The sequence below is a fragment of the Triturus cristatus genome, chromosome 7 (assembly GCF_964204655.1).
Source record: "Triturus cristatus chromosome 7, aTriCri1.1, whole genome shotgun sequence".
Lineage (NCBI taxonomy): Eukaryota > Metazoa > Chordata > Amphibia > Caudata > Salamandridae > Triturus > Triturus cristatus.
In genome coordinates this window covers 1,709,302,220-1,709,374,308 of record NC_140590.1, presented here as the reverse complement: position 1 = coordinate 1,709,374,308, position 72,089 = coordinate 1,709,302,220, and the positions used below count along the sequence as shown (strand labels likewise).

Sequence of the window (72,089 nt, the reverse complement as noted above, 5' to 3'; positions counted from 1 at the left end):
AATAAGGACTTTTACCTTCCCTAAGGTCCAAACCAACCTTCCTATAAGAGAACAACGTTCTCGTATACAATTCAGACAACATAACGATCAACACCCATCCACCTCACGAAATACTTTTTTAGGACAGGACCGAAGGGGCTCAGGCCTCCGAGGAGACAATGAGTTGTGAAACGAGGACGGTTTCACAACCAATAAACCCTGGGTTTAAGGCAAATGAGGAATCAATATTACGACTGGTAGAACATCCACAAACCATCCCAATATTTAACATCTCTAAACACACACTGTCAGATCCAGAGGTCTCCGTTATTTCTGCTGGTCTCTTGTTTTTTCCAATGTATAGAAATGACTTTTTCCAAACGAAACCGGAACTCTATAGCTTCTTTCGAACAATCAGACTAAGAAAATTCTTTACTTCCAACACATCCATACCCCAGACTGGCACCACAGGGTCCCTCCACCTTCTTCCCAGCAAATATGATGATTTCGAAAGAAGTCCTGACATTTGAGAATGCCATTCTTATAGAGGTTGATAATTTATTTAAAAAACACACTTTGTCCAATATAATTTTTCCAGGGACAAGCAGAAAGTGTTACAGAACTTACAAACCCTTTCTGACACTGTCATAAAACTATTAGACACGGGTGGAGGTATAGTTCTTTGGGACAAGATGGCCTATAGATCTGAACTGCTGAAACAACTTGCAATACAGGATCATGTTAAGAAATTGACAAGCAATCACACTGATAAATTGGTCAAGATAATTTCAACCTTGAGTCGCCAAGGTTTCGATGGAGGTTGGCTTAGCGAGAAGGAGGCCTCTTTTCTCATTATTAAAACACCTACGGTACCAGTAATCTACATCTTACCAGAGGTCTATAAAAATGTCACCACGCCTCCCAGATGACCTATCGTTTTGGGCTGTAACTCGGTACTTAAACCCTTAGCCTAATATGCTGATTTCTTTATTCGCCCTTTTACAACAGAACTACTGTCCTATATCAGAGGCGGTGATTAACATAATAGAAAATCACCCTTTTGACTCCACCCATGAGCTTTTGTTTTCTATGGATATAGAGAGCCTTTATACAAACATACCACAGAATGAGATCTTGATAATCTTATATGAACTTTTGGAGGGAAGACCCAAGCCACATAATGTTCCTACATCTTTCATACTTAAATACATTAGGATCTCACTATGTGAAAAAAAAATCCTATTTGAAAACACCTTTTATCAACAACTTAGAGGAGAGGCAATGGGTGTAGTCTATGCCCCAGACATGGCAAATATCTATGTCTCAACTTTTAAGAATCAACATATTAACAATGCATCAAATCAATTTTCTCCTAACATGATCCGATGCCTGAGATATATTGATGATGTGTTTTTAATATAGAGGGGAAGTATAGACCACCTAAAGAGTTTCCACGAATGGCTTAATTACCTTAATCCTAATCTTAAATTCAAAATGGAGTTTGACCAAAACTGTATGAATTTCCTTGACATCACCATAAATGTAGACGAAAACAATCTACTGTACACAACCTTGTATACCAATCCCACCGCTAGAAGAACACAGCCATCATCCGCAGGCCCTCAAAGATGAATTACCATTTGGACAGTTTCTGCATTTATACAGAAACTGTACCCACAAAGAAGATTACTTCTTTGAAGCAAAAAAAACCAAAGAAAAACTCAAAGCGCGAGGCTACTCAGCAAGATTACTCAAAAAAGATCTTTAAAACGGGCCTGGTATAACAACCTTGAGGTCTTGCTTGAAGTCAGGAAATGGTCTAACCGGCCACAATTGGTATATGTGTCAACTTTTGGGACTCACTCCAATAAAATCAAGAAATTAATTAATAAACAATAGACACTTTTCAGAAGTCTACCAGAACTTAAAGAAAAACCCATGTTCTCTTTTCAGAGAGGCTCCAACCTTAAAGATCATTTAGTACATGCCTATGAACCACCTAACACCAGCACAGTACACAATATGGTGCAATTGTCGGCTGTGGTTAGACATTTTAAGTGCAACATGTGTGCAGCATGTGGTACTACCCAGACCACCAAGACCTTTCAGATAAACGGAGTGTAGGTCAAGATGAAACATATTTCCTACTGCAACACCAGTAATGTTGTCTATTGCATAATGCGGCTTACACTCCATAGGTAAGGCCACCCAACTTGTCAAGAAACTAATTCTTCAACACTAGTTGTAAATCCGCTGCAAGGTGGAAAATGCCCCCCTTGTTGAAAATTATACCAATTTCAAACATTCAGAAAGAGACATGGCATGGTTGGCTATTTAAGGGGGCAAACCATGTAAAAGGAAACCTAATGTAGAACAGGTGTTGACGCTTGAAGAAAACCGCTGGATCTGTCCCACTGACAATATAGCTAAAGCTCTGAACTCAGTGGTAGAGTGGCACACTCTGATATGTATGGTGTAATATTACTGATCTTTTTCACATAAGGTAAGTCACAGAAAGTAACATGGTCATAGATCACTCTGTACAAATTGCTAAGTATCTATCTTTACATGTATACATGCCTGTACTAACTGTAATTTTATACATATGATCTGTGTGCTCAGATTAACCTTCCAATAACGATGGAATATACAATCTGTTGTGTAATGCAGTAATTTTAATGCCATATCTTGAAGTGCTGTATTCTTAAGATTTCCAATATTTTGCCGACTACACAATTTGTACATGAAGCGTGAATGTGGAACCAACTATAACATCCCTCATTCTATATGTTCCCTTTACGATAGCAATTGGGGTGTTGTTGCCCGTTTTCATGATTGATGGCGAATTTGTAACACCATGATGTAACCTTGGGGAAAACCTCCATTGTGATTATTGGACCTCTTTGGTTTGCCTTACATGAAACTTTGCACATCCATGACATTTGCACACTAACGTCTTTTGGGCATCATTATTCAAGCTGGCTTTTTACTATCCTATCTACCTTTTCAGGACAAGCTCTTTTTCCAGCTTTAGTTGTCTAAATTTGAGGTAATATCTCAGACAGCACCATCCTCTTTAGATGCCATGACATAGAGGCTCCTAAGAATTGTGATTTTTACCTCACATATGATTAGGTATCCCCTCGCCTGTTACCATGTGTGCCATTTTAGGTTTCATCACAGAGTTTTGTCTCCTTTTGGCATATATGGACGATAAATTTCCAATATGGCCACCACGTTTTTATAAACTGAGTCCTTTAGTTCATAATCAGTCAGGTGACTCTGGAAGTATCTCTATACATCCGGGGTCTCAGTGATGCTGACACTGTGTGCAGCTGATCAATTTACGGAGCAGTGCCCGTTCCCAAATAATGTAAGTATGCCATCAATGCTGTTGCTGGACGATAAGTGATAATTATTCACTATTAGTGGTTAATTCGTAAAACAATATGGCCTTGTTGTCCCCCCTTTTTTATTTAACAATGCAGTGACAAATCATGTTTTTAAAAAACATATATCGGTGGACCACTGAAGGAGCATTTTCCCCCATGTGGTTTTTGAACCCTTGGTAAGCCACGTGTTGACTTTGTATTATTGTTTTAGCTCTCTACAACCAGAGCATATTATAGCTGCCTTAATGATGTGGAAAATGTTATCTATATTTTGGTTCCTGAATCATTATTGAACCTTCAAACATTGTTTTCAAACCTTGTGTAGACCTAGCTTTATTGATTAAGATCTTTATCACCAGCGTGTAATACAGCACTCCACAGCTACCCTCATGATGCGGAAAAAGTTAAATATTTGTCTCCTGCATAAATCTGTAAACGTTGTTTTCGGATTATGTTTGTTTAACTTGGTACCAGCTAAATATTGAGCATTATTACTTAGTCCCATCAATAAGAATTATTTTGTTTGAACGCACATGGAGATTTCTAACTTCTAGATAGACCGACTGCTTTCTTAAATAGAGACGTATTTGTTGATAGTTTTATCCTTTCCAGCTATTTAATAGTTCTGTTTTTGACACTTGAAATTAACTCAACGGACCAGACCACATCCAATAACAAATTATTGTAGTCCCCTGTGTAGCTTTCATAGTAAGTTGCAGTAACTTACTTTTGAAACTCATATCTGGGTGAAATTTTTCTTCACATGTTCTTCTAAATATCTCACTCTCTCCAGGCAACTATCAGCTCTATCATTGTATGGTTTCTTGTCCAGTCTTAATTCACTCTGGAGTTGACACACAATTTTTTCTTTTATTTCATGGGTGTATATCTTCTCTTTCATCCATATCTTCAATTGATGTGCAATTTATTGGATTATTTTGTTTAAATTAGGGTCATTCAACACATGGAGCTACCATTCTGAAGATGGTCTAGCAGATGCCTTCACCACATACACTGTAACATCGACAATTGCACCCATGTTCTATGTGAGTTTTCGCCATAGGAATTGTTTTCTGTATGATTAGTTACAATTTCATTATGTATATAATTTTATGGAATGGGTGACCACACAAGTGACAATGAGATACGAGTGACAACAGAAAATGTATAAATCTTGTGTGTCTATATGTGCAATATTTGTGTACCCTTTAAAATATATTGTTTCAACATAAATTTGTTTAAAGAAGTTTACACCTGTCTGTGTTTTGTTCCTTTACTGTTCTTCATAGATCTGTGTATGTTAAAATAAGTAATTCATCTTTTTAAATAATTCAATGTAAGCTACGACTCAGAGCTTACTACAAACGATTTCTAAAAAACATGAGAATAAGCAGAAAAAAGAATCCCTTGTAGGCATATCTTTTTAATGGTTCTCCTATCTTTTTATGTAGCATTGTTTTATGATTTTAAAGTTAACTGAATAAAGTGATTTTGACTGACTGACTGGGTTTGTGTAGGTGGTAGAGATGGTGGTTGAGAGTGAGTTGGTGAGCTGTGTTGTTTTTGTAGGGTAACCTTGTTGTGCAGTACACATGGTGAAGCAATGTTGTGAGGAGTGGCATGTTGCTTATTTTGTATGTGTCTGTTTAGGGTAGAAGGTGTATGAGTTAGGGGTGGTGGTGCAGCATTTGGGTCATGTAGTAAGGTTCTAAACGGTCCAATGGATCAGAGGCCGTTACAAGAGAGTTGCTGTGTATGTATTATGGGTGGGGGAAGAAAGATTTGCATAGGAGTTTATTCATTTGAGTAGTCTGAAAGATGGATGTATGTTTGTAGCTTGTGCTGGAAAGTAGAATGAGGTGTTGCTTGTAAGAGATATTTTTTGTGCTGGTGTGCGTGTTATGTTTTGTTTTTTAGGAGTAGTGAAATGAGGTGCTGATGTGTTTTTTTATGAGATGGATTTATTTTTATAGTTTTGTTATATGGGGAGTTGATGTGTTTGTGAGTAGAGTGTATGTTGTGTGTAAGAAGGGGATGAAATAAGACGGTTTGTCTTAGATTTGATTGCTGCAAGAGGTAATATGTGTGGTGCAGTGGAGTCTAAGTGTTGTGCAGTTGTGTTATTGTTGTAGAAAGAAGAGGAGGGTCTTGGTTGGAGAAATGATGGAAGGCTGAGTATAGGTCTGTTAGTAACAAAAAAGGGTCTGTTAGGAGTAATTAGAGCAGAGAGTGTGTTACTCTGAGTGTGGATGGGGTAGGGTTGGTGATGGTGCATGTAAAATTGGACAGCATTACCAGCCCTAGTCCTGACCAGTCTTGAACAGGCTCAACCAGGCAATTGCCTTTGTCCTCTCTGCCCTTAACCTCGATGCCCAAGCTGAGACGCCCTAAGCTTAAATAGCCCTAGTAATCAGGTGACCCCTTTAGCCAATAAGTAACCTAGCCCTAACCAATCACAACACCAACCCTAAGCTTAGAACCAATAGGAAAGCAGCCCCTTTTAGCCAAGCACAGCCTTAGTCCCAGCAGCCAATCAGGCACAAAACCCTAAGCCCTTTGTTCAATAGAAAGCTTAGCACCAGCCCTAGTACCAACCCTGGCCCCAGCAGCCATTTATGCAGGAAACCCTAAGCCCTGTGTCCAATAGAAAGCCTAGCCCCAGGAACCAATCAGAAACCCCAAACCTTTCCACCAATCAGATCACTAACCTTAAGCCCAACATCAATAGAATCACTGGCCCTGGAACCAATCAGTACCCTCAAATACTCAACCAATGAGAACACACACCCTAATTGTTAGATTGGGGGTCTCTAGTTGGCAGAGGTAGGTACCTTTGTCTAAATAGGGGCCCTTGCATCTAGTCAGGGTAAGGGGGTACACTCCTAAAATAACCCCCGCTCACCCCCTTGGTAGGTTGGCACGAGCAAACAGGCTTATCTCAGAGGCAGTGTGTAAAGCATTTGTGAACACATACAGTAACCCAGTGACAACACTACAGATGGACACCACACAGGTTTTATATAAAAAATAAGTATTCTTTATATAGACTTATCACATGACCACAAACAACAAAAATCCACAATACTGTACTTTAAAAATAGTAGAATTAGCTTAGTTCTCTTAGGATGTAAAATGCGACACTTTGAGTTCAATGTACCTTAAGATGCATAACACTATACAATGAAAGTGTTGTAGGGAAGGTGATGCGTCGGTTCCTTACACGCAAGAACGGTGATGCGTCGGGTCCCTACTGCTGCGTAGAGGATGCGTCGGTTCTTCTCTGTGAGGGGAGGTGATGCGTCGGTTTCTTACTGCGCTTCTGTGGCGATGCTGCAGCCCGCAATGCCGTGATGCGATGAAGATCCGGTACAATGCGACAAAGATGGCGTCTTCTTCTTGATGCGACACAATGCATGCACGCCCGACGGCCGTACGGCGACTCAACGATACGTCTGAGCTGTGACAGGCCCTGCGATAAGGTTCCCGGTGATGCGGCGGCATCTGATGCAATGTCGATCCTCTTCTCCGGTGATGCGAGGCGCTTCGGAAACAATGCGACGGCCCTGCGGTGACTCAACGATTCTTCTGAGCCGCGTCGGGCCCTGCGACACGCTTCCCGGTGATGCGGCGGCATCTGATGCGATGTCGATCCTCTTCTCCGGCGATGCGAGGCGCTTTGACGGCCCTGCGATGACTCAATGATTCTTCTGAGCCACGACAGACCCTGCGACATGCTTCTCTGTGATGCGGCAGCGTCTGATGCGACGTCGATCCTCTTCTCCGGTGATGCGAGGTGCTTTCCTGTTGTGAAGCGACAGCGGCAGTTCGGCATCATGCTTCTTGCTCATGAGTCGCGATTCCAGCTCCTTGCGACACGCAGCCTGCTGGAAACTAGAGAACAAATGGCACAGCGAACAGATTCCGGACAGCCACGCAGCCCACAAGGATGCCACCCACAACCACCATCCCCTCATCAGGACTTCCAAGAGGACCTCCTTCAAAGACCGTCTCGACAACAATGCACACAATAGCAAAGAGCTCTTCAATATCGTGAAGGAACTCCCCAACACCAACAACATCCCACCGTTGCAAGCCCTCTGCGACTCCCTCGCCACTTTTTTCCACCACAAGATAGCAGACATCCACGACAGATTCACCACCCAGACAGGCCCAACAGACAGCAACACAACAGACTCTCCGAACGCCATGGACCACGACCACCTGCAAGCCTGGGCCAGCGTGAGCATCGATGACACCATCAAGACCATGAGCACAATCCACTCCGGCTCCCCGTCAGACCCATTCCCGCACCACATCTTCAACAAAGCCAGCAGCTCCATCGCACCCCACCTGCGCAATGTCATCAATCTCTACCTCGAGACCGCAACCTTCCCAGAGAGCTTGAAACACGCCGAGATCAACTCCCTACTCAAAAAACCCAAGGCAGACCCTAGAGACCTCAAAAACTTCCGGCCCATCTTTCTGCTCCCGTTCCCGGCCAAGGTCATCGAGAAGATCATCAACAGACAGCTAACCCTATACCTCGAAGAAAACAGAATCCTGGACCCCTCCCAGTCAGGGTTCCGCAGCAACCACAGCACCGAGACCGCCCTCATCGCCGCCACCGATGACATCAGGACCCTGCTGGACAATGGTGAGAACGTAGCCTTCATCCTGGACCTCTCCGCCGCCTTCGACACCGTCTGCCACCGCACACTACGTGCACGCCTCCCCGCTGTAGGGATCTGAGACAAGGCTCTGGAATGGACCACCTCCTTCCTCTCCGGCAGAACCCGGTGCGTCTGCCTCTTCCATTCCGATCCAAAGCCTCCGAGATCATCTGCGGCGTACCCCAGGGATCTTCCCTCAGCCCGACACTGTTCAACATTTAAACGGCCCCGCTCACACACGTCGCCCGACAGCACGACCTCAACATAATCTCCTACGCCGACGACACTCAACTGATCCTCTCCCTCACCAAGGAACCCAACACCGCCAAAGCCAACCTCCACAAAGGAATGAAGGCCGTCGCCGACTGGATGAAGATCAGCCGACTGAAGCTGAACACGGATAAAACGGAGGTCCTCATCCTCGGCTCCAACCCTTCAGCCTGGGACAACTCCTGGTGGCCGACGGCACTGGGGGCAGCCCCGACACACACCGACCACACACACAACCTGGGAATCATCCTCCACTCAATGCTCTCCATGACCAAGCAAGTCAACTCCGTCTCCTCCTCCTGCTTCAACACACTCTGCTTGTTCCGCAAGATCTACAGGTGGATCCCGACAGATACAAGCAGCAGACTCGACTACGGAAATGCTCTCTACGCGGGAGCCCCGACCAAGCTCATCAAATGACTGCAACGCATCTAAAATGCCTCGTCACGACTGATCCTTGAAGTACCACACCACGGCCACATCACCCCCCACCTGAGAAACCTGCACTGGCTCCCAACAAGAGGATATCCTTCAAGCTCCTCATCCACGCACACAAGGCACTCCACAAGAACGGCCCAGCCTACCTCAACAGACGACTCTCCTTCTACATCCCCAACCTCGAGCTCCGCTCTGCCGACCTCACACTCGCCACCATCCCGCGCATCCGAAGAACAACCACTGGCAGGAGATCCTTCTCCCACCTCGCCAAGACCTGGAACACCCTTCCACTGAGCCTACGACAGACCCAAGACCTGCTGACCTTCAGGAGGCTACTCAAGACCTGGCTGTTCGATTAGTAGCGCCCCCTCCTCCCTCCCAGCGCCTTGAGACCCTCACGGGTATGTAGTACGCTCTACAAATGTTTGATTGATTGAAAGCCCAGCACAACTGCAGGCACTTTCAGAGAACTCTTGGGGAGCTGCTTGGTGAAGTCTGTTGTCCCTGAGACTTCAGCAGGAGGCAAGCTCTTTTCTCAAGCTCTTGGAGATCCTTCACAAGTTGATTAAAAGTGCACACAGAGTTCCTTTCTCCTCTCTTTGGCAGTCAGGCAACCACTGCAGGCCAATCCCTCAAGCTTAGGGATAGTCTCTCCTCAGTCTCTCTGGTTCCTCTCCTCAGCAAAGGTTTCTTCTTGTTTCCCAAAGTGATCTAAAGTTCTGGGGTATGGGTTCCCCTTTTTATACACAGTTTCTCTTTGTTCTCTGAAGGTAGAGAGGCCTTTGCCTAGTCCAAACCAGTTCTGGTCAGTCCTGGAGCACTCTGTTTACATGACTCCTTCTTTCCTTTCACAGTGCAGGGACATCAGACGCACCACAGGAGGTGGCGCCAGCATTGTGCTGGGAAGGCACAGCCCTATTCAGGTCCCAGGGTGAACTCCTCCCACCCATCTGCATGCAAATCTCTCTATTCAGCCCTGTGCTGACTCACCCTGTCTCCTGGAATCCCCCAGCCCCTGTCACTCAAACTCCGGACAAGGAATACACAACCTAGCAGAGGCAGGCTTGGATGGTTAGACAAGAAAATACCTACTTTCTAAAAGTGGTATTTTCAAACACAGAATGTTAAAACCAACTTCACTTAAAGATGCATTTTCATCATTCTGAGTTCAGGCATACAAAACTCGAATTTTTAGCTAGTTCCCTGACTCAGTTACGATTATAAGATTTAATAATCAAACTGCCCATTCTGACCTATGGGGAACAGGTAGCCTTGCAAAAACTAAAATGGCTGTAATTCACTATTAGGACATGCCAAACACATCAGGGATTGTCCTACCTTATACTTACAATGCACCCTGCCCTTGGGCCTACCATAGGGGTGACTAATATGCAGACAATGGAAGGTTTAGGGACTGGCAAGTGGGTGCACTTGCCCAGTCAGCATGGCAGTACCAGACTGCACACAGGCTCTGCAATGGCAAGCCTTAGACACACTTTAACAGGCTGCTTCTGTGGGCGGCACAACCAGTGCTGCAAGCCCACCAGCAGCATTTGGTTTACCAGCCCTGGGCACTCCTGGTGCACTGTACTAGGGTCAGACAGGTAAACCAAACCAGCCAATCATGGAATCACTTATCCACACATCAATTTACAATGGGTAGATTATACGCAGTTTAGCACCGATCAGCAGTGGTAAAGTGCCCAGAGACATAAAGCAGACAACAACAGGTCAGAAAAAATACAGGAGGGAGGCAAAAAGTTCAGGGATGACCCTGTAAAAAGGGCCAAGTCCAACACTAATCCAAAAGAAACACCAGATACAGCCACGAATCAGTGCACACATGTAGCATACAATAACATCCTAATTAAGGTGCTTACGACCTCAGACAAAGCTTGCTGGGCAGGGGGCTAGAAACTTCTCCTCAATTCACAATCTCCTAGGAAACAGAAAGGCTCAATCTACACATCTGTAGTTAAGGGCCTAAAAACTTTGCCCTTCAACAATACTGCTTTTCCAACACTTAAAACAACTCACTATCTTAAGAGCAGTTTCCATAGCATGAGAAGTACTAGTCTGAAGAAACATTTTTAATTTGACAGGATCATCAAAGGATCTTAAGGCGCTCTCATGAGTAATCTTGCATAAGCAGGTTGGAAGGATGCTGTAGCAAATGTTAAGCTGTCTCATTTGAGGTAGCAAAGCAAGGAACTCCTTTTGTCTGGCACTTTTGCAATGGAGATGTCTTGAGAAATAAATATATTGCGGCCAGTCCAAAAAGATGATACTTTTCTTTAGCAGCCATCAAGATGCGTAGGAGGTCTGTAAATTCAAGAAATAGCATGATGATTCCTTGGGGTTAAGGAGCATAACTTGAATTTTGGATAGACGGTGAGCTTGTTGAATGTTAAGAGGAGAAACAGTAGGAGGCCCAAGAAGTGTCAAGAGAAATTTCTTCAGGATCTCAAGTAGATAAGGACCCCTAAAAACTTCTGAAGTTATTTACAGGCAAAGATTGTCATTACGATTCCTGTTTTCAAATTGTTTCATTTGTAGTCTGAGTTTTAAGATTTTCTGCTTGTGGAAAGTAATCTTTCACATCATGAAGAAAACTAACACGTTGCTCCATTTTGTCAATTTTTCTCTCCACAATAATCCAGCAATCTTCAATTTGTTGAAGTTTTTTATTAGTGCCACAGATAAAGAGTTGCAGGTCCCTTTCGTCATCAAGGAAGGTATCCAAAACTGGATTATGGGAAGACATGATAGGTGATGGAGGATCATTCTTCCCCCTCCTAGGTTTTGTGCAGGGCCGGACTGGCTACCGGGCATTTTGGCATGCTGCCGAGCTGGGGGCTGATTTCGTTGATGGGGACCTGCGTTTGATGAACAAAAATTGTTTTGCTTTGTTTATTTCGAAGCACACACAGGTCTCCATCAACTAAATTAGCCCCCACCTCAGTGACACCGGCCCCCAGCTCGGCAGCATGACAAAAAGCCCGGTAGCCAGTCCGGCCCTGGTTTTGTGCAAGAGGAGGTGGCCTTACCATTAACAATGACATCTCTGGCAATGTTAACGTGATATGCAGTATGATGAGGAATCCTTTGAAAGGATTTTGTTCTGCCCATGTAATGAAATAATCATTCACGTATAAATTAAGGCAGAAAACGTAAGTGAATAGACAGACAAAATATCAACTAGTGATAAAATCCTCTTTTAAGTATAGCCTTTAGATGACAATGATGATCCACAACATTCAAAATGCAGGAAAGTATTCTATCAGTGTTGAAATGCAATTTGCAGAGTTCCTGGCAAAATAGGTTAGGCATTTTATGAGGTAAAGAAAAAGAAAATGGTGAGAAAATTTACACTTGCGAAATTGTAGAGAGAGAGATGATAGTAACAAAATTGCAGTAGTCATAGAAGCTAAAACTTGTATTTAGAGCCCCGAAGGGCAAAGAAATGTCAAGAATGTCACAAAAATAAACAGTACTGGTCTGCTGAGAAAATGGCAGATTCTCATTGATCACTAGAGATCACTGCCATCGCAATATGGTAGGAATCAGGCATGAAGAAGGACAGCAAAATGTTTGTGGTGATGCAGGAACTAACTGGAGTCCAAAGGAATGCCCCAAATAGGTCCTCGCATGAAGGAAACAGCTATTTTAGGTGAAGAAAGCTCTGCAAAGGGCCGGTACTCACAGATCCCAGCCATCTTGAATGGTGCACAAGCCATGCTCCCACCCGCATCTGCTTCTGAACTTTTTAAAAATATAAATTATATTTTCTTAAGTATATTGAAGTTCATTTTGCTGGATAATGTTTTCTAGTGATTATCAGTACTGTTGTTTGTGATGTCATCAGTAATGTCACTGACCATGTTATGAGTGATGCAATTTGGGAGCTCCTAAGCAGTGTGTTGTGGGGGCGTAAGCTATTGTTAGCCCAGCTAACTATAACTGCTTAATTTCCAACCCTACCCTAAGTCAGTTGAGTCAAATCTCTCTGGAGGCAGGCTTTGCAGCACAGCTCTATTGTATAATTCCCTTTCCTCTAAAAGAAGAGAGTATAAAAATTAAGATATCTTCTGCTGAATATAGAAAACAATGTAAAGAGCAGGACAAACAAGAACACTTACCGCTTCTAAATCAATATATGCAGCAATAAAACTTGAGATATATGCTGAAGTATTCCCAAGGCACACCATACATTTCAAATCACCTAAAAACCATGATACAAAAATGTATCAGAAGATGATAAGAAAGACGGAACGTGGTGCATCATCATCAGCAGGCGGACCATCTGTTTGACTGATACCACTTGGCCAGATACTTACCATTCTCACTGTATCACCAAAACTGGAAGAGATGGTGATTCATTGTGCCAAACGTCATTTGCCAGTGGAACTAAATACATCATCTGTTGTCCACTTAAATGGATGCTGTCAAGAAGATAGGTCTTATTTTTTTTCTTCACCTCTTCCTCCCATATTCCATTATTCTTTCAACACAAGTAGATACCTGAAAAGCAAATATAGAATGCATTTAACTTCAGATTACATACTTTTGGATTGCACACTGCAAGCAAATGACTATCTACGTAAGTGGTTATATCAGTGTGCAGCAGGATACTTAAGTGTCTGAGTATGAGTGTCTAAATAGGTATGAACATGGTTTTATAGATTGGTAATTGGCTGTATTAGTGAGTGTTAGGGCGTGTAACTGTGGGTGCAACTGATTCTATTAGTAGTAACTGAATAAGTGTCGGTGTGTGAATGTATGTGTAAGAGCCTCTGTCACTTTCTGACCACGTGTGTTAGTTTCTATATGGTTTTGTAAATGGGTATGTGAGTGACTGTTTAGGTGGATGACTGAGTGTCTTACTAGATGCATGGGTTTATAAGTACATCTGTAACTGATAGTTTAGTGCTAAGTATATGAATTGCTATACAGCTGTGTGAGTGGGTATGACAGTGCCTTATGAGTATGTGAATGACAATGTAAGTGAAAGTAAAGAAGAGTAAATGGGTATGTGAATGGCTCTATGGATGTGTGATTGAGTGTATCAGTCACTCTGTGGCTATATCAGTGGCCAGTCAACGGCCACTGCAACTCGGCTTTGTCCCTCGTAAATTTGTGCCATAGTGTTCTAAACATAATAGGGCCAAGGCCATGTTTCACATACATATCAAAGTTCGGAGTGCCTTTGGGAGGCCCCGGACGACTTTTTTCCAAACGAGCATCTGCAGAACAACAACGACAACAAGAAACCAAGGGGGATATGGACAAGGACTGGTGACAACTACCGCTAATGCTAGTTAGCATCAGTTTTCTTACTGCTGTGTACCGCTGAAAACTAGAGCAGCCAAGCCCAGTGCAGCACAAATGAACAACCCCCTCAAGCCCCTCAACATCCAGGATGTCCCAGGGGAAGAGGGAATGCAGGGCTACATCCATGAAAAGAGGTGCATTGCTGTGCAACATCAATGATGCATCACTTCTCATCGCGCATTCTTTGCAACTCCATAGCATCCAAAACCTTGAATGCGTGGACAGTCCCTGGAGCCCGGAGACCCCGCTGGTCCTGCGTGCCTGGAGCCTGGATGCCTCGCTGGTCCTGTGCCTGGAGGCTGAATGCCTCGCTGGTCCTGCGTCTGGATCCTCGATCAAAGTCTTAAAAGAAAATCTCCTTCGGGTAATTCTCATACACACCAATTCACTTGAGCACACACAGCCTTTATGCACCAGGTAGATGAGGAACAATGAACAGAGAAGAAATGTAGTTAAAATACATAAAAAACATCAATTTATTCACAGGGTTATTTAAAACACAGTACATATATTCATATATTTCATCAAAACTGACATTTAGAAATAATACTATTCATTAATGTACAGCATCCTACAATCTATATCAGTCAAAAAAGTACACACAATTGGGAACACAACAGCAAAGGAAAAAAGTGAGAAAATGATGATTCCTATCATTCAGGAAACCTTTCATCAGTTTAGGTATAGATCAATTACTGATTGCTACAGTCCTTATCTAAAGTAATTCAAATCAGTATAATTGTCCCCTCAGACTTGATGAGGTTTCCTTATTCACAGCATTGACGCGTTTCGGTGGGCTATCAATATGTTCTGTAAGGTGACTAATTTCATAGCCTGTAGCTCAGCAGCGATATTTGTCAGTATTCCAGCTGTTGTATTAATAACCCCTTCCACAACTCTTGTTAGCGACGTAGTTGAAGGCTATTAGCGATGGGGCCCCAAAAACGTAGAAGACTCTTTACAGCATCCCCAAACTGTTGTGCGGTGATATCTGTCTGATCTATATCCTCTCTGTCCACAACCCTTCTGACTTGGGGCAAGTATGTACTCCTACACTGCAGCTGATGATCTTTATGATAATTGGATGGGGCAACATACACAGGGGTAAGAAGGAAAGAGAGGTAACATCTGCCTGTCCATCCCCTCACAAGCCAGATATGAGCTTTGGATCCACAGACAAAATAGACAGTAGGGGATAGTATCAAGGGCGGACTATTAATCGTTTCAGTCTGTAGGTGAAATTGCATTTACTTTACCTTTCCCTCCCCTGTCCCCTGGACACAAGAACTAGCTGTTGTGTTGACCACGGACAGTGGTATCAGTTGGTCCTTAGTCATATTACGATCTTGGAAAGATTGAAAATATTCAGAGGTGTTGAACCTTTGAAAATCAGCCATTTCCATTCAAAGCCATGCCACATTCTTCACTTTTTCATATTTGCTCATCCATGATTTTGGGGACAAAGTACCAGATGTCTCTTGTCCTGCCTGTCCTATGGGAGTAAATCCATGATGAAAAATTATATACTCTCCCACAGTGCGAGAATCAGAAGGTGTTATAACCTGAGTAGAGTGCTAGAAATGGTAGCACACCATAACGAACAATTCAAACCAACCTTCATAGCTACCGACATATGACAATGGCATGGACAACAAGTTTGAGGGGAGCAATCCACAAACCCAACAATTTGTTGTATTGGAGATATCATGGGTATGATGCAACATTTGCATAAATACATTATCTGTGTAAGACTTTTTATGCTCTTCTTTGTGAGGGACCAACATAACAAAAATGTGCTCAGGGGAAGTGGTAGTTCAATCAATCAATCAATCAAGGGGTTTATAAAGCATGCTTTTCACCCATGAGGGTCACAAGGTGCTGGGTGGGGGGTGCAGCTCCAGTTCAGTCGAAGAGCCAGGTCTTGAGGTTCTTCCTGAAGGTTTGGAGGGTGGGGGAGCATCCGATGTTCACTGGGATCTCGTTCCAGGCTTCGGCTGCGATGTAGGAGAAAGCTCTTCCTTCTGCTCTGGTTCTGCGGAGGCGGGGGGTCTCTGCGAGGGTGAGGTCTGCAGAGCAAAGGTTCCTCTTGGGTACGTGGAAGGAGACTCTCTCATTGAGGTATTTGGGTCAGATGTTGTGGAGGGATTTGTAGGAGTGGGTGAGCAGTTTGAAGGTCACTTTCTTCTCGACGGGGAGCCAGTGGAGGTTACGTAGATGTTGAGTCATGTGTTCGTGCCGTGGGGTTCTGAGGACGAGTCTGGCTGCGGCATTCTGGATGGTCTGTAGCCTGTGTAGGAGAGTTCAGTTGATTCCGGTGTAGAGGGCGTTGCCATAGTCCAATCTGCTGGTTATGAGTACGTGGGTGACAGTTTTTCTGCATTCTGGGGGTATCCATTTGAAGGTATTGCAGAGAATCCGAAGGCAGTTGAAGCTGGTGGAGGCGATGGAGTTGATCTAGCGGGTCATGGTGAGGGAGGAATCGAGGATGATGCAGATGTTCCGTGCATGGTCTGTCGGGGGTGGGCGGACTCCCAAGGGCGGAGGGCCACCATGTGTTGTCCCAGGCAGAGGTGGAGGGTAAGAGGATGAGGACCTCGTTCTTCTCCGAGTTGAGCTTCAGGCAGCTGCTTTTCATCCAGGCGGCTACGTCTCTCTTTCCTTCCTGGAAACAAAGTCTGGTGTCTTCGGGGTTCTTCGTGAGGGAGAGGATGAGCTGGGTGTCGTCGGCATAAGATACAATGCTGAGCCTGTGTTGTCTGACGATGGCAGTTGTACCAACCAAGGAATGTACAGGATACTTTTTCTCCAGAAACCAAGATATTCCAAATGCAGTTATTAATACAATCACAACTATCAATATGAAAACTATTTTACTCTTTGTGGACCAACCACGCGCTAGATGTGGTGGTGCAAATGGCTGTTCCTCCTCACCAATAGGCCGACCAAACGGATTCATTATGAAGCAAGAAAGGGAATGCAAATAAAACTTATAGCAAAGGCAATTGTACCCAGTGTCCGTCTGAGCCTCACGTGTACAGGCTCCTATTGTTCACCAACGTTGGCGCTCCTGAGCACCGGCGGTGGAGCTGCTCCGTCCTAGCTCACAATGAATCCCACGTCGCACAGGATACTGTACCCCTCCAAGGGAACATGTTCGACTTATCCAGTCCAATGTCTGAACAGTGCATCAATCTGACAACACCCTGAACTAACAGCGTTGGTACTATAGCAAAGTACACCCTAACTTCCAAAGTCCATCCCTAACTAATCTAACATCTCCTTTGGCGCACTATTCCTCAGCCGAAGGCACAAATTACACCTGGTGACTCCAGGCACAGAGGGATCAACAAATACCTATTCCTTTATGGCCTGAATTTCCAGAGAGACCACTGCATTTTGCACGTCGTAATTCTCTGCATCTGTTTGGGTCCACTTTAATTTTCCTTCACTGAAGGGGATGAACTGTGGCACCTTTTCATACTCACTATCCCCAACTCTGTCAGCGACCCATTGGCCATAGGGTAAAGGTAGGTGCACTCATTTGCAGTGAGTGCCATGAATCCAGTTCTTTTGGCCAGTGACCTTCACGCGGTGTGGGTGTGCAGAAGGACCTGTTCAGTTCCCTAACAGTGGGGCTCCAAGCTCTTCTTCAGCTGAAAATTGTGCACCAAAACCCAATCGCCAGGCGGGATGTTATGCCCGGGCCCCTCGGTATATCTGGGAGAGCGGCCCGGACCTGTTGGTGAATAGAACGCAAATTTTCAGTTAACTGGCACAGATAATCTGTCATTTCCCTCTATGGGGTATAACAACTTGCAAATACCCTTAGCATTGATATGAGCTAAGCCATGAGCCGTTGTAACTACAGGAAGAACATATGCATCTGGCAACATCCATCTTTGCTTTCTTAACTTGTCAATACAACATCCCTCATTATTCAATTGTGCTTTACTTTCTTGCCACAATGCTAATTCCTCCACTGTGGCCTCAATCTGAATCTCCTTCACATTCTCAAGTGTATTCTTGAACATTGTGACCTCAGGCACCCACGTAGCGGGACCTTCTACGAAAATTAGTTTCATCTTAGTTTGGGCTGTTTCCTTAGCTGTCTGGTCTGCAAATGCATCCCCTTGACCCACATCATCAGTAACTATCCTATGGGTGCTGCACTTTACTATTGTTTCTTAGGGAGTGTCAAAGCAGACAAAAGCCTATAGATAAGGTGACCGTGCTGGATTTTTGTTCCATGGGAAGTAAGGAACCCTCTCTCTGCCTAGAGCCACCAAAGTAATGCGTACTGACTGTCAGTATAAATATTGACAACTAGTCCCTCACTCAATTCACAGGCTCGTATTAAGGCTGATAGGGAACCCGTGATGTCTCAACTACCGTACGCAGCATAGGAATAACGTACGTGGCAGTTGTAGTGCCATCTGGCAATTTAAAAAACACGAGCCATCAACATATAGTTCCCCCTGAGGGTCAGATAAGGGAATACCAGTCAGGTCTACCTGTCCTTTCATCTCTTCCTCCGTCTGGAAGATACAATCATGTAATCTCATCATTATCAGAAGGGAGGGGTAGTAACGTGGCTGGCTTAAGAGTGGCACATCGTCTGATCGTAATGTGTTTAGCGAAGAGCGTTAGCTCATAACCTGTCAGACTTGCACTGGTGAGGTGCTTTGTCTTTGTCTTATTCAAAAGTGTATCCACAGCTTGGGGTACCATAACTGTGAGGTCAGTGTCAAGTGCGAGTCCAGCCGATTGTCTGATAGTGATAGCCACAGCCATGACTACTCTTAGACAGCTCAGGAGGGCTCGTGCGACAGGGTCAAGCACAGCAGAGAAATGAGCACACAGCCATTGCTTATCTCCAAATCTCTGTGTTAAAACAGAGATTGCACAATCAGCCGTCTCATGGACATATAATACAAATGGCTTGCTGTAATTAGGCGTGCCAAGCACGGGCGCTGAACAAAGCGCACTTTTTAATTGCTCAAAAGACTGCTGACATTCAGGCGTACTAGGCAGGGCCTGATGCACTGGTGACAGTAGGAAGTAATGCCAATAAAAAAAGGGGCTCATCTTTTTGAGATTGTGGAATGGGCATTTTAACAATTGCACTAATGCGCTCAGAGGTCAATCTCATACCCTCCTTCGACAGTAGGTCACCTAAGTTGGTGACCTCCTGTCGACATTACTGACATTTGGAAATCGATACTTAATGGCCATGTGAGCTAAATGTAGCAACAATTTAACCGTACTATCTCTGCAACCTTGTTCCGTATCCGAGGTGATGACCAGTCATCGACATCCTGAAGCAATACATTACCTGTAGGGAGCGATAAGGAATCCAGTTGACCTTTTAATGCCTGACTGTAGATACTCTGACTCTCTGTATAGCCTTGAGGAGCGCGACAGAATCTAAAACTTCTACCAGCTAGAGTGAACCCAAACACATACCTGCTGTCAGGATGAATGGGGATACTGAAGAATGCGTTTTTCAAGTCGATAATAGGAAAGTATGTAGCAGAAGAAGGAATCATTGTCAAAAGAGGCATAATGACAGGGACCACCAGAAACTGGGGAATCACTATTTTATTAACTTCCCGCAAGTCAATCACAAAGCAATAAACAAAGCCTGCTAGTGCGTGGAAGGCAACAGCTTCCATGCACTAGCAGGCTGCAAAATACCACGTGTTTAGGGAACATCAGTGCTCATATTGTAAAGAGGAGGGACACTGGGGTAGCGAGTGTCCAGTGCTTTTGCAGAAGGTGGCAGTCCCGTGTGGACGGGGTTCTCGTGGACGAAGTCGAGGAGCAGGTGGTCTGGACAGGGTTCAGAATGCTGTGACCTCGCAGGGTCGTTCCGATCAGAACTATTTTTATGACCCCCGGGGAGGACAGTATTATTATGATGATTATGATACGGATGAAGTGACTGAAATGTCTTACAGCTAGGACAGCCTGGGTCAGAGTGAGGGACCAGTTCTGATACCTGTAGATCAACGTGGTCCGTACTTTAGTGCGGATGTGCATGGTTCGGCTAAGGAGTTTTTGGTGGATACAGGTGCGACAAACAGTTCTATTTCTCATTCCTTGGTCCCTGGGGCAGCTCTATCTGACCATAATAATGTTTCGGTAGGTTTTTCTGGTGTACCAGTTGTAAGCCCCATTTCCAAACCTCTTGCGTTGACTACTGGTCCTTTCACTGTGGATTTGCCATTCTTGCTGATTGTGGTGAAAATTTGATGGGTTTAGACTTGTTGAAGAAATTGCATAGTACTATTTATTGCTCTACAGCAGGTGTTTACAGGATGATGGGTCCAGATATTGTGTGTGGTATGCAGTGTCTGCCCAAAGATGCATCTTTTCCTGCAGAGTTTAAAGATGTGTCTCCAACTCTTCGGGCGACAGGTGACACAGATGTGGGATTGTTACAAATACCGCCAGTTTCGATCTGATTTAAAGACAATGCGTATTTGCCTTGCATCCCATAGTATAAAATACCACAGGCAGGTGAGTGAGCTTCATTACAAATTGTGCAGGAATTGATTGACAATCATCGGCGGTGGTGCCCATATTCCATTGTGGCGGTGTAAACGCCTTTCAGTAACACTCTGCTGTTGTATTCATATGCAAGATGGAAGAAGGCTAAACACAGAAACGTGTCCTTGCAAATAAATATTTTGGAAGTGGCCCCGCAAGTGCAGTGTTTCCTTTTAGAACTGAGCGTGATGTTTGACATGGATCCACCTCCATATACGGGTGCACCCATCAGGAAGAGCGCAACAAACGCCTAAGGTGAAAAGTGGAGCAGAGTGTTATTGAAAGGCATTTGCACCGCCACAACGGAATTTAGGCACCACTGCTGACGAGTGTCAACAGTTAATCAAACTGGGGGAGACACAGCCATCTGACTGGCTCCTGCGCTAAGTGCTCCGAAACCCTGTGGCTCGATGAGGGACCCTCCATAAGAGTCATCAATGCAGCATAACAAGGTATTTGGAATAATGAGTATATGTATCAAACTGGCGGCTTGGACAGGGAGAACTGCAGGTATTTGCCAGCACAGGATGATATGGACTGTAGACTTTTAGGAAGTGTGCCCATGTAGCAGCATAATATTATATGTGTCATGCAGACGAGAGTACAAAGATTCTGTGCCCCCAAAAATTTACCATTGGACTTTATAATCCCTGTATGAGCTTGACGTGAAAGGACTTTTGTCTGAGATATATCAGTCCTCTTTCTCCCTTTACAGGCTGCATCCAATTAAATGACTTTACCTGTTTTAAAGACTGCCACGATAGTGCTGTTGTATTCATATGCAAGCTGGAAGAAAGCCAAACGCCCGAAACACGTCCTTGCAAATAAATATTTTGGAAGTGGCCCGCGAGTGCAGTGTGTTTCCTTTTGGAATTGAGCGTGATGTTTGATATGGATCCACCTCCATGTACGGATGCACCCGTCAGGAAGACTGCAACAGACGCCTAAGGTGGAAAGTGGAGCAGAGTGTTATTTAAAGGCATTTGCACTGCCCCGACAGAATTTGGGCACCACCACCGAGTGTCAACAGTTATACAAACTGGGGGAGACACGGCCATCTGACCGGCCCCCACGCTAAGTGCTCTGAAACCCTGTGGTTTGATGAGGGGCCCTCCATAAGGGTCATCAAAGCAGCGTAACAAGGTATTTAGAATAATGAGTATATGTATGAAACTGGTGGCTTGGACAGGGAGGACTGCAGGTATTTGCCAGCACAGAATTATATGGACTGTGAACTTTTGGGAAGTGTGCCCATGTAGCGGTATAATGTTTTTATGTGTCATGCAGACGAGATTACAAAGATTCTGTGCACCCAAAAAGTTACCATTGGACTTTATAATCCCTGTATGAGCTGGATGTGAAAGGACATTTGTCCGAGATATAACACTCCTCTTTCTCCCTTTACAGGCTGCATCCAAAGAAATGACTTCACCAGTTTTAAATATTGCCACAATACTGCTGTTGTATTCATATGCAAGCTGGAAGAAGGCTAAACACAGAAACGTGCCCTTGCGAATAAATGTTTTGGAAGTGGCCCCGCGAGTACAGCGTGTTTCCTTTTGGAATTGAGCGTGATATATATATGTATATATATATATATATATATATTCACTGAAAAACCATGGGTTTCAGGGGGTTTATAGTTATTAGGACATTTCACTCGTACAAAACCATTGAAATTCCTCCCTTATGGTTATGGTAACTGACTAATTTAAAGTGTCTCACTAAATATATGGGATAGTGATTAAACTGTGTGAATATCTGTTTCACTTTATCTCTTGTTGTGTAAACTACTACATAAGTTAGTTACTAGCTATGTAAAGTCTATATTAGTATTAATTATTTAAGTGACTATTTGTATAGGATAGTGAATGTGTGTGTGGTTGGATGGGAGGTGTGTGACTGTCCAAAGATGTATAAATAGTTGATTTAGTAGGTATATGAGTTAAGACTGCACGTGGAAACACTTGTTTGGGTGAGTGAATCTCTTTATGGGTGTGGTTATTAGTAAATATATTTCTCAATGATACATGTCTAACAAAGTAGAAATATAAAAGGCAGTGTATGTGACAGTTGTTGTTTATAAATAAGTATACTTAACACTCAGTCATTGTATGAGTGACTATCGAAAACTGTATACTTGTAATAGTGATTTTATAACACACTAAGTATGAATTACTATCTATATGAATAAATGAAGTGGTGTTTGTATAAATGTGTAGCTTAGTAAATGTAAGTATGATCAATTGTTTGCATAAGCGAGTAGGATGACTGCATAAGTGAATAGGATGTGTGCTGGTGTGTAATGTTGGTCTAGGTGTATAAGTATATTTAATAATGTTTATTGATCTTTGTTAGCATGTATGAGTGAATCTATAGGTAAGTGCTTGGATGTGCGTGTAGATGTAGGAATCACTGAGTGGGTTTTTAGAAACTTGTATTGGTGTGTCAATGGTTTCAAATATGCTACTCCATATTTTATAATGAGTGTTGAAAGGTTATACTAGTGTATGATGAGGTGTATCACATTGTCACGTGCATGATGTAATCAGTGATGTCATTTGAGATGTCATCAGTGATGTCATCAGTGATGTCATCAGTGATGTCACTGACCATGTCATGAATGATGTAATATGTGACATCATCAGCAGTGGATTGCGGGCGAATGAGTTATAGTTAGTAGAACTAACTCTAACGGAGGAATTTCAATGGTTTTGTACAAGTGAAATGTCCTGCTAACTATAACACCCCTGAAACCTATGTTTTTTTCAGTGAATTTCTAAGGTTTTTTAAATGCTAATTCCTAACTATAACATGTCTGAAACCTATGTTTTTTTCAGTGAATTTCAAAGGTTTTTTAAATGCTAATTTCTAACTATAACATGTCTGAAACCTATGTTTTTTCAGTGAATTTCAAAGGTTTTGTAAATGACAATTTTTAAATGTATTAATTGTTATATTTATTTTTTTTTATACTGATTTACTACATTTGTTTAAACTATTTATTTTTAGATAATTTTTTATTTAAATTACATTATACATTATAATTACTTTAGTTTAAATACTTTGCAAATAGGCAATAGACTTTTAAGTACAGTAGTTACAGTTGTTGCAATGTGCAACACAATTTCAGACACAATGCAACATTGAGCTCAATGTGAATTTCTAGTTAAATGGAATTAGTTACTTTAAGAATTACTTTTCTAACCACAGGACTGGATCCTAGATTCAGTTCCGGGACATTTCCTGTAAACAGTTGAGTAAAAGCGTTTTGGTTACACTAGTGATTTTTAAGGAATATTATTGTATTTTAAAAGTTGACACTTTGAAACTTTTTCACATAGAATCACCAATGTTATCCTATGGGAGGAAATTCACTTAGCAGGTAAGTAGTGTTATAGTTACTTTTTCTTACTCAGTGGTGGATCCTGGATCCAGCACTGGTGCATCTCCAGTAAACAGTTGAAAGAATGCGTTTAAATCATACAGGCGATTTTTTAGGAATATTTTTTGTTTGTGAAAATAGACAGAAACTTTTCAGGTGAAAACCAGACAATGGATTCCTATGGAAGGAAATACAAGTTACTGATAAGTACGGTTAGAATTACTTTTCAGGATCAGTGCTGGGCTAAAAGATGCAGCACTGGGTTCTCTCCTGATAACAGGTGAGTAAATCGGAATTCGTTGTGTAGAAGTGGACCTCAGCTAAGCCTACCAGTGCAAGGGGTTCGCCCTTCTCTGCACAGAGTCCTCAGACCAATAGGAAGAAGTTGGCATAGAAACTGGAATAGAAAATACAAAGTTTAATAAACCTCATGAGGTGGAACTACATTCAAACAGCACCCTTCGGTATTGAATGAAGTAGCACACCAAACAGAAGGAGCATGGTCCTTTTATACCCACACAGGGGCTTAAATGAGGGCGGTACAAGTACAGGAGAAGGTTTTATGTACATATGAGGTCATATAGAAATGCACAGTCGACAAGTAGGAGGAGTTAACAGTTTGCCAATGCTAGTAAACACATCCTGACAGTTACATACTACTAACAGCTGCAAGGACAGCTGAAAACTCACTGGGCATGTGCAAAGGTGGAAGATGCTAAATATAGTTGGTTTCTAGGCAGATTACAAGAGCAGTCAACACTGAGGGAGGACAAAACACATGGTGAGCACGTGGCAGCACATGGCAAACAAAATGGTTGCCAGAAATACAAAATGGATTCCACAAAATGGACAAGATAGCCTCTAAATACAAGATGGATTCCGCTAATGCTAATCCAATCGCTGCCAATTTACAACAGACGACCCTTTTAGCATTAGCTGAAGACATTCGTTCCTCTGGGGTAATCTAAATATGCATCCCGTACATCTATTAGCAATATTTCGGCCACCTCTTTATTCAACATTTGTTGGGCCTTTGTTTCTGCAACATTCCTTTTGACAGGTATACAGACAGAGATGCAAATGGAGCAAAGCATTGGACCACATTGGATACATACACACCATGTAAAAAGTATCGTAATCATTACACACAGGATAGTCAGGAGCTCCCAGCCCCAAGCAGAAACAAGAGTCTAAAACCATGCAGCAAAAGTCCAAGTACCAGTCTCTGGATGAATTTCTGCAGCAATTTTATGCAGTTTTGATATTGTGTCATATACTGAAGGTGAGTGATCCGGTATGAATACGCAACAGCTGCTACCGATGATGCGACATGCACCACCTCGATCAGCCAGAACCACATCTAGAACCATTTGGTTCTGGAGAGCTACAATCCTTGCAATTTGCAGCTCCTCCATAATGTTCCCAAGTGCCATAGCTGTCTGATTGGTAACAGCTTCCACAACTCTAGTCAATCGTCTTATTTTCCTACTGTTTAATACAGCACCCACAAAGAAGAACAAACCTAAATTAAAATCGACATATTGTTGCAGAGTGGTATCAGTTTGGTCTACTTCGTCAGCACATATTGTCCTTTTATATCTATTTCTAGAGATATCGTTGAATAATTTAAGGTCCCAGTGGTATGATGCAGGTGCCAGAAACACTGGGGTCAATAGAAAGGACACATAGCACACACCTGACCACCCAGCAGGTAGTTGATAATATCCGTGGCTACCACAGATAAAGTAGGTATTATGAGAGGCTATAAAACTACTGTTATTTATACCTTCAATAGTCAGAATTACAGTACATTCGCTTTTCCCCACTGGAATTCTCCCAATAATGCTTACACATAGATCTGCTTTAGCTCTAGTAACAGAAATCACAAATTGTTCATTACTGGTAAAAGTTCTCATATTTGTGAAGACATATGGTGTTGAAATATTGTCCGGTTGATACTCATCCCATTCCCATTTGGTCCCTTTGGCTTGAGGATAACCATCTTTATCTTGGTAGCATAATTTATTAAGGCAAAAAAGAAGCCCGCCTACTGTACGTCTTCCAGATGCAAACAAAAGAGCATACCAAGCTTGACAAGAACCATTATGAGAAAAGGGAAGAGGAATAAAAGGTTTTCCTCCTTTCTTTTGATGTGCAGGTATCATCCCACACACCCAACAGTTGGTAGTATTTGTGGCATTATGAGTATGATGCAACATCTGGATAAAGGTATTATTTAAATAAGATTGTCGATGCTTCTGCTCATGGTAGGGAAGCCTAAAGTAGTGGTGTTCAACTGATACTGGAGTAGTGGCGATCAAAAGCTCTCGAGCAGGAGCCACTTTCTCAACGAACCAGGTTATTACTGCTACAGCCACCATAGCAACAACAAACCCTATAGCACAAATGATCTTTCTCTTAGCAACAGTTGATTTCATTGTGGACATGATCAGCTTGTCGTTGAAAACAATCGTTGGAGCTCTTATCCCTGGGCAGCCGTTGGTTTCTTCACCGGGTGTCGCTACACTATACAGGACTGATCCCCCCCTTGCCACATCGGAATTCCGTTTCACTAACCCAGGGCAGTTGCTCAACCAGTCTATTTCGACGATGCAGGCTCTTTCCGAGGTCTCAGTTGGTATCGGGATACTCCAGGAATCGTGTGGTCCGGGAAGACTTCCTCAGGTTTGTCAGGTGATATGGCTTGGCCTCTCTCTGTATCCAGGATGTCCCAATGGTCGATCAAGGCAGCAGGATCCACAAAGGTAGACGGCACTTTTTTGCAGTAGGTGGAGTGCACCCAGTTCCTCCTGTTCATCACTCGGACCGCAGTTCTTGTTGAAAGGAGCACCTGCTCTGGGCCACGCCACCTCGGTTCCAAGCTGCTCGACCTCTGGAATGATCGGATCATCATCTGGTCTCCAGGTCGAAGTCCATGGCCTTCACCTGCAGACCTATCAGGAAGAGCTTCTCGAACCTGTTTATGAATAGAAATCAAACTGTCAGTCAATTGTGATAGGTAGTCACTCATCAATACACATGGCACATCATGTATGGGACGTGGTTTAGGAATTACCCAAATGTTCATAGGCCTTCCAAACACCACCTCATATGGTGTAAGACCAGATCGCGAATGTGGCACTGATCTAATGGACAACAGTGCCAAAGGTAAGGCGTCTGGCCAATTCAAGGATGTGGAAGCCAGTATTTTCGCCAGTTTCAATTTAAGTGTGGCGTTATACCTTTCCACTAGCCCTGCTGATTGTGGATGGAAACAGCATGGAATTTCTGCTTTATTCCTAATCCCTTCAGGACATATTCGACAACTTGCCCAATAAAATGGGGTCCGTTATCACTCCATAAAAGTTTACAAACACCAAATCTAGAGAAGAATTCCTTCAAAAGCACCTTTGCTGTAGTGAGAGCTGTATTGTCCTTTGTAGGGTATACCTCTATCCATTTACTGAAGGCACATACCACTACCAAAACATACTTTAAGTTGTTACAGCGCTCAAGCTGGATGTAATCCATTTGCAAAACTTCAAAAGGTGCGGTTGGCGTAGCAAACCCTCCTGTAGGAGTTTGTGTCCCTTTACCAGGATTATGCTGAAGACAAATCAGACAAGACTGCACCATCTTTTTAGCTGTGCCGGCAATTTCTGGATGCTTCCAAACTTGCGTGAGCAATTTTGTGATCGAGGAGGCTCCAACATGTGCCGGCCCATGTGCCATGTAAATAGGCTGTAGGAAATCTCCACTTGCTCATCTCTTTATTCCTCCAACAGCCCTCATCGTCCAATGTTCCCTCCTTAGACCATTGCTCAATTTCTTCTGCAGAAGCAGATCTCTGCATATCTAGCACTTCCTGTCTGGTATCATGCCAGCGTTCACCCTGTTACTTCACTAGTTACAAAGACGTGGTGCTTCGCTGCATGGCAGTTTCACGGGCTGTTTGATCTGCAAAAGCATTGCCTTGTCCTATCTTATCAATTATTTTCTTATGTGCGCTACATTTAACAATTGCTATTCACTTCGGGTATGTTAAAGCAGTCAAGAGATTATGTACTAATTCTCCATGCATTATTTGCATCCCGTGGGATGTAAGAAAACCCCTCTCCTTCCAGTGTAGCCCAAAATCATGAGCCACTCCGAAAGCATAGCGGCTATCTGTATAAATGTTCACAGATAAGTCAGTACTAAGTTCACATGCTTGTGATAAAGCTATTAGCTAAGCTGCCTGAGCTGACTTCTGTGGAATACGAGCTGTCTCAACTACAGTCTGAAGTGTTGTAATTGCATATGCAGCTGACGTTGTACCGTCTGGTAACTTCAAACAGGACCCATCAACCCATAGTTCCCCATCAACACTTGAAAGGGGCGTGTCTTGCAAATCGACACAACCCTTTGTCTGTTCCTCAGTAAGGAATATACAATCATGAGACTCCTGTGACTGAGTCACCGGGTATGGCAACAAAGTGGCTGGGTTTAGTATCGCACATCTCTTTAGTGTAATGTGAGGGGCCAACAATGTCAATTGGTATCCTGTCAGACGAGCACTAGTTAAATGCTGCGTCTTCGTCTGATTTAAAAGAGCATCAACCGCATGGGGTACTAGCACCAACAGCTTATGTGACAAAACTATCCCTTCACTCTGACGTATTGACACAGCTTTTGCTGCAACTGAACGGAAGCATCCAGGTAACACACGAGCACCAGGATCAAGTACTGCTGAAAAATATGCACAGGGACGCTGTTTGTCACCGTGTGTCTGCACTGAAACTGACAATGCGCATCCATCTTTCTCATGTACATAGAGTGTAAAAGGCTTCGTATAATCTGGAGTACCTAACACTGGTGCTGAACAAAGAGCTTGTCGTAACTGTCAGAAAGCAGTCTCACATTCATCTGTCCATGGGAGGGGCATTGGAGTATCTTTAGTCAAAAGTGCTAGCAAGGGTTTTACAATGTGTGAAAACCCTAATATCCATTGCCTACAAAAAGAAGTAAGACCAATGAATGCACGGACATCTTTCTGAGTACAGGGCACTGGTGTGTCTAAAATAGCTTGAATGCGATCTGGTGTGAGTGCACCTTAGACAGAAGGTGACCTAAGTAGGTTACCTTCGGTCCACAATATTGCAATTTCTTTCGTGACACTTTGTGATGATGGGAAGCAAGAAAAGAAAGCAAGGGCAAAGTACATTTTTCACACTGTTCAGGGGTATCGGCTGCCAACAAGATGTCATCGACATACTGTATGAGAGCCACACCTTCAGGCAAAATGAAAGAATCAAGTTGTTGTTTTAATGCTTGACTGTAAATACTAGGACTCTCAGTATAGCCTTGAGGAACTCTACAAAATCTATACGATCGATTATTCAAAGTGAAACCGAACAAATATCGGCTATCAGGATGGATAGGGATCGAAAAGAAAGCATTCTTCAAGTCTATCACAGAGAATGTAGTTGCTGTCGGAGGAACCAAAGTAAGAAGTGTCGTTATGTCAGAAACCACGTGGTATTGTGGTACTACAATCTTGTTAACTTCTCGCAAATCTATAATGAATCGGTAAATCCTAGTGTCAGTATCTTTTTTCAGAATAGGATGAATCGGACTGTTACAAACATTATAAGGAACTTCCTCAACAACCCCCACTTCAATGAGATCATGGACAATACATATGAGTGCTTCTTCACCTTCCTGTGGAATTTTGTATTGGCAGCACAGCACCCTCCTTGACACTAATATGTACTGGTGGAATAACCATTTGCCCTACATCAGTGTCTGAAGTAGCCCACAAATTACTAGGGAGTGAAGCTAATGCAATATCCTCTTTAACAAGACAAGCTCTCTCCTTCACAGGATGGTTGTCATTCAAGATAACACGTACACCTTCTAGAGAACATCGTATCGTAGCCCTGAAATACTTGAGCATATCAAGACCCACAATATTGTCTGGTGTAGTCGGGGAAAGCAAAAATGGACATGGAGCAGTAAAGGTATCCACATGGAATGCAAGTGGTTGTGACAGTGGGCTAAGGGAAGGGGTTCCATCGAAGCCAATCGATGTAATGGTTAAGCCAGACAGGGGAGCCCTTGGAACCAATTGTTTAGACAAGGTGCTATGAGTAGCTCCTGTATCAACCAGAAACTGATCAGTAGAACCCAAAACATTTGCTGTAACATAGGGACCCCTCTGATCTACTGGAACTTCAACTGATGCCTTACCCCATCCTAGGCAATCCTATGCATAAGCAGAATCTTGAGAATCAGACGGCACATAGTCGGACATTTGATATTGGTTCCTTCTATCAAAAGTGTTAAACCCATCCTGCCCACATATATTAGCATCAAACCTAGCACGATCACCTGTGATTCCTCTAGGCCCTGAATATCCTGAACGATTTCTCATTTGTCCCCGACCACGTGGACACTGCTGAGCACGCAGTGCTGGACAATCGGAAGCCCAATGCCCAAATTTCTTACAGTATGCGCACTGGTCAACAGACAAATTCGAACGAGTATAAGAAGGGAAAGGCGAACCATAAGATCCACGTCCACCTCTATCACTTCCTCTAAAAGGCGGACCATAAGCCTGAGCCAACATAACCTTTGTTTTTAATTCTTTAGTCTTTTTATCCTCATTAACCTTTGCTTCTAATGCCTGGTGTTCATAATACTGAGCAATAGTCAAGAGAAAAACCGGAGAAGAGGTAGTCCATGAACTCTCACTGGCTTTTAGGCGACTAGCTATTCCTGGCAACAGGTTAGCGACATATTTATCAACAAAGAGATTTCTGCCCGTGTCATCTGTCAATAACTGGCCACTAAAATCGTGGAATGCATCTTCAAAACATGTAAACAAAACAGAGACCGATTCATCTGCCTTTTGCTTACAAGACGCTAACTCAGTCCAATCTATCTTTTTAGGGGCAATAATCGTTTTTAACTTAACTAATATAGCTGGGGGAAGATCTAAAATTAACTGACATGGCTTCTGTGCGGGTTCCCTTTCTACATTCATTTGTTCTAAGTCTTTCCATAACGCCCCGAAAGCTGCACGATCATCAATTTTACGAACAGTTCTCCACATATCAGGTGGTAATATCAATTAGAAAAATAAATCAATATCAGGCAAAGTCATAGTACAAAAGCTAATAGCACCCTCAACTTCCTCATAAAAAGCAGCTGGATTTTTCCGCAGATCAGGCAATGCAGTTTTAAGTGCCATGACATCCGTCCTATTCCAAGGAGTGTAAACCCAATTATAAATAAAATAACCCTTAGCATCGATAGAAGCCTTATCATCACTTGTACCCTGTCCTTTAGGAGGAACATACAAAGGCGCGGCCTTCCGCATAGGTTTCGCATGAACTATCATAGTCTTATCTGTTCCGGAGATAGAGGCTTGTGCCATGCCGGTCTGAGATGTGTGTGCAGCTACGTCTGCAGCCTTTTTCTCCTCTCGCAAACGTACTGCATCAACATGCAGTTTAACCAAACGCCTGATTGTATCATTGACCTGGGGGAAAACAAAAAGATCATCACACATTTGCTTACAATTAACTGCTACATCGTCGGGCTCTAACTCCTCAGAACATTTCCTAAACAGCTCAAGGACCTCTGCGTTAAACACCTCAGTAAAATACAGCTGCTCCCTTTCCTTCCACCCTTTCATACTATCTAGAAGTTCAGAGGCGGGGGCAATGCTACGAACTGCTTTATGAGCAGCAGATCTAAGCTGGGACGCACGCTCAGCGGTCAACATAGAACGAGTTTCTCGTGCCTTGTGTTCCTCCGAACAGGAGTCCTCATCTGACTCATGAGGGGCACAAGGAACAGTATATGGAGGTGGAGGACGATCTAATAATAAGAAATCATCTTGTGGTTTATTAAGTATAGGATAAAGGGGCCGCCGAACAGCGTATTGGCCAGTTACCTGTAAATTGAGCTCCCTATCTTCTCTCTCTTTTAACTCTTTTATTTATTTGTTTTTCAGCTCTAATGCTTTCGCATAAATTTTCTTTCGCTGTTCTTTTTCAATCAAGGCTTGCTCACGCTTCATTCCTTCACGCACTTCTTTCTCCCACATTCGTACACTGTCAAACATATCTTGCCTAGTCTTTCGCTTAAACATACATTGTTCCACATACTCAATCTTTCGTAAATCAAATGCCCCATGCATAGGCCAGCGCAACTCAGGATCCTTACGAGTGTATTTATTCCATAATGTGCTGTACATTATAGAAGAAAGACCATGCTTAATATACATATCCCTATTAGGCGTCCCCTCCGGGGGGGCCGGTTGTACTTCATCGAGTCTCAAATTGGTACCACTACAAAAGCAACACATCCTACGAAGTGTGCTAAAAACAGGCATGCCAAAAATATTGCAGAATATGCAGTATTATAATCAAAGTAGCACTTAAGGTACCTTTAGTACGATGTGCCGTTCAAATCAATTCAGATAGAGAAAATTCTCCTCATTACCTGCCTCTATAAATTGCACTTTATATATGAATCACATAGAAATCTAAGTTGGCCAACACAAATTACAAAATACAAAAGCCGCAGTAAGTGTTACTAAACTACCTTACCAATCCCAGGCATAAAAACCAACAGCAAGCGCCGCAGAATGACACTTACCAATCACTTGGTGTCCAGGTTCCAACTGCCAAGTTCTAAAATCGACCAAATGGTCACTGCATGGCGAATCAACAGAAGAGATCTCAGTCGAGGATCGGCACCACCTGGATGGTCAGATCACAAAGAAAGGAAAAACGCCGTGGTTGCCAAGACTCGGGTCTCATCGGGCAGCCATCGCATCCAGAGCGAGATTCCAATCCTTCGTCGCGACCAATCCTTTGGGTATCCGAGTCGCCGATGAGCCCCACTTGTCGGGCGCCAATTTGTAGAAGTGGACCTCAGCTAGGCCTACCAGTGCAAGGGGTTCGCCCTTCTCTGCACAGAGTCCTCAGACCAATAGGAAGAAGTTGGCACAGAAACTGGAATAGAAAATACAAAGTTTAATAAACCTCATGAGGTGGAACTCCATTCACACAGCACCCTTCGGTATTGAATGAAGTAGCACACCAAACAGAAGGAGCATGGTCCTTTTATACCCACACAGGGGCTTAAAAGAGGGCGGTACAAGTACAGGAGAAGGTTTTATGTACATATAAGGTCATATAGAAATGCACAGTTGACAAGTAGGAGGAGTTAACAGTTTGCCAATGCTAGTAAACACATCCTGACAGTTACATACTACTAACAGCTGCAAGGACAGCTGAAAACTCACTGGGCATGTGCAAAGCTGGAAGATGCTAAATATAGTTCGTTTCTAGGCAGATTACAAGAGCAGTCAACACTGAGGGAGGACAAAGCACATGGTGAGCACGTGGCAGCACATGGCAAACAAAGTGGTTGCCAGAAATACAAAATGGATTCCACAAAATGGACAAGATAGCCTCTAAATACAAGATGGATTCCGCTAATGCTAATCCAATCGCTGCCAATTTACAACAGTTGTTCGGATGATTTTAGGCAAATATTTAAAAGTTCCAATACTTCACACTTTGAACAATTTTCCAAGTGACACCAGTCAATGTTAGCCTATGTAAGGAAATTCAAGTTACTGGTAAGTATGGTTAGAATTACTTTTCAGGGTCAGTACTGGGCTCAAAGATGCAGCACTGAGGTCTCTCCTGATAACAGGTGAGTAAATCGAATTCGTAGTACATCCAGTAAGCGCCACAGAGCTGCATAGCAGAGAGATGTAAAAAGGGGCACGGCCTGCACCACCTCTCTGCAACGCAGCGTATTGGCGCTTCCTGGAAGATCCTGGTGGGCTACTTGGCCCCCATGGTCCCTCAGGTTTGAAGTGGAATTTTTTCCCCAACTTAAAACGCACCACAGGGCGTGTTTGCACACATCACGCCAGGCCCTGTCCCCTCCCTTCACCACTGTGTAAACGCGCCCTGTCACCGTTCTAAGTTGAGAGATTAAGTCCCCTTCAACCCTAAGGGTCCCTAGGGGTCAAACTAGCCCACTAGGCACCTCCAGTAAGCGCCACAGAGCTGTGTTCCAGAGAGGTGTAAAAAGGGACGTGGCCTCTGAACACCTGTCTCTGCCTCCATCCAAGATCCCTTTTTTAAAAAAAAAAAAAAAAATTTAAGAAGGGGGTCCCTTCTTTTTCGAAATTTTGGGCCCTGGGGACCCCATCCCCCAGGGCCTGCCCCCAATTATTTTTTTAATAATAAATCATTGGGAACGGGGCCGCGTGGCCCCTCTCCTGAGGCCATAATTTGCCCCGGGACCCCATCCCCCTGGGCATGGGCCTTTTTTAAAAAATATATATATTTGGAGGGGGGCTACCTTGCCCCCCTCATGTGGCCACTAATAGCCCCGGGGACCCCATCCCCCGGGGCTGGCCCACTCCGTTGGGGACCGTGGGGGGGTCCCCAATCCCCCCACGGTCCCAGCCGGCTCCCTGCATCCAGCTGGAGCCGGCATTGCTTTTCTACATGGGGAGCAGCTAACATGCTGCTCCCCATGTGGAAAAGCAATCTGCTTTGCTATTTGGAAGAGAGAGCAGGTTTTCTGCTCTCTCTTCCAAATAGCAAAGCAGTTTGCAATGACAGGGTGGGAGCCGCGAGACATTGCAAACGGCAGTGTCCCGGGGGTGGGCACCCCAGGACACTGCAGGAGCCGGCCCTGGGGGTGGCGGTCCCCAGGGCCATCAAGGGCTGTTTCAAATCCCCGGGGGGTGGTGGTCTCCAGGGCAGGGGGGTCATCACAGACCCCCCAATTTACATATTTAGAGCCTCGGGGATGTGGCCGTCCCCGGGGCGTGTGGGGGGGCTTGAGCCCCCCCACACAGGGTATATTTTTAAAAAATAAAGCCCCGGGGGGTGGCAGTCCCTGGGGCCGTGGGGGGGCCACGAGCCCCCCGCCATTCATTTTTTTAAGCCCCTGGGGGTGGCAGTCCCCGGAACTGGGCCGCCTGAGAGCTCCCCCAACAGTGGGAGCCGCGAGACATTGCAAACCGCAGTGTCCCGGGGGTGGGCACCCCAGGACACTGCAGGAGCCGTACCTGGGGGTGGCGGTCCCCAGGGCCATCAAGGGCTGTTTCAAAGCCCCGGGGGGTGGCAGTCCCCGGGGCCGCGGGGGGGCCACGAGACCCCTGCCATTCATTTTTTTAAGCCCCTGGGGGTGGCAGTCCCCGGAGCTGGGGAGCCTGAGAGCTCCCCCAACAAAGAACTTGAAGCCCGGGGGGTGGCGGTCCCCGGGGCTGGGGGGGCCTGAGAGCCCCCCCTATGAATATTAAGAAGCCCCAGAGGGTGGCGGTCCCCGGGTTGGGGGGGCCTGAGAGCCCTACCACACAAGTGAAATAAGCCCCAGGGGGTGGCAGTCCCCAGGGCTGGTGGGCTTGAGAGCCCCCCGCACATAATTAAATAAAGCCCCAGGGGGTGGTGGTCCCCGGGGCTGGGGGGCCCCTCTGGACCACTCTTTACATAACTATTGCCCCCGGGATTTGGCCCCCCGAGGGCCAATTACCAAAGAAGCACGGGGGCTCGAGCTTCATTTTTTTTTATTTGCGTCCAAAATTCACGCTGGGTGCGCATATCTCACCGATTTTTTTTGTAAAAAAATTGTTTTTTTGGCCCTGGGGGTCCCTGTGGGTCCCCCGGAGCAGGCCTAGGGGGTCAGGGTGTTTCTACCCTGCCCCTTTTTGCGTTTTTCGTGTTTCTTTTGCTGATTTCTTGTGCCTCGGTTCTACCAAGGCACAAGATGGGTGCCAACACTTCCTGATTTTGAGTGTTGACAGCCATTTAGAATACAGCTCATGCACGGCAGGGTGCACTTAGGCTATGAGGACACTCCGAGGCCATAGATATATATGTACTTTTAAATGTCATTTTCTCAGGAACTACTGAACGGATTTACACCATTTAAGCAAAAGGCACGAGTCTGAACTAAGGACTACCTCTTTGCCACATTTGGTGTAATTCTGTTCAGCAGTTCGGGCTGTAGCTGTGGCTAAAGGTCCTATGGGAAATTACATGGGGAAAACACGTTTTGGGACCCCCCTTTTTTCTCAGCCCCCGCTACACGAATCATCCCGAGACTTTCAGGATAGGAGCGGACCGGAGCTGGCCAAAAGTTTTGAAAATTTTGCGACGATTCGTCAATCGGCACCAAAGTTATTCCAACTAGAATGTTGCGGATTTCCTATGGAAAATAGGTCCTAACTATACCTATCTACTGGCGGGCGCCAGTAGATAGTTATAGTTAGGACCGTGTTTCCATAGGAAATCCGCAACATTCTATTTGAAATAACTTTGGCGCCGGTTGACGAATCCTCGCGACATTTTCAAAATAGGTGGGGCGCTCCGCTCCGCTCCTACCCTGAAAGTCTCGGGGTGATTCGTCAAGCGGGGGCTGAGAAAAAAGGGGGGTCCCAAAACGCATTTTCCCCATGCAATTTTCCATAGGGACCTTTAGTCCAAGGTACAGCCCGAACGGCTGAACAGAATTACTTGAAATTTGGCAGAGAGGTAGTCCTCAGGTCAGGGAAGTGCCTTTTGCAGGTCTGGTGTCAATCTGTTCAGTAGTTCCTGAGAAAATCAAAAGTAAAATCATATATATATGTGGGCGGAGCCTAACCACACATCTCATCCTGAGATCTGATTGGCTGTCAGCACTTCATCCAAGAAGTGTTGGCAGCCATCTTGGGACCAATATACATGATAGCACCTCATTAAAAAGCATTGCAGTTAATAGATGGTTTTAAGACTTTAGTTACATTGTAAATCATTTGTTGATGGTACCATACTCATTTTAGGAATTGTGGTATGTTCTAAGGTGATTTCACCATGTGAAAAAGCCTTCTGCTGGGATATCATGATTGAGAGAAAAATATTTTCTCATGCTTTTCCCACAGAGGTTTGGAAGGTGATCTATAAGCTAAACTGAGAGCACATTATCTTTCTCAGTCATGTGAGAATGAAGTCTGACATTCTCAGTAAAACATGTATATCCAACAAGGGCAGAGACTGTCAGTTGATTCCTTTGTGTTCTACTGCAGCTTCCCAGAGTGTTCCAAAGAACAACTAGAGCGCTAACAGTCCTACTTATGATAAACATATGGCACACCTGAAGCCATCTTGCTTGGATTAAAGTGGTAACTCTTAAAACATTTAATTTAGAAAGGAACGAAATGAAGGGGTTAATTTTTCCATAAAAAGTATGATTAGTGCTGCAGAAAGAAAAATGAGGGCACATTTTGAGTGACTTCTCAAATCCTCTTCTATTTCATTAAAACATTCTGACATGCAGACTGAAACATGCACTTTCAATACCAGCAGCAGTTTTCCCTGGTGAGCAGTAGCTTTACTACAGTGATTTAATGAGCAAAAATAGTGCTAACATTCTGAATTTATGACAAATGTGTGACACATCTGAATGCCTTCTTGATGGAATCAAAGTAAAAAACTGAAAGTATTTCCTACTGAGGAGACTGCAATAAATGAGGAAATTAGGAAACTTCATAACAAATAAGTCTCCCAAGATGGCCACCAGACACAAAAGAGCCCAAATGTAGCCCAAATATCACCCAGATGTAGCCCAAGTATAGCCCAATGACAGAATGTCCCAGAGTGTTCTTAAAAACAACTAGAGCGCTTACTGTCTTCATTATGACAAAAGTATGGCACACCTGAAGCCATCTTGATTGGAATAAACTGGTAACACTTAAAACATTTAATTTAAAAAGGAACACAATGAGGGGGTTCATTTTGCCATAGAAATTATGATTAATGCTGAAGAAAGAAAATTAGGGCACATTTTGAGTGACTTCTCAAATCCTCTTCTATTTCATTAAAAAATTCTGACATGCAGACTGAAACATGCACTTTTAATACCAGGAGCAGACTTCCATGGTGAACAGTAGTTTTACTACAGTGATCTAATGAGCAAATAGAGTGCTAACATTCAGAATTTATGGCAAATGTGTGACATATCTGAATACCTTCATGATGGAATCAAAGTAAAAAACTGAAAGCATTTCCTACTGAGGAGACTGCAGTACATGAGGAAATTAGGAAACTTCAAAACAAATAAATCTCCCAAGATGGCCACCGGAGACAAAAGAGCCCAAATGTAGCCCAAAATCACCCAGATGTAGCCTAAATATAGCCCAATGACAGAAGTGTGCAAAACACATATTATTTTGTGTTTTTGCAGTGTTATATAGTGCAGACTTGTCAGGTATTGGGGTGCTTTACATGAGCATTGGTTACATCACACAAGAACAAATTCATTTTGGTTGTAGACATGGGGAGACTAAGTGATTTGACCAGAATCACAGAATGTCGAGCTGAAGCAGAAACTCCAACCTGGTTTCCCAGTTGCAAAGTCTGCAGTTCTGGAAGTAACACCACATCTTCTCCCCTAAGTGCAACATTTAATCAAGTGGTCAACTGGATAAAAAAACATAAAGATAACAAATAATTTAAAAGTGCTTTGTCGCTATTTGAAAACTCAGAAAATATGTCCTTATTTTAGTCTTTTAGAGCACTAACCATAATTTTGATGCCAATAAGACCCTCTCATATATGTAATTTCTAAAGGAAATGCTCTAGGTATTACAGTTTTGATTACATCAAGATGACGTCCGGAGTTCCACACTTTTGTAATAAATATAGAATGTTAGCAATCTAGTTGTTCATTAGGATACTGTTGAGAGGCAGAGGCCAGGGGCACGGACTCTGAAAATTGAAGGCAGGTAGGAGGGTGCAAAGGCAACAATTTAGCCACACTGAGCAGGCAGGAAGGGCCGTGGCAGCACAACAGACTATGAAGGGCAGTGGAAAGGGGGGCAGGGGCAACAAACCAACAATACAGGACTTGCAAGAGAGGCTGTGGCAATGTAATAGACCATTGTGGGCAGAAGGAAGAGGCAATGGTAGTACAACCATACATGCCAACAGACCCGATTCAGCCAGGAAACGTCCAATGTTTTTAAGCTCAAATGGGCTTTATTTGATCTGTCTCCTGTCTACAATCTCCTCTTTTTCAATGTAACTCAAAGGGGAAAATCAATACCCCAGTTTTTTTTCAAAATCTCCCTCTTACCAAGTTCAAAATGTTCGCAAGTATGGTACATTGGATCATGGAAGGAAATGGGGTAGGGACATGGACTTGGATAACAGAGGACAGGAGGGACATGGAGAGGTGCACCAAACTGACCCTGCAGGGCAGGCATCAGGGTTTGCAGCAGCACAATACACCACACAGGGCATGCAGGACGGGAGTGCAGCACAAAAATCCATAGAAAGCAAGAGGGAGGGGACAGGACCATGCACATGGACAACAGAGAACAGAGGGGCAAGAGGCAAGGGTAGCTAGCTGACCATAATGGACAGACAGGAGAGAAAGCTGCAGCATAACAGACCATAAAGGGCAGGAGGGACGGATCAGGGGCATAACAATGGAACAGACAAGCCAGGAGGGAGGGAGTAGGGGTCTGCACATGTAAACAGAGGGCTGGGGGCAAGGGGGCAGGGCAGGAGCAGCAAGATAGCCATGGAGGTCAGGCAGGATGGGCACTAGAAGCAAGACACACCATGAAGAGCAACACTGAGACTGTGATGGCATACACACAGACCATGGAAGGAAGGTGGGAGGGGGTCAGGGGCAGCTAACTGACCACACAGGGAAGGTGGGAGGGGCCATGGCAGCACAGAAGACCATGCATAGCAAGTGGGAGGGTTAGTGGCAGCACAATGGCTATGATGGGCAAGAAGGAGGGTGCAGGGGCATGCACAAAGGACGATGGAGGATAGAAGGGAGGGTCAGGACCTGTGCACAGACAAGAAAGTTCAGGGGAAGGGTCCTCACAACAGACCGCACGGGGCAGGCAGGAGGAGCAGTTGCAGCACAACAGACCAGGGAGGGCAGAAGGGTGTGGCAGTACAATGGACCATGTAGGACAGGAGGAAGAGGATAGGGGCATGGCATGTGGACAGGCAGGGTGGAGGTGGCAGGGACAGGTTACAGTCACCTGACAATGCTAGGCAGGTGGGAGGGGAGTGGCAGCTCAACAGAACACTCAGAGTAGATAGGAGTGGCAGGTCCATGGAACATGGTGGGCAAAAAGGATGGAGCAGGGGCATGCACAAAGACATCGGAGGGCAGGGGGAAGGAGAATAGGGGCAGCAAGTTAAGCACAGAGTTTAAGCAGGAGGTCAATGATGGGGCATAGAATTGGGCAATGGAGGGCAGGAGGAGTGGACTGGTACATCATACTAAATTGAGGGCAGTGGCAGCACATCAGACCATGCATGGCAGGAGGGAGGAGGCTAGTCCACGGATTCACACAACAGAGGATAGGGAGGAGGGAGATGGGGCAGCAAGCTAACTGTTCAGAGAAGGCGGGTATTAGGAACTTTATTGTTTTTAAAACTTGTGTCTGTGCGAACTACTTAAAATATGAACAAGTATGCAGCATAATCTCACTTTTATTCAGGAAGAAGAGGACGTTTGTGACTGTGACTCCGGGCTCACTTGGCAGAAACACCCCCTGACCCTCCACCCCCTATCGCAAAATGTAATGCCTGTGAAAAGGGTAGGTGAACACAGTGTTATATAGAACATAGTCCTGAGAGCACGATTGAAAATGAAAACTAGATATAGTGTATGGTATAAACTATGCACCAAAAAGTGTGATATAAGATAAACCGGCGTGAAATATAATATGCAATACATTGTGCGCAATTACAGATTCATTGGAGAGCGCGAGATAGCACAGGCACTAGCGCGTGCTATGCGATATGCGCCTTGGAGTATAATATGCACAGGGCAGTGTTGTGTAACCTAACTAGTCTCTAAAGTTGTATTATAAAATATGTGCTGGGGAGTGTAACGTTGCATATGCACTGTGACAAAGATATGGATCCCAGATTGTAATATGAATGGCATAGCACTGTGCGTTATAACATAGGCATCGAGGAAGGCACGTTAGATGGGGCAATATAACCCGTGCGAAGACAAGTGTGGCATGACATATTCACGGGGTGGTGTTACAGTGCACATGGGCTAGAGAGTGTCATAGCATATGCACTAGCTAGTGGAATACAACACAGAGGTGTGTGGCACTCAGCAGGCAATGGTGGGTGTAACACATCATTGGGCTCTGCCAGGAGCGCGCTGTGACTCTCAAGTGATGTTCGTCCCCTTTCCAGAGAGTAAAATAAAAAGCATTACACATCCGGCAGTGGATGTGTGTTTTATTAACCGTGAGGGGGGTTTCTTGCATAGTTTTGGTCGAATTTTTGTCGAATCCCCTTTGAATGTCTTGGTGTGCATGTGTATTAAATGTGCCCGTCAATAGCTACCCATGTTTGTATAAATAAACGACAAGGGTGTCTACCGGGATTAGGCACGGTAGGGCATCAGACATGTCAGAGTTTCACTAGTGGTGTAAATACATTCCACGTGGATTCATTGTATGCATTGTGGTAAATAAAATCTTCTTTACCGTACTGAATTTCATACGGAATCTTAAAATAAAGAAAAATAGCTCAAAATAACAAGAGGCAGAATCCGTGGTATAAGAGGTTTTCTAAATGGGCTTTATTCCATTCAAAATGGCCGACTCGAGTCGCGGCCTTCAGGTTCCGTCACCACGAGGGTTCAGGAAGTGAAGTACAATACTTTATTGACAGACATGCACTTTTATAATAAGTACATTACAATGAAATGAATGTAGAAGGCGTAACATTTGATAAGAAGAGTGACATGACAGGTACGTAATCGAAACTAGGCGTAATAAGGAATAAAAGAAACATGATTGGTTAGGATTATCAGACATAGGTGGATCTATAAGATAATACTTGGCATAGATGCGCGCGCAGCAGCATGACGTGTGATAGACGTGCAACTAGGGGTGAAGGGGACTTGACATTTAGCTCTACATGTGGAGACGAGAAGTCTGGGGGGTCAAGTCAACCTAATCCCAAATCATATCTAACATCCTATGTTTAAAGAACTATGTTATCCACAAGGAAGGACTCTCGGACAGAATCTAGTCTATACTGACTGTGTGCGTGCACAAACGTCTAAGTGTCTATATGAGATGCGAGGGATAGAAAACTTTCCATGGCAGCAGGGCTATGAATCACTTGCAGGAGGACGGAAAGGCTGAGTTCTTGCTTGTGAGCTAAAGGAAATGTTTACCTAAATCACTTGACAGGAATGCATCGGCTGAAGAGCAAAATAGATAATTCGAAGGTGAAATACAACTTCTTGGCAGGCAGGCGAAAACTGGCCGAGGCAGACATTGTTAGCTGCACAGGGAGTAGGACAAAGTTCATGGATACAGATGCGAGCTCAAGCTGAAGCTGTCAGAGACAGAGAGCAGGGAAAGGCTTTGAGGACAGAATCGGGCCTACTTGCCTGAACTGTAAAAATGGAGTAACTTAGCCATATAAAGTCGGTGGCCTTTCATACTTAGGAATCGAATATCCAGCCCATTGATGGCGGATCTGACAGAGAACATGTCGACGGAAGACACACATATGTTTGCGTCTTAGAAACTGGAACTGGAGGGAACATACATGTACTTGTAACATGCATATAGAACCGTTGGGGTCCAAGATAGGGGACATAACTGATCAGGAAAATCCACATTTCCACATTCCCTCCTTGTCCCCTTCTTGCCCTTCAAGAGACATCAATCTTCATCATTCCATCGATTTGCTCATGGAGCATCATTTCTTCTTCCTTCTTCTTCCGGCATTCTGAACGAGACCTTGGTGGTGGAATACACGATGTGGCACACAGACCACAAATCGCTGGTCCACATTGTAGACATAGACAGCAACTGAATAGTATGAGAAGGCCAATACCTAGGAAGGATAGAACTCTCCATCCCCAGGCTGATATCACACTCCAAAACCACCCGGACCACGTCCAAGTGCCTGGATTCTCGTGTATCTGGCTTACAATCTTATGAAGGCGTGTTATAGCTTTATATACAGATGGCGAATTTTCTGGTATGAATATGCAGCAGCTGGATCCGATGACCCTGCAAGCTCCGCCCCTATCGGCCAGGATGACGTCAAGGACAAGACGATTCTGGAGAACAACAATTCTCATCGCTGATTGTTCCTCTGTCAGATTGCCTAGGGCGGCTATAGTCTCGTTTACTACAGCTTCAAGAGTCTTGGTGAGTCTGCGTATCAGCTTACTATTTGATATAGTACCTATATAGGGAAAGATACCTTTATTGAAATCTACATATTTGTCCCATGCTGTCTCAGTATAATCGACAACTGGGAGATCTCTTCGCTCTCTATTGTGTACTAAATGAACATTTCGATAATAATCAGGGGGAGCTAGGAAAACAGGTGGCAAAAGGAATGCTATGTAACAGGTACCATCCCAATCTAGAGGCAGACGCATATATGCCGTCTGGCCACATATGAAGTAAGAATGGCGAGAAGCTCTAAATGAAGATTTACCTTGATCACTATATTCTACTGTAGTAACACATTTACTATGGCCCATATGTATGGAACCAACTTTTCTCACACATAATTCACCCTTAACTGGAAATACTGACATAGTGGGCAGAATTAGTTCAACTTCGGATTTGACATTCAAAATCATAAGATTAGGCGTAAAATTACCTAATTTATACACTTCATTTTCTAAATCAGTTCCTGTTCTACTGGGGTGACCCTCCTTATTAGGGTGACAGACTTTGAATAAAACTAGATTCAGATTTCCCCATATCCAATGTTGTTGATAAACTGCTGTGTCTGGGTCTATGGAATTTAATAAACTAAACCATGCTCCACAGGAGCCATTGTGTGTGAACGGATGTGGAAAGAAAGGCAGAACTCCTTTGTTATTCTGATAGGGAGGAAGTCGGCCACACACCCAACAATTGGTGGCATTACTAGTCTGATGGAAATGATGTAACATACTAATGAATGTGTTATTGCGCAGCGCAAGTCTATAGGACAACTCATGTGGCGGTAGGTCTCTAAAAGAATGTTCTCCAGTTATATTGAAAGCACGTTTAGAAACAGGATAATACATATGCAACAATATACTTGCAGTAACTATTAAAAAACTCAAGAAAAACAAAATTAATAAAGTCACAATACAGTGGCTACGCAGTGATTTACAATAAGCATGTCGTTTCATTATGATTCTGGACTCTACATGATTCAGACCTAAGGGATACATGTCGGGACAGATTCAACCGCTTCACCTTGGAGAGGACTTAAACAATCAAATCGTCCGACAGTTTAGATCTGGACCTGAGTTTCTGTTTATAGAGTTCGGTGCTACTGGCCTCAGCCAAAGGTAGCTTTGAGTCAATGGGGGAAGACACACGGGGAGTACTGTTTGTGTCAGGAGGAAGTCCATGAAATTTTTTTATATGGCTGGAATGCACCCAGCCTTTCCTCCCTTCGATCTTCACAGCTGTTCTGGTCGTCAGCAGGACCAACTTAGGAAGCCTCCACCTTGGCTCCAGTTGGGTTTTCCGATCAAAATTCCTGACGAGAACATAATCGCCGGGAATTACGTCATGAGGTTTCACCTCGGTGTTGTCAGGAAAAGCTGCGACTACCTGTGAACGACAAGATTGTAGTGCAGACATCAAGGAAGCCAGGTAATCTGTCAGCATATTACAGTCAACATCAGTTATTTTACGGGGTATAGGCGTCCCCCACATATTCGGTGGCCTACCAAAGATCACCTCATAAGGCGATAGCCCTGTTCGAGAGTGTGCTACCATCCTCATGTAAAATAGCGCAACTGGTAAGGCTACTATCCAGTCCACACCCTTTTCCTGACATATTTTAGACAATCTGATTTTTAAAAGTTGATTATGTCGTTCCACGAGACCTGCTGCCTCGGGGTGTCGGACACAGTGGAATTTCCACTGATATCCCAACAAGAGTGAGACATGTTTCATTAATTCGGATGAGAAAGGCTGACCGTTATCTGAATATACAACACGTGGTAAACCGTACCGTGGGAAGAATTCTCTAATTAGCTGCTTGGCAGTAGTCGGGGCAGTGTAATCTGATACGGGATACGCCTCTGTCCAACGGGAGAGAGCGCAGACAACTACGAGAACATATTTGAATCCTCGACAACGTTCCATCTGAATATAATCCATCTGGAGGACTTCAAAAGGATGGTCAGGAGGCTGAAATCCACCCTGCTCTACGGGAACACTCTTTCCTGGATTAAACTGACAACATATCATACAGGTACGAACTTTTTGTTTAGCTGCTGCTCGTAAATGTTTATTGAACCAAATGTGCTGAATGCTGTCTAGCATAGCCTTCTCTCCTAAATGTGCTGGACTGTGAACTGTAGCTATAATGGCTTGAACCATGGAATCAGGGAGAAACCATACAGATTTCTCCTTCGTCATCCATCCTTGATCTGTCTGGATCCCTCCTAGTTCAGTCCACTTCTTTATTTCTTCTGCTGTGGCATGTGTCTGTATGTCAATTACGTCAAGTGCGGGGTCCTTAATTGTCATACACTGTGTTGGTGTCTGAACTATTGGCTTTGTCATGTCTAATGTGCGATTCTGAGCAGTCTGTTTAGCTGTTTTGTCAGCTAAATCATTGCCTTGAGAAATGGTATCAGTAACCTTCGTGTGTGCTTTACATTTCATAATCGATATAGCAGTGGGTAGATGTATTGCGTCTAACAAAGCATGAATGAGGGGTCCGTGCTGAATGTGGGCACCATGGGAGGTTAAATAACCTCTCTCTCGCCACAGCACGCCGAAGTCGTGTACAACTCCGAATGCATAACGTGAGTCAGTGTATACATTAACTTTCTTATTTGTGGCTTGAATACAGGCTTGTGTTAGAGCAATAAGTTCTGCTGCTTGGGCTGACAAAGTATCTATACAATTTGTTTCAATAACTTCAGTGTCTGTTGTGACTGCATACGCGGCCACTAAGTCTCCTGTACTTGCTCTCATGCACGATCCGTCTACATACAACGTCAGGTCTGGATCTAACAATGGAACGTCTGTCAAGTCTTGTCTAGGTTTCGTCTTTATTTCAATGATTTCAACACAATCATGAGCTAGTGGGTTTGTTCCAATTACAGGTAATAGTGTAGCAGGATTCAATGTATTACACCGTCGGATCTCTATGTGTGGTTGAAACAATGTCAGTTCATAACCGGTAAGTCTTGCTATGGTCAAGTGTTGTGTTTGTGTTCGGTTCACAAGAACCTCTACTGCATGTGGTACTTGTACTGTCAATGGGTAAAATGTTTGCTATAACATGGCGTTGCTAAAACAGGTGCTTGACATAAAGCTTCCTTTAGGCTTTCAAAAGCTTGTGTATGTTCCTGAGTCCAAGGGAGAACAGTCGATGTGGCTGCCTCCTGTGTGGTTAACTGGATGAGTGGTTTTGCTAGAAATGCGTACTGAGGGATCCACTGCCTACAATATGAAGTGAGGCCTATGAAAGCCCGCACCTCCTTTTGTGTCTGGGGTATTGACATGTTAGCAATTAACTGGATGCGATCTGGTGTAAGCTGCCTTCCCTCCTTGGACAGCGAGTGACCAAGATAAATAACTCGCTGGACACAGAATTGCAGCTTAGAAGGAGACACCTTGTGCCCCTTGTCGGCTAGAAAATGTAAAACTGTCAGAGAAGCCTTTTCACATTCTGACTCGCTTCTTGCGGTGATCAGTAGATCATCGACATATTGAAGCAGTGCAGTATTGACTGGCATGTGGATACTGTCAAGTTCTCGTTTCAGTGCTTGGCTGTAGATGCTGGGGCTTTCTGTGAATCCTTGGGGAGCGCGTGAGAATTTAAAGCTGCGCCCATTTAAACTGAATCCGAACAAGTATTGGCTTTCCGAATCTATTGGGACGCTAAAGAAGGCATTCTTGAGATCGATTACAGTAAAGAATGTTGCTTCGGAATCAATTGCTGTCAACAATGATGATATATCAGGGACCACAGGGAATTGTGGTACAATGCATTTGTTTAGTTCACGCAAATCAATGACCAATCGGTATACTGGTGGGGCAGTAGGGTCAGTTCGTTTAAGAATCGGAATTATCGGTGAATTACATATATTGGAGTCTGTTTCTATAACTACTCCCTGGGCAATCAGCTCATCAATTATTTTCAGCAAAGCCACTACAGCATCATGCGGTAACTTGTATTGTCGCATTCGTGGTAGTACCACTCCTGCTTTCAATGTAACTCGATAGGGTGTAATGTTCATGCAGCCAACATCCGTAGGGCCTTGTGCCCATAGATGTACTGGTAAAGTCTGTAGTCGGGGATCCATGTCTCTAGACACATAGTGACCTTTAAAATCACGTAAAAACAACCTTACTCCTTCTGGAGAACAACATATTATGGCTCCTAGTGCTTTCAGAGTTTTAATTCCTAACAGATTTTCTGGGCATGATTTAGTAAGCAATAAATCTGTAGTTCGTGTCAAAGGTCCTATCGTAAGTGGTAGAGGCTGTGATACTTCATTAACAATAGGTTTTCCTGAAAAACCAAGGGAAACATTTTGAGAGCCTGAGAGGGGTGCCCCTGGAACTTCACTACGTTTTATTGTTGTTCGACTTGCCCCTGTATCGAGTAAGAATTTTCTATTTTGACCTAATAATTCACTATGTACATAAGGTCCTTCTTGATCTACAGGAATCTCGATGAGCGGTAAGTCAACTTCCCTCTCTAGGCTGGTTCATGCGTAATGCTGATATTCAGGGTATTCATACTGTGCAGTCTGATACATTTGTCGTGTCGTTGTTTGTGTGGCAGTAGCAGGCAACGGTGGTGCAGCTGGCACAAACTGTATGGGTTGCTGTGAGGCTGGCATTGCCTGTTGCTGAACTGGCATGGACTGTCCATGCTGCATAGGTCCTTGTTCATTCTGATCTTGTCTAACTAATCGTGGTCTCTCTTTTGCAATACCTGTAGCTATATTACGTTTCAGGACTGGACAATCATGTACATAATGGCCTAGTTGTTTACAGTAATTGCAGGTTCCTTTTACAGGAACTGCAGAATCACCAGAATGTGTCACACCCTTTTTGTGACCATCTGCTGGTACTGTCTGAGAAACTAGCATTTTCATTTTTGTATCCTTCATGCGTCTATGCTCATGTTCTTGTTCATCCCTAATTCTATTGTGATGATACTGTAACATTTGTAGCATTTGCGACGGAGTGTTACTTTGCCAGGTACTCTCGAATTTCAATATTCTATTCTTCACTGGAGGCAATGCATTTTCCACCAATTTTGTCACAAATAAATGTGGATATGAGTCACTACTTGCTTTTATACCACTATTTATACCAAAACATTTTTCAAATCGAGCATAATAATCGCTTGTGTCTTCATCTTGCTTTTGTTTGCAGGCTGTGATTGCACCCCAATCTTCCTTTTTTGTAGTTAATAAACGTGGCAGTACCTGTACTAGTAAACCTGGTAACAGTTTAACTTTATCCCCGAGCCCCGAACCTGCAGTTCGGCCCCTTTCTTCCTCTGCTAATGCTGTCCAGTCTATCTTTTGGTCTCCTACTTCCCACTCTTTTTCTTTCAGTTTTTCATAAATGCCAGCAGGCAAAAGCACCTTTAATATCGTCATAATATCAGGAAAGGTGTACTCTCCCATCAGTAACATGTCTTTAATTTCTCGGTGGAAACCCGCTGGGTCCTTGTCGTGACTAGGTACTACTTTCTTCATTTCTAATAATTCCATTTTTGATATGGGTGTGTAAACAAATACACGGTGAAACTCATTGTCTTCGCCTTTTATTGGGTGCACTTCTCGTAAAGGATTTTGTCTATCCATATAGTACGGTGCTCTTTCTCTGCGGGGCAGGGAGAGGGAATGTGGATTTACAAAAAGGACATACTGTTTACGTGACACTAATATCTCTTTAATTAGCTTGTTACTAGAACCTCTCCATCTGTTCGTGAGTAGTTCCGTTAATATATCAGGTAAAGGACCGGGGTCAGCATGTTGGCTCTTATATAATATGAGGAGTTGCTGAATCATATAGATTCCAGCTAAGCGTTGTTCATCTGTACTGAGATAAAAAAACGTGTGTGCTACGGTCTCATCACCGTATTTTTCAGGACTGTCAATCCAGTGAACGGCTGATCTGGCTAATTCTTGCTCATCCATGGAATCGAGGAGGTGGTAACCCCTTCGTTCTCGTAGTATCTTATCTGCGGCTTGAAACGAATGTTCAGGAGATTTCAGATTTATTACAGGCGTCGGATACGTTCTGCTATTATTTGGACATACAGAGTGTATAGGATCAGAAAAACATCTAGTATTTTCACAGGATCTTCCTCTGCCTACATAGGCTATGGTCTCTGACTGTCTTGCGGAATTCCCTGATTCGGACACTTCATCTTGCTCAAACTCGTCTGTTCCCAATCTTTCTTCATGAATACGCTCTATTTCTTTACGTATTTTTCGGCACATGGCTATTATACAATTTTGCTTATCGTGTCTCCCTTCTGATATATTCTGACTCCATCTTGTAAAAATAAGCATTGCATTCGGGTCTACCCCCGAACGATCTTGATTTCTGATTACACAGTTTATGAGGAAACGTAACAGTTCCCCCTGTATCTCTACTTTCTGGAATTCCATAGCTCTGTTAATACATCCTGGATCTCGTCCTGTTTGAACAAAATGATATATGTTATCCAGATGCGTAGTCATCCCTGGTAACCTCGCTAAATACTCTGCGGCTCGCCTGATACGTAATGATGCCAGGACCATTTCGTCCTCTTTACCAACCACCGGGTCATATCTACAATTTACAAGAAGTTCCTTAAGCGTACGTTCACTTACGAATTTAGGTGTACGTGAATGTGCTGACTCTTGAAAGACAAGTTTATTTATTCTAGGTGGTGTGAAGGTATTGCTAGCCCCTCCCGTGGCCCCATCTGGGGCGTCGGGTGTGAATGGGTTCGTTGAACGTGACACAGCAACTATGGGTGTCGATACCCCTGTAGAGTCGACTGCGGAGACAGATGCGGAAACAGATGTGCTTGCCGAAGCTTGTGTCGGGACTTGCTGTTGCACGGGGACAGATACCTGATCCTGACGTTGAACCCCTCCGCCAGACGGTCTATGTGGTGTGGCGTTAGCATACTCGGGAGCTGCGTCATCTAGATATGAGGAAAGAAAAACATCTTCTGCGGTTCTGGGAAGCCCCTTTGGATGTACCTTAATTGGAAATAATGGGGGTGGCAAGTCTTTTGGTATTTCTGTAACAGTTTTAGGTAGTCCTTCGGCTAGAAGGGGATACATACCATTCATAAGAGCATTTCTTTGTCTATTCACTTGTTCTGATTTCACTCGGATACCTTCCTTAATTAATAGATTTTCTTGAACTTTATTTGAACTTTCTTTACTCCTCTCTTCTTGTCTACGTGCTTTTTCTGTTCGTCTATGAGATTCTTTACGCCATAACTCAACAGCGTCTTTCTGTGACTGTCTGACCTTTCTTTTCCATAACTCTTCCTCCACTTTCATGATGCATTCTGCATCCCAGGTTCCCGCTACGGGCCACCTTTGACTTTCCGGCAATCCCTTGGTATAATCTACCCATAGATCAAGAAATAATATGGCATCTAAGCCATGTTTATGGTACATAAAATGCCCTGGAGTGTCCCTAGGAGGAATAGGAACTGCTTCTTCAAGCACCCCTTTTCTGGTAGTAATCTGTCTTAACTTCGAGAAGAGCGGCATATTTACAACTGATCTGATACTTACTCTTGAATTTTCTTAATACGAAAAACACAATAAATGAACAGTGAACAATGAACAGTCATTCATACTACAATATTTTGAACACTTTAAACATTAAACATTAAACATTGTAACAATGATCGACAATGATGACAGTCTGCCTAACTAATCACCACGCTGAATTCTTGACAATAACTGAATTCTTCGGAATACTTGATATACTGCTAAACAGTACATATACACTGCTAAACAGTGCAGACCGGATTTGTGTACCCAAATCCGTCTTGACCGGCACAACCTATGTGCGCGTCAACACGCCTCCCCGGCGATGGTACTCACCGAGTAGCTCCTTGAAACGGAAGGCCTCAGAGAATGGACAGGACTCGATAACTGCGGACAGCGGACCCTCTGGACATCGGGATTTCGAAAGACCTGGTGGGCCTCTGTATACCTCGGATCTTGCTCTCTCAGCTAGGCTCTGGTCGGGATACTTCGCACTTCTCACCGCCTCGTCTGGGTTGATCGCAGCCTCAGTCGCCCCCGCTTGACCGGAGGGAGCTTACAGGAAATCCTGCTGGTACGCGTTTATGGTCCGTCCAGCTGTGGCAGGAGACCGGGCCTGCAACGCACCGCCGGCGCGTGAGATGAGAAAGTGTCCCTGTTCGGGCGCCATTATGTGGTAAATAAAATCTTCTTTACCGTACTGAATTTCATACGGAATCTTAAAATAAAGAAAAATAGCTCAAAATAACAAGAGGCAGAATCCGTGGTATAAGAGGTTTTCTAAATGGGCTTTATTCCATTCAAAATGGCCGACTCGAGTCGCGGCCTTCAGGTTCCGTCACCACGAGGGTTCAGGAAGTGAAGTACAATACTTTATTGACAGACATGCACTTTTATAATAAGTACATTACAATGAAATGAATGTAGAAGGCGTAACATTTGATAAGAAGAGTGACATGACAGGTACGTAATCGAAACTAGGCGTAATAAGGAATAAAAGAAACATGATTGGTTAGGATTATCAGACATAGGTGGATCTATAAGATAATACTTGGCATAGATGCGCGCGCAGCAGCATGACGTGTGATAGACGTGCAACTAGGGGTGAAGGGGACTTGACATTTAGCTCTACATGTGGAGACGAGAAGTCTGGGGGGTCAAGTCAACCTAATCCCAAATCATATCTAACATCCTATGTTTAAAGAACTATGTTATCCACAAGGAAGGACTCTCGGACAGAATCTAGTCTATACTGACTGTGTGCGTGCACAAACGTCTAAGTGTCTATATGAGATGCGAGGGATAGAAAACTTTCCATGGCAGCAGGGCTATGAATCACTTGCAGGAGGACGGAAAGGCTGAGTTCTTGCTTGTGAGCTAAAGGAAATGTTTACCTAAATCACTTGACAGGAATGCATCGGCTGAAGAGCAAAATAGATAATTCGAAGGTGAAATACAACTTCTTGGCAGGCAGGCGAAAACTGGCCGAGGCAGACATTGTTAGCTGCACAGGGAGTAGGACAAAGTTCATGGATACAGATGCGAGCTCAAGCTGAAGCTGTCAGAGACAGAGAGCAGGGAAAGGCTTTGAGGACAGAATCGGGCCTACTTGCCTGAACTGTAAAAATGGAGTAACTTAGCCATATAAAGTCGGTGGCCTTTCATACTTAGGAATCGAATATCCAGCCCATTGATGGCGGATCTGACAGAGAACATGTCGACGGAAGACACACATATGTTTGCGTCTTAGAAACTGGAACTGGAGGGAACATACATGTACTTGTAACATGCATATAGAACCGTTGGGGTCCAAGATAGGGGACATAACTGATCAGGAAAATCCACATTTCCACAGCATAGTCGCCTTTTAATCACGCAAATCGTCATGGTGATAGGTACGCACGGTTTCTCCAGCATGTCCTAGGTGTGTCTATAAATATATATTTTTTTAAAATAATAAAAAACAGTGGCCGGCCCTGGGGATTGGGGTCAAAAAAATATAATTAGGAGACAGGCCCTGGGGGATGGGGTCATCAGGGCCAATAAATTAGAATAAGAAGGGGAACCACACAGCCCCCCTTCTTAAAAAATTAAAATAAATAAAAGACTGGCATCGTGCCGGAGGCCACGCCCCCTCCTTGCAGCACTCTGCAAACGCGCCCCCTGGCGAATTGTAAGTTGGGGAATTAATTCCTCTTCAATACTGAGGGTCCCTGAGGGCCAACTAGCCCAACAGGCATCTCCAGTATGCGCCAGGGAGCTGCGCTGAAGACAGGTGTTCTGAGGCCAAGCCCCTTTTTACACCTCTCTGCAACGCAGCTCTGTGGCACTTACTGGAGGTACCTAGTGGTCTAGTTTGACCCTAGGGACCCTTAGGATTCAAGGGGACTTAATCTCTCAACTTAGAACAGCCACAGGGCGCGTTTACACAGTGGTGAAGGGAGGGGATGAGGCCTGAGGTGACGTGTGCAAACACGCACTATGGCACGTTTTAAATTGGGGATATAATTTCCCTTCAATACTGAGGGCCCCTGGGGGCTAACTAGCCCACCAAGTGCTTCCAGTAAGCGCCACTGAGCTGCATTGCAGAGAGGTGGTCCAGGCCGTGCCACTTTTTACACCTCTCTGCAACGCAGCTCTGTGGCACTTACTGGAGGTACCTAGTGGGCTAGTTGGAGCCTAGGGACCCTCAGGATTCAAATTAACTTAATCTCCCAACTAAAAACGAACACAGGGCGTGTTTACACAGTGGTGAAGGGAGGGGACGGGGCCTGAGTTAACGTGTGCAAAAATGCCCTGTGGCCTGTTTTAAGAGGTAGTTTTAATCCCCCTGCCCTATTATATACTAGAGGAGGTCATGCTAATCACAGGGGGACCCCAACGCATAATGTTCCCTAGTGTATGTAGGTGTTTTCACTGTATTCTAAGTGTCTTTTAACATAGCACTGGCTCTAGGACTGGTTAGTCAGACTCAGTTACCACCAGTATCCGTCTGAAAAAGTTGAGGGTACAGGATGATTTTGCAACAAGGCTTCTTTCTGCTCTTCTTTTTGTTCTTTCTGCACGTTATCCTTCTTCATGCACTTTTCTTCGTCTTTGAGGACTTCTGTTGCTTCTTTCTGCGCTTCTTTTTTTTCTTTCTGTGCATTTTTTCTTCTTTCTTCACATGTCCTATCTCTGTAGGCATAGTTAGAAATTAGCATTTAAAAAACCTTTGAAATTCACAGAAAAAAACATAGGTTTCAGGCACGTTATAGTTAGGAATTAGCATTTAAAAAACCTCAGAAATTCACTGAAAAACCATAGGTTTCAGGGGTGTTATAGTTAGCTGGACTTTTCACTTGTACAAAACCATTGAAATTCCCCCGTTATAGTTAGTTCAGCTAACTATAACTCGCGCGCCCGCAATGCACTGCTGATGACGTCACATATTACATCACTCATGACATGGTCAGTGACATCACTCATGACATCACTGATGACATCTTCCTTGTGATAGAGTGGCAGACCTCCTCTCACCCTAATATAACCTTTGATACACACATTCAAAAATAGAGACTAACATTTTCAAAACAATGGACATACCAGTACCAGTTACAACAACCTCTTCAGTAATTCTAAGATCCACACACACATCCACTCATTCACCAACAGTCCTATACAGTCACTCATACATGTACTCACTCATCATATGTACTCATACACCTATACATCCTGTTACACAATGCCACTCATCCATAGATTTACTCACACACAGTTACTCATGCTAATAAAGAATCAAACATACATTTACTTGCATATACAGTTATACACACACCATCACACTTACTTCTACGGAAACTTACACATACTTGGTCTTTTAAACAATCACTTATAGAAACACATACTTATTCATACAGGAACTCTTTCAATCTCTCACTCTCACATATACTCACTTATATACACCAATAGTCACATATACTAGTTTAAAACATATGTAGTTACTCATAAAGACACTATTGAGGCAGTCATTCACTCACTAACACACCCATACACACACTCATCCACCCATACAGTCCTGCACACATGCTGTCTTCAACACATACAAACAGTGAGTCACTCATTCATGCACCAATGCACTACGTAATACCCCCCACCGAACCATGCAGACACTCAGACTGATACTCAAAAAACCAACTAATAACCTATATAGACACCCATGTAGCTACTCACCAACCCATGCAGCCACTTATACACAAAGTGAGAGACTGATACAGATATTTACATATTTAAACATTACTCACTAAGCCATGTATTCACTATGATACACTTAATCAGTCAGTTACACAATCAATTTTTCAGAAACAAATCATCCATTTAGACACTTACATACCCATTTATTCTTCCATCGACCTTGAGATATACATATATAAAACATATTTAATTTTCAGAAAAACACACATTCACTGCATGATGTCATCAGTGATGTCATCAGTGATGTCATTTGAGATATCATCAGTGATGTCATGAGTGATGTCACTGACCATGTCATGGATGATGTGATATGTGACGTCATCAGCAGTGCATTGCGGGCGCGCGAGTTATAGTTAGCTGAACTAACTATAACGGGGGAATTTCAATGGTTTTGTACAAGTGAAAAGTCCAGCTAACTATAACACCCCTGATAATATATATATATATATATATATATATATATATATATATATTCACTGAAAAAACCATAGGTTTCACACACGTTATAGTTAGGAATTAGCATTTAAAAAACCTTAGAAATTCGGTGAAAAAACCATAGGTTTCACACATGTTATAGTTAGCTGGACATTTTACTCGTAAAAAACCAATGAAATTGCCCCGTTATAGTTAGTTCAGCTAACTATAACTCGCGCGCCCGCAATGCACTGCTGATGACGTCACATATTACATCACTCATGACATGGTCAGTGACATCACTCATGACATCACTGATGACATCTCAAATGACATCACTGATGACATCACTGATGACATCATCCTTGTGATAGAGTGGCAGACCTCCTCTCACCTTAATATAAGCTTTGATACACACATTCAAAAATAGAGACTAAAAATTTCAAAACAATGGACATACCAATACCAGTTACAACAACCTCTTCAGTAATTCTAAGATCCACATACACATCCACTCATTCACCAACAGTCCTATACAGTCACTCATACATGTACTCACTCATCATATGTACTCATACATCTATACATCCTGTTACACAATGCCACTCATCCATAGAGTTACTCACACACATAGTCACTCATGCTAATAAAGAATCAAACATACATTTACTTGCATATACAGTTATACACACACCACCACACTTACTTCTACGGAAACTTACACATACTTAGTCTTTTAAACAATCACTTATAGAAACACATACTTATTCATACAGGAACTCTTTCAATCTCTCACTTTCACATATACTCACATATATACACCAATAGTCACATATACTAGTTTAAAACGTATGTAGTTACTCCTGAAGACACTATTGAGACAGTCATTCACTCACTAACACACCCATACACACACTCATCCACCCATACAGTCCTGCACACATGCTGTGTTCAACACATACAAACAGTGAGTCACTCATTCATGCACCGATGCACTACGTAATACCCCCCACCGAACCATGCAGACACTCAGACTGATACTCAAAAAAACAACTAATAACCTAAATAGGCACCCATGTAGCTACTCACCAACCCATGCAGCCACTTATACACAAAGTGAGAGACTGATACAGATATTTACATATTTAAACATTATTCACTAAGCCATGTATTCACTATGATACACTTAATCAGTCAGTTACACAATCAATTTTTCAAAAACAAATCATCCATTTAGACACTTATATACCCATTTATTCTTCCATCGACCATGAGATATACATATATAAAACATATTTAATTTTCAGAATAACACACATTCACTAGATGATGTCATCAGTGATGTCATCAGTGATGTCATTTGAGATGTCATCAGTGATGTCATGAGTGATGTCACTGACCATGTCATGAGTGATGTAATATGTGACGTCATCAGCAGTGCATTGCGGGCGCGCGAGTTATAGTTAGCTGAACTAACTATAACGGGGCAATTTCATTGGTTTTTTACGAGTAAAATGTCCAGCTAACTATAACATGTGTGAAACCTATGGTTTTTTCACTGAATTTCTAAGGTTTTTTAAATGCTAATTCCTAACTATAACGTGTGTGAAACCTATGGTTTTTTCAGTGAATTTCTAAGGTTTTTTAAATGCTAATTCCTAACTATAACGTGTGTGAAACCCATGGTTTTTTCAGTGAATTTGCAAGGTTTTTTAAATGCTAATTCCTAACTATAACGTGTGTGAAACCCATGGTTTTTTCAGTGAATTTGCAAGGTTTTTTAAATGCTATTTTTTTTTTATATTCTTCATTTTTTTCAAACATATTTTTATTTTAATTTTCTTATCTTTTATAAAGACTATGCTTTAATTTTTAAAATCCTTAAATATTTTTTTTATATATATTTTTTTAAAATAAACATGTAAAATTTATTTCCAGATTTTTTTTTTTTTTTTTTTATAGTACGCGTACCGTAAGCTCACGGTAAGCGTACGGTTTACGCAACGTCCGTAATCTATCTACGCTGCTTGCGTATAGTTACGCACTTTGCGTAGCCGCGCGTACTGCGCGCGGGACGCGTGCGCGCTTACGCAACACGCGCACGTTACGCGGAAGTGCCGGGAAATGACTGTTATGCGCATGTGCGCAAGCGCGTGTCTTTTTTACGCGCACGCGTACTTTTTGCCGTAAGCGCACCGTAAGCGTACCGTAAGCGTACGGTAGGTCATGTGATCTTGAAACACAACTTTTGATTGGTTGAAACTACTTTCAGTTCTAGAACTCTCCTACACCACACCCATTCCCCTCATTTCTGCTTGTGATCCCTTGGGAGAAGGAGCTGGTTTGTCTTTGGGATACGATGGCAGAACAGCAGAGCTCTTCTGAGAGTGAGGCTAGCACCAGCAGCACTGTCTTGAGGCAGAGAGCGAGGAAAGTAAAACCTTCTTATGTTTGGGATTATTTTACTTTTCCAGAAGGCCAGCAAAAGGTGAATGCACCCTTAGTTACTTGCAAGCTGTGTCAGCGTGTACTTTCTAGAGGTAATCCTAACAGGAAGTATTCCTTTGGGAATCACACCATGAAGAGACACCTCCAGGATGTACACAGAAGGACACATGGTCATCTTTTTGGAGGTAACTCTTCAGAAAGACGAGCCAGTACATCCACAGCAGCTCAGCCTGGACCATCACCTGCAGGGCTTACTCCTTCTTCTGCAGGTCAGGTGAGCCCTTCATCTGTGGGGGGAGAATCTCCTTTTGCTGGCCCTCTGGAAATGAACCCTCGATTTCGGAAGGTTGATATTCATTGCACATTTTGTAAAGCTCTAATTTGTTATAGGGAGACCAGTGTTTCCCTAGTGAATAACAAAATAGATCAGCACATTTGTAGCTTTGAATGATTTTCCCATGGTTCCTTTCCTCTGTCCCTGCATGAACACAACGGTTCTTTTAAGAGCCAACCTTATCTTTCATCTTTTTTTTACATTTTTTTTAAAAAACTTTTTTTTTTTTTTTTACCGTACGCGTACGGTAAGCGTACCTTTTTTTTATTTTTTAAAAAAAACACTAAAAATCATTTTTCACATTACAAGGTCCTTGAAAGACTACAATTATTACTATTGACTTACCATACTCACTGAAAAAAATATTTATTCATTTGTTTTTTTAAAAAATAGTTTTTAAAATGGTTGTAGTTTACGAAAATTTTCTATATCGATCTGAAAAAAAAGAAAAAAGTATTAATATTTTTAAAACATTTTATAATACAGTACACATATTTACATTTTTTCCCAAAAAATATTTTTGCCTTATTTTTGCTGTTTTCAGAATATATTGCATTTCACTATAAATTGTGAAAGCAATTGCATTCATCATTTTACAGCGGGCAAAAAAAATAACAATCTCAAAGATTGTATTAAAAAAGCCCAGAATCTCTTCTCACTTAAACTTATCATTACAGAAATGCATATTATTCTTAAAAAATGTCATCTAAAAACAATACTTTTTTCTTTAAAATACCGTCTGATATTTTTGTTTCAGAAGTACATTCACAATAATATATCTCAAATAACTCCAAAATACATCTGATTTTATTTCCTTTAGGCCAAATAGTATTTTTTATTCTTTCCCTGGAATAAATTTCCAAGGGAAAACCATTAAAATTCTAAAGTTTAATCTGTCCAGATCTCACCGATTCTCTGTAACATTTTGGTTCACGAAAATTTTTCGAATAATTTATTTAGTCCACAATAGAATTGCTTACTTTTCCACATGGCCAAATAGTAATTTTTGAAATTATTTTTGAAAAAATTTCCAGTGGCAGTCCAATAACATTCCAAAATTTAAAATGTGCAGAAGTTACCGATAATCTCTAAATTATTGGTTTTTCAAAATTGCATTAAAAATTTAAAAAGTCCACATTACAATTGGTTATCTTTCCTTTAGGCCAAATGATAATTTTAAAAATCTTTTTTCTACAAAATTGCAATGGTAATCCTGTAAAATGGTAAAATTATTTTGTCCAGATCTTGCCAAGTCTCTCTAAAATTTAGGTTTCAGGAAGATTAGATAGGAATTTGCTAAATCAAAAGGCAAACGTTGTTTGAAAATCAATTGGGAATCATTACACAGTGTCCATCCTTTTTCACATTTTAGATAAACTGTGTAATGTCCAGAAGTAACAGTAGGTCCATCATGGAAAATTATTGCAACAGTTACAAAAGTTTTTCCTGAAATTGATAATTGCTGTCCTGTAAACTTCTTTATTAAAGTATCCAATTTTGATCCATCAGCTCTACATCGTTGCATCATTAAAATTACATACTGTCCGTATTCCCTTAAAATTAATGTTGATAACATGTCAGAATTACACTCACCACATTTCATGCTATGATTAGCATCTTTAACTAAGTTTGCAAAAGTGACTGTTTTACTCTCTGGCAATGTCAAATAAATAAACCTTTCATTATCAACAATAGAACCACTTATATTATAACAATTATCACAACTATGTTCCCATTTATAAGAGAGACCAAAAAAAATGTCAATGGGAACTCCTTCTTCTTCCACTACCTGAAGAAAATACATCAAAAATTCGTGAGCATCTTGCTGTTCATTTTGAGAAAACTGTGTTCGTCCTGAACATACATCTAAAAGTTTTCTAATATCAGTAGCACTTTCTATTTGAGTTTTATCTTTACTCAGCTTTTGAAAAAGGAGACTGAGCTCTGAACAGAATCTTTTTCCCTGATTTATTATTATCTGCTCTTGCAAACTTTCCAGATAAAAAGCAACATTCAGCACTACATTTGCGTAGCAGTTGACACCAGAGCTATTTTCAAAATGACATCCTACAACCTGTTCTTCATTTTCCTTATTCTTTTTGCTTGCAATTACATCACTCCTCTTTTTTTTCCTCTTCTCTACATCTTCATTACAGATATTCTCATTTCTCCTTTTACGAGAAACTACACGTTTCTCCAACACAGGATACTGACCTAAATGAGGAGCATAGCTTCTTCTTAATCTATTATACTCCTTTACACAGTTTGTATCAGCACTAACTTTTGAGTCATCGAAGTCTATCATGAATAAACCTGATAATGTTTTGACTCGTGACAAAGCAACATATGCCATACCTTCTTTGAACACACTAGATCCAATGTTCACAAATGCACAATCTACAGTCAATCCTTGAGACTTGTGAATAGTTACAGCATATGCTAGAGAAAACGGAAACTGCTTCCTACGTACATATAAGTCTTTCACAAGCATGAAACGAACTGAACAACGACAAATGTCTTTAACTTCCTCTATCTGATCAAATTTTATTTTTAACCATTCAATTCCATCTTTTTTCTGATAATTAATAAAACCCACAACTCTTCCCATCGCTCCATTTACTAAGCCTTTTTCAACATCCAAATTTCTCCTTAAAAACACTCTACAGTTCATGCAAACATATAGATTTTTTTCTAATCCTGCTGTTTTGGAGATGTTCTTCTCTAGTGAGTCCAATTTATTTTTCAGTTTGCCTGTTACTGTGACAGTAATTCTTCCATCCTCAATTTTGTCCACTGCTTCCAATTTCATGATCTCTTCCTTTTCCAATTTCAAAAGCTCCTCATTGAATATTGAGCATTCACGTAGAGTTGGCATTAAGCAGATGACACTTTTGTTTTCTGCAATGTTCTTGTATATCTTCTCTGCAACTATTTCTTCCTTTGGAAATAAATTATGTAGCAGCCGAGTCTGTAATGCTTTTTTGCCAGCTTCTGTGAGTAGTCCAATCCTGATATCTTTCAGAATACTTCCATATTCTTCATCGTTTGCTTGCCTCATATTAGTTGTAAGTTCCTTGTACTCAAAGAAGGACCAAATATTTGTATTACCGATGCTTCCCAATGACTTCTTCGTGTCTTCATGTGTCACAGTATTAAACACTGGTTGTCCTTTAACCGGAGTAAGTTGCAAAAGATCCCCAAAAACGATGACGTGTTTTCCACCAAATAACACGTCATAGTCTGTCTTCAAAATTTGCTGCATTCTTAAATGCACAAAGGCAAGCATTAAGTTTGATACCATGCTCACCTCATCAATAATGAGAACTTGCATCTTCTTCAATACTCTTGAAACTTCCAAGCATGCTTCTCCAGTTAGCTTGTTGAATTGTATTTTGTTCTCATGCTCCACTGGTAACATTAGCAAACGATGTAAGGTGATTCCTTTTATGTTATATGCTGCTAACCCAGTTGGAGCAGTAACCACACAAGACAAAGTAGAATCTGTTTTTTGCTTTAGGTAGCTTCTGATGACTTTAATTAGGAAACTTTTTCCAGTGCCAGCTTGTCCGCTTACATACATCCTGATTGGATGAAATGATGTGCATGAGCACTCTTTTTTTTCATGTAGAAATCCGTGATCAATTTTGTTTTTGATCTCTTCATAAATTTGTTGCTGCTCTTGATTCAGTTGTCTTTCCAAATTTTCTAAGTCTATAAATGCTTCTTGAGCTTGATTCATAGCCGTTTCCACTTCATTCATGGCTATTGATGCTTCATTTTCAACGATTGGTTGTCCTAGGGGATCTTGACTGTATGTTCCTGAACTTTGGCTGTCCTGAGAACTGTCTCTAGCAATTTCTGCTGCAATTGTAGTTTCCTGTTCAATTTCTTCATTTAACATTTGCAGATAAGTTGAGAATGTACTGCATTGTATGCTGTCTTTGCAAGCATTAAAAGAATCTTCATAGCTCTGGAATTCTCCCAGTAGTTCATCCTCTGAACGCCATGGTTTAAACAACTGTAAAAGAGCCAAGTAGTAAAATTCTTTCTTGTCGGTAGTGTCGCAACTCAGCTTCCGGTGATTTATCAAACTTCCTTTGGTTTGCTTCACCAAACATCCTTCTTCACCAACGACTTTATATTTTCCATTATTGATGTCTTCTGCAGCTTTCCGTGAATAAATGTAGTTCTGCAGCACTTCATAGAGACACATGTTCTCCAGATGATGACTTCTCTTGGGATAATATGTGTCCAACATGTTTGTTTTCAATATATCTGTACTTTCAGGTTCGAACTGTGCCAAATATTCAATTTCTCCAACAGATTTCAGTACCCGATTTCTCATTGCTGCAAGGCCTAAACTTGCCCAAATTATTCTTCTTGACTTCGAGTAGAGACTTGCAGAAGATAATCTATCTGAACATTCGTAGGATCCAATTTCTCGATGCGATAACATCTTCAAACTGAAACTGTACAGCTTCTTACTGACAGTCTTCTTGTGAGAAATCTCTTCCCACATTTCCTTCAATTCTGTTTTTTCTGATTTCGTAATGTAAGACGTTACATATCGAGCAACAGCAATGGAATTGTCAGCAACATACTGTATATCCATGTTAGCGTTCCACATGGATAAAATGACTGGGTTGTAGTCATTTATATTTTTTGATTCTTCTTTTCTTTTAAGGTTGTAGGTATTCTTAGGTGATTTTCTTGTGATAGTATGTCTCACAGCTGACATAAAACTGTTGACTCTTCCATTTGTAAGAACAGGTCTAGGAAATCCAAATCGACATTTAGTGTAGTATTTTTCTTTGCTCTTGTATTTCCGTCGACAGTATTTTCCACACCGATGACTTTGGAAACGTAGAACTTGCTCCTTTAACTTGTACTCTTCTGTGCTTTTAGGTATAGCACATGTTGCATATTCTTCAATGTAAGATAACACTGCTTCATCAGTATCTGTTCCAAACTTTGGGGCATCCTTGATCCACAGCAGCATATGAATATGAGGAGCACCTCTTGCCTGGTACTCTTTTCTCCAAAAGAAATCCACTACTTCTCCAAGGGGTGGATTTTTTTTATTGCAGATGAAGGACATCATAGCCTCAAATCTATGATTGAAATATCTGCAAACATTAACCGGATCCAATGAGCACAGTTCTCCTGCTGTCTTGTATTCGATGTTTTCAATGTTTGAATTGGCCTCTCGTAGAAAATCCAGTAAATCATCCCAAGCGTACTCGGCGCAGCTTAGGGTAAGGAACCATGTTGGTGTTCCTAAATTGCGTAACATGCATTTTAGTTCACCATGGCGTCGGTACCAATATTCATTTGTCCCACGCTGACAAGCCATCAGATTGATCAGTTGTGTTTCCAAATGATCATCTCGGTGCTGCACTTTCTCCATAAAATCCTTAGCAGACACATTTTGTAAATGTACTCCACTTTTTAAAATGTGATTTACTGCATAAGACAGTGCAGACAAGTCGCTTTCAAATAAAAGATGGAACAAATAAGGGATACTTTGTCGAAATCTGGGATCTTCAGCATATAGTCTTGTAGTCCGATACTCAGAAGCTGGAATCTGTTCCGGACGTTCATCGTATCGTCCTCCTTTTCCTTTAGGAAACAGCTGGGGAAAACATCGAGCTTCCAAGCTCTCCTCCCATACACTCACGGGATTTCCTTTTGCTTTCTTCATCTGAAAGAGATCAATATTGTCTCCCATAACTTCTTTCGAATGGAGAGGATGTATGCTAAAATGTTCATAAATTTCTTCTTCCTTTGACTTGTCCACTTTTTCAATTTGTCCACTTGGTGTTTCTGTATCTCCTTGTAAATCTTCTTCTTCTTCTTCTTCTACTATATAAATTGATTCATACCATTTGTTATTTTTTTTCAAATACAAATTTGCTCTTTGTACTTTCCGCACATCTACCAGCTCCTGCCAAATCTTCTTATTCTTTGTAGGTACACCATTAACCAGAATAATTAATGGTTCAGTTTCCAAAGTATCCGCATCAATAGTTTCCATATTTTTTTTCAAATCCAAGGGCAAATACACCACTCTACCTTTTAAACCTCTCACTAAATCTGAAGGAGGTAATTTACCAGTTTTGGGCTCCATACGTACTATGGTCTGGAACGGATGAACACATTGAATGAGTATAGACTCATATGTATTTAATTCAGAAAGTTCAGCAGGAATAGCATCCAATTCTAAATTATTATGTACAGCTCTGGTCGGCATTCTATTTTCCTCTAACTTGTTGTAGCAGTATTTACAAATACGCTGATCTTCACCCAATTCAAAACAATTTTCAAGAAATATATATGTTGCAAAATCCATCCACTTATAATTATCTTCATTTTCACTCTTTCTGTAGAGATCAACATTCCTAGTTTGTTTTCTATAATGAGTTCTGCGGCAACAAATACAAGTAACATTTGGTCTTTCATTAGAGACTATTGCAAATTTTGTTATGTGATCATTAAATGTCTTACTTACACAAGGTTCTACATTCTCTTCCACTTCTGCCTCATTTACTGTGTCCTTCTCTGCACTGTTTTGTTCAGGACCAAAGTAACAAAACTGAATTTCATCAACAACCTTCTCTACATCTGATACCGTTCCTCGGAACAGAGCCCTATTCAATTCATTTAACTTTATTGCTGGACTTTTGGCAAAATACAACCGTCTCACAAACTTTCTCATTTCAGTATGATGAACAGCCAGCATCCTAAAATGATGGAAAACACTATTGCACACTTTTCTAGATAGACAAGCAAGAGAATGACCCTGCAAACCAGTATTCTCTCTCACTCTGCATGGATCCAGACTTTGAAGCACCTTAATCTTTTGTTTTACACTTTTTTTACTATATTCTCTTAGAAACTCTCGAAATCTGTCAATAGATTCCTGACGCACAGTGCAAATACTACTACAATTCCAAGTGTACACTGGGGCTTTAGGACGTCTCCCCATTGCCTCATCTGCCATCACTTGTACCTCATCTCTTGGAACCATTATCTCCTTCTCCATTATGCAACCATTTTTTACTTCGTATGAACGACCTCTGGTGTCAACTGCATGCAGCAAACTATTACTTTGAAAATAGCTCTCTTCATTAAAAAAAGGTTCACTACTTGAGCTATGCATCCACTTTCCTAAAAACACTTTACAAAAATTTGTTCTGTTCACTACTCTTTTGCTTTTGCTTTGTGATTTCAGTACATTAACCATTTTATCTAATGTACGCATCCTATTCAAAATTAATATGAATAGTTTCCTTTTTAATTCTAATGCCTTTGCTGCAATGGCTTCAATTTCTTTTTTTCTCTTATAATATTTAGCCTTTTGCTTATATTTCTTTATATCCTTTATCAAATTGGACATAACTCTTCTCTGAAACATTTTTCTACGTATCTCTTTAAATGCTGTTTTTCTGTTTATGTTAAACTTTTCAATTGCAGAAGGTATATTTGCATTAACTAAATCCTCAATTTTTTGCTGTTCTGTAGGTTTTGTTACATTTTTCCGAGAACAGACATTTTGTACATTTTTGTTTGTTTTCAATATTTTGTTTAGGAATTGTCTTTTTTGCTTACCAGAAGATTTTTTCTTTTTCCCAACATCAGCATCTTCTACTAACTTTGGTCCTCCAGTTGTCCTCAAATATAGTTTTTTTTTTAGCGTTTTTTGAACTCGAGATTTTGTAGGCATCTTAAATTTTGTTCACTGTTCTTCAGCAATACCTGCAAAAAAACTAAAAAAAAAATTCTTTATTGTATTTAAATATATTACTACATTTCTTTTCACAATAGTCACAAAACGAAATTTCTTTGCCAATTTGAATGCACACAAACTCCTCTTTTTTTTTGGGCAAGTGAAAATCTGTATAACAAACTGTCACATTATGAAACCAAGCTGTTTTTTTTTCAGACCACCACCGTGTGTATTCTCTGTGACTGCCTACACTCCAGCAGGGGCAACCAGCCTTAGTGATGCTGAATGTATTTGCATTACAGACTTAAACCTGAAAACCCCACTCGCTTCTAATTACTGTGCATGACTATACATGGCAAGCACATGGGTGTGTGCTAAACCTCTGCTTCTTCCCCCAAAAATTCGCTCCTCTTTTCCATCTACTGCAACTGTGAAATCACCAGAGCAAGACGCAATACATTTCTGCCTATAATTCTTCTATGCACACAGAGTCATGTTTTCACATTAGTGCCAAAACGAAATTTCTTTGCCAATTTGAAAGCACACTTACTGCTCTTTTTTTTTTCGGGCCAAGTGAAAATCTCTTTTTACACTTTGAAATCACTTTTACAGACTGACACATTCTGAAACCTTTTTTTTTAAATTTATTTAAATGCACATGTCCAAGCTGTTTTTTTTTCAGACCACCACCGTGTGTATTCTCTGTGACTGCCTACACTCCAGCAGGGGCAACCAGCCTTAGTGATGCTGAATGTATTTGCATTACAGACTTAAACCTGAAAACCCCACTCGCTTCTAATTACTGTGCATGACTATACATGGCAAGCACATGGGTGTGTGCTAAACCTCTGCTTCTTCCCCCAAAAATTCGCTCCTCTTTTCCATCTACTGCAACTGTGAAATCACCAGAGCAAGACGCAATACATTTCTGCCTATAATTCTTCTATGCACACAGAGTCATGTTTTCACATTAGTGCCAAAACGAAATTTCTTTGCCAATTTGAAAGCACACTTACTGCTCTTTTTTTTTCGGGGGCAAGTGTATATCTCTTTTTTCAATTTGAAATCACTTTTACAGACTGACACATTCTGAAACCTTTTTTTTTAAATTTATTTAAATGCACATGTCCAAGCAGTTTTTTTTTCAGACCACCACCGTGTGCATTCTCTGTGACTGCCTACACTCCAGCAGGGGCAACCAGCCTTAGTGATGCTGAATGTATTTGCATTACAGACTTAAACCTGAAAACCCCACTCGCTTCTAATTACTGTGCATGACTATACATGGCAAGCACATGGGTGTGTGCTAAACCTCTGCTTCTTCCCCCAAAAATTCGCTCCTCTTTTCCATCTACTGCAACTGTGAAATCACCAGAGCAAGACGCAATACATTTCTGCCTATAATTCTTCTATGCACACAGAGTCATGTTTTCACATTAGTGCCAAAACGAAATTTCTTTGCCAATTTGAAAGCACACTTACTGCTCTTTTTTTTTCGGGCCAAGTGAAAATCTCTTTTTACACTTTGAAATCACTTTTACAGACTGACACATTCTGAAACCTTTTTTTTTAAATTTATTTAAATGCACATGTCCAAGCTGTTTTTTTTTCAGACCACCACCGTGTGTATTCTCTGTGACTGCCTACACTCCAGCAGGGGCAACCAGCCTTAGTGATGCTGAATGTATTTGCATTACAGACTTAAACCTGAAAACCCCACTCGCTTCTAATTACTGTGCATGACTATACATGGCAAGCACATGGGTGTGTGCTAAACCTCTGCTTCTTCCCCCAAAAATTCGCTCCTCTTTTCCATCTACTGCAACTGTGAAATCACCAGAGCAAGACGCAATACATTTCTGCCTATAATTCTTCTATGCACACAGAGTCATGTTTTCACATTAGTGCCAAAACGAAATTTCTTTGCCAATTTGAAAGCACACTTACTGCTCTTTTTTTTTCGGGCCAAGTGAAAATCTCTTTTTACACTTTGAAATCACTTTTACAGACTGACACATTCTGAAACCTTTTTTTTAAATTTATTTAAATGCACATGTCCAAGCTGTTTTTTTTTCAGACCACCACCGTGTGTATTCTCTGTGACTGCCTACACTCCAGCAGGGGCAACCAGCCTTAGTGATGCTGAATGTATTTGCATTACAGACTTAAACCTGAAAACCCCACTCGCTTCTAATTACTGTGCATGACTATACATGGCAAGCACATGGGTGTGTGCTAAACCTCTGCTTCTTCCCCCAAAAATTCGCTCCTCTTTTCCATCTACTGCAACTGTGAAATCACCAGAGCAAGACGCAATACATTTCTGCCTATAATTCTTCTATGCACACACAGTCATGTTTTCACATTAGTGCCAAAACGAAATTTCTTTGCCAATTTGAAAGCACACTTACTGCTCTTTTTTTTTCGGGCCAAGTGAAAATCTCTTTTTACACTTTGAAATCACTTTTACAGACTGACACATTCTGAAACCTTTTTTTTTAAATTTATTTAAATGCACATGTCCAAGCTGTTTTTTTTTCAGACCACCACCGTGTGTATTCTCTGTGACTGCCTACACTCCAGCAGGGGCAACCAGCCTTAGTGATGCTGAATGTTTTTGCATTACAGACTTAAACCTGAAAACCCCACTCGCTTCTAATTACTGTGCATGACTATACATGGCAAGCACATGGGTGTGTGCTAAACCTCTGCTTCTTCCCCCAAAAATTCGCTCCTCTTTTCCATCTACTGCAACTGTGAAATCACCAGAGCAAGACGCAATACATTTCTGCCTATAATTCTTCTATGCACACAGAGTCATGTTTTCACATTAGTGCCAAAACGAAATTTCTTTGCCAATTTGAAAGCACACTTACTGCTCTTTTTTTTTCGGGCCAAGTGAAAATCTCTTTTTACACTTTGAAATCACTTTTACAGACTGACACATTCTGAAACCTTTTTTTTAAATTTATTTAAATGCACATGTCCAAGCTGTTTTTTTTTCAGACCACCACCGTGTGTATTCTCTGTGACTGCCTACACTCCAGCAGGGGCAACCAGCCTTAGTGATGCTGAATGTATTTGCATTACAGACTTAAACCTGAAAACCCCACTCGCTTCTAATTACTGTGCATGACTATACATGGCAAGCACATGGGTGTGTGCTAAACCTCTGCTTCTTCCCCCAAAAATTCGCTCCTCTTTTCCATCTACTGCAACTGTGAAATCACCAGAGCAAGACGCAATACATTTCTGCCTATAATTCTTCTATGCACACAGAGTCATGTTTTCACATTAGTGCCAAAACGAAATTTCTTTGCCAATTTGAAAGCACACTTACTGCTCTTTTTTTTTCGGGGGCAAGTGTATATCTCTTTTTTCAATTTGAAATCACTTTTACAGACTGACACATTCTGAAACCTTTTTTTTTAAATTTATTTAAATGCACATGTCCAAGCAGTTTTTTTTTCAGACCACCACCGTGTGCATTCTCTGTGACTGCCTACACTCCAGCAGGGGCAACCAGCCTTAGTGATGCTGAATGTATTTGCATTACAGACTTAAACCTGAAAACCCCACTCGCTTCTAATTACTGTGCATGACTATACATGGCAAGCACATGGGTGTGTGCTAAACCTCTGCTTCTTCCCCCAAAAATTCGCTCCTCTTTTCCATCTACTGCAACTGTGAAATCACCAGAGCAAGACGCAATACATTTCTGCCTATAATTCTTCTATGCACACAGAGTCATGTTTTCACATTAGTGCCAAAACGAAATTTCTTTGCCAATTTGAAAGCACACTTACTGCTCTTTTTTTTTCGGGCCAAGTGAAAATCTCTTTTTACACTTTGAAATCACTTTTACAGACTGACACATTCTGAAACCTTTTTTTTAAATTTATTTAAATGCACATGTCCAAGCTGTTTTTTTTTCAGACCACCACCGTGTGTATTCTCTGTGACTGCCTACACTCCAGCAGGGGCAACCAGCCTTAGTGATGCTGAATGTATTTGCATTACAGACTTAAACCTGAAAACCCCACTCGCTTCTAATTACTGTGCATGACTATACATGGCAAGCACATGGGTGTGTGCTAAACCTCTGCTTCTTCCCCCAAAAATTCGCTCCTCTTTTCCATCTACTGCAACTGTGAAATCACCAGAGCAAGACGCAATACATTTCTGCCTATAATTCTTCTATGCACACAGAGTCATGTTTTCACATTAGTCCCAAAACGAAATTTCTTTGCCAATTTGAAAGCACACTTACTGCTCTTTTTTTTTCGGGGGCAAGTGAAAATCTCTTTTTACACTTTGAAATCACTTTTACAGACTGACACATTCTGAAACCTTTTTTTTAAATTTATTTAAATGCACATGTCCAAGCTGTTTTTTTTTCAGACCACCACCGTGTGTATTCTCTGTGACTGCCTACACTCCAGCAGGGGCAACCAGCCTTAGTGATGCTGAATGTATTTGCATTACAGACTTAAACCTGAAAACCCCACTCGCTTCTAATTACTGTGCATGACTATACATGGCAAGCACATGGGTGTGTGCTAAACCTCTGCTTCTTCCCCCAAATATTCGCTCCTCTTTTCCATCTACTGCAACTGTGAAATCACCAGAGCAAGACGCAATACATTTCTGCCTATAATTCTTCTATGCACACAGAGTCATGTTTTCACATTAGTGCCAAAACGAAATTTCTTTGCCAATTTGAAAGCACACTTACTGCTCTTTTTTTTTCGGGCCAAGTGAAAATCTCTTTTACAGACTGACACATTATGAATCCACCATGTGTAACTACAACAAAAACAATTCCCATTTCTATTATTCATTTCTTAAGTTACCACATACATCCCCTCTCAAACTGTAAACTCACCTTTAAAATTAGTTAGTTGTGAAAGAAATGTGTCACTCAAACAGCAGATTATCAGAGCCAGGATCTCTGTTCTGTACACCTCTCTCCTCTCAGCAGAACCAGATAATGGCAAACTTTCCCTCTATTTTTCCACACATATACATGTAAGTTTCAAATCTCAGTGCTTCCCCCTTTTTTTCAAATGTAATGACACATTTCTATTGGTTGAAAACCAACCCTTTTCCAAAAGTACCCTGCCCCCAACTTGACTTCTGCCTAGTACCCTTCCCCCAACTTGACTTCTGCCTGCTACCATAGCAACAGCTCATGGAACACTGCTGTGTGCAGTTAGGTCAGAAGTTCGACACACAATGTTTCAATTCCACAGAGCAAGAGTGCTTGACTTTTCAAACCTAACTGCAAATCCATAGTACTGTTCTTTGGTTACACATTTTTTTGTACCAATACAAAACATGCTTCTATTAATTTTCACATACAGCCTAGTTTTTTTTCTAGAATGGTATGAAACAGCCAATCAGTTCTTTTTGTTTTGTAAAAAATATGTATGCCTCCATTTCCAAACTGTCTTTCTTTTCATATTGCCATTCTACTGAAAGACACCTCCTGAGTGCATCCAGTTCTCCTTTGAAGATGTTCACAGTGTGGATTGTAGGGCACAGCTATGTCTTCTGGAGTGAAAAGTTTGCAGAGAAAACAGATATGGTGAGAGACCTTGCTTTGCCAAATGTAGACATTAAATGGATTGGTCAGAGAGGGTTAAAGTGGCACCAATTGATGCCATTGGTGAAATCCTTCATGCAAATCCAACACCCTGACCTCATAATAGTGCACTGTGGTGGCAATGACCTAGGCACTTTGACTGGGGTAGGTCTGGAAATGCTTATGAAGGACACCTTTGCACAACTGTTTTCACTTTTCCCTAAAACTGCCTTTGTGTTTTCCAACATATGCCAAAGGCAAAAATGGAACTGGTCCAATCATTTCTGTCCACAGATTGACAAAGCAAGAAAGCACGTCAACAAATCTGTTTCTGCTTTCCTCCGTGACTATGGTATGGGTGCCATTTACCACAACAACTTGCGTTACGACATGCAAGACATTTATAGAGGAGATGGTGTGCACTTCAATGATGAAGGGAACAGAGTCTTCCTCTTGAACCTTAGACTCTGCATCGGTACTTACTTGTAGGTACCACTAAAAAAATGACTCCATAAACACAACAGCTCTTTT

The 72,089-nt window shown here is 42.3% G+C and overlaps 1 protein-coding gene across 1 annotated transcript; it reads right to left on the bottom strand.

Moving 5' to 3' along the window:
- Positions 1-13,937: 13,937 nt before the first annotated feature.
- On the bottom strand, positions 13,938-70,969 carry LOC146812833 (uncharacterized). The gene is made up of 3 exons (XM_085615207.1): positions 70,860-70,969; positions 62,850-66,014; positions 13,938-13,992 (listed from the first exon to the last, which is right to left on the bottom strand). The coding sequence occupies exons 2-3, from the start codon at positions 65,969-65,971 to the stop codon at positions 13,938-13,940; spliced, it is 3,177 nt and encodes a 1,058-aa protein (XP_085471333.1). The 5' UTR covers positions 65,972-66,014; positions 70,860-70,969.
- Between the last annotated feature and the right edge of the window lie 1,120 nt (positions 70,970-72,089).

Excerpts from the sequence above, each read along its gene's own strand:
- LOC146812833 (XM_085615207.1), bottom strand. The coding sequence starts at position 65,971 with ATGCCTACAAAATCTCGAGTTCAAAAAACGCTAAAAAAAAAACTATAT. Across the intron at positions 13,993-62,849 it reads AACGCTAACATGGATATACA|ATGCTCGTTTGGAAAAAAGT; the intron begins GTATGTTGCTGA and ends GTTGTTCTGCAG.